The 72,089-nt window shown below is 39.3% G+C and overlaps 2 long non-coding RNA genes across 2 annotated transcripts; both read left to right on the forward strand.

The window, feature by feature from the left end:
* The first annotated feature begins 10,304 nt into the window (after positions 1–10,304).
* On the forward strand, positions 10,305–10,984 carry LOC131997810 (uncharacterized). Its single transcript, XR_009398435.1, has 2 exons — positions 10,305–10,492; positions 10,560–10,984. It is a non-coding gene; the product is annotated as an uncharacterized LOC131997810 (long non-coding RNA).
* A 1,645-nt stretch (positions 10,985–12,629) lies between these two features.
* LOC106088599 (uncharacterized) lies at positions 12,630–53,247 on the forward strand. Its single transcript, XR_009398434.1, has 2 exons — positions 12,630–12,799; positions 52,552–53,247. It is a non-coding gene; the product is annotated as an uncharacterized LOC106088599 (long non-coding RNA).
* The last annotated feature ends 18,842 nt before the right edge of the window (positions 53,248–72,089 follow it).

The following is a 72,089-nucleotide window of genomic DNA, read 5'->3' on the forward strand; positions in this document are numbered from 1 at the left end:
TGATTTTGGACAGGAAACTGAATTGGAAGTATCACATTCAGGAGCGTACTAAGAAGGCTCACAGATGTTGGCCACTATGTAGACGGGCCGTAGGCTCGAAATGGGGCCTGAATCCAAGGGTAGTCCACTGGCTCTACAAGAGCGTGATTAGACCAATATTTACTTACGCCTCAGTTGTTTGGTGGACTGTTATGGAGAAAAAGTGCAACATAAGGACCATACAAGTTCAGAGAACATGTTGTCTTGGCATAGGCGGAGCGATGAGGACCACGTCCACTAGGGCACTGGAGACTATTCTAGATATGCGACTCAATAACATACAAATTAAGTGTGAGCAGCCACTGCGGCTATGAGACTTAAGGCGATGGGAGAATGGATTGAGGATGGGAGCAGCTCATACCATCGCGGTATAATCGAGGCGACGATAGGAAACCTGCAAGGAAGGGAAGAGGTTTCCGATCGGATACCTGATATGTTGAAGTCGAGTGTGAGGCACTGCTGCCATCGACACAGTGTTGGATTGACGGAACCCTACCATTGCGATCTGGAAGATCATGCTACACGGATGGAGCAAAGCTAGAGAACAGAGTGGACCAGGGGGGTCTACACTGAGAACCCAGGAACTGACCATGATATGGTCCTGCAGGCGGAGATCCGGGCGATCATGGAGTGCATAAGGTGGTGTGATGCTACCGCGAGGTCGTCGAGTGTAAACAGTAAAATTGCCATAAGGGCAATAACAACCAGGGCGGTAAGGTCACTATCAGTCTTGCAGTATAAGAAGGAGATTAAAGCCTTCTCTGAGGATGGCAAAATCCGCATCGTTTCGGTGCCGGGCCATAACGAAGTAAGGGGAAATGAAGAGGCAGATGATTTGGCTGTGAAGGCCAGAAGACTGCCGTCACAGAAACCGACACTTAGATGACACTTAGATGGAGACACAATACCAGTCAAGAACCAACTTAGGGGAGTGGTATTAGAAACAATTAAGTATTTTGTAAGTAGCACGGAATTCCTAACTTAAAATTTTCTTTTTAGAGGTTACTTTTTAGTTCATAGAGCGCACGACAAATATCATAATAAAACGCGTCGTGCATAATTTCATTCAATCAGATAAGAATTGCGCCCTCTAAAGGCTCAAGAAGTCAAGACCCACGATTGGTTTATGTGGGAGCTATATCATGTTATTGACCGATTTGAACCTAATTTAGCACAGTTGTTGGACATCATAACAAAACGCGTCGTGCAAAATTTCATTCCAATCAGATAAGGATTGCGCCCTCTAGAGGCTCAAGAAGTCAAGATCCACGATTGGTTTATATGGCATGGACTGATTTGGTCCATTTACAATCCCAACCGACCTACACTAATAACAAGTATTTGTACAGAATTTTAAGTGGCTAGCTTTACTCCATCGAAAGTTAGCAAGCTTTCGCCAGACGGACGGACGAACGGACGGACATGGGTAGATCGACATAAAATATCACTGCGATCAAGAATATATATACTTTATGGGGCCTCAGACTAAAATTTCTAGTAGTTACAAACAGAATGACGAAATAAGTATATCCCCATCCTATGGTGGGGGGTATAAAAATTAGATATCATCTCACGGTAGCGCACACCATTCACGGTTACGTTACGATTCGCATCATCTTTGAACGAGTACGGTACCATGATGCCACCAACCCATAAACCGCTCCAAACTGACTTTTTCTGGATGCATTGGTAACATTTGCAATGCTTCTGGCTGATCTTCACTCCAAAATCGACAATTCTGGTTATTTACGTATCCATTGAGCCAAAACTGAGCTTTGTCGCTTAACACACAGAAGCGCGCGATGAACTCTCTTACAACAGATCACGCGTGTTGATTAAAAAATGCAATAATTTGCAATCGTTGTTCGTTTGTAAGATGATTCATGGTTAAGTTATAGACCAAACTGGAGATGTTTTACAGTGAAACAAAACACGAGACGTGCGTGAGCTGTTGCCAAAAAGTTAAAAGCTAAAAAATCACCCTTTACATGCATGTTGTTGCCGAAATAGGCGATCTCCAGGAATTTTTACCGTAAGATATATTTCTATCAACCACTCTAGGCTTTTAGTAGCTGAACTTGAAGTCATTTTAAAGTCATTTCGCCCTAACTGCTTACATGTTAAAGAACGCATTAAAGAATTGGCCCAGTGTATTCAACCAAACCCAAATTAATATGAAGTATGAGTCAGTCTGTGGCCAGCTCGTGATTGGCAGCTTATTCCTCCCTCTAACCGTGCTTTCGGGGCTCACCTTTTTTATTTTTTGATTGCATTATCTTTAAGTTTTCAGTATAGGCGGCAGAAGGAATTGGACAGCCACCATCCAACACCATTTCGCGTTGAACAGACAGGTTTGAAGGAAACATATGCTGCCTCTTACCTAGCCATTGGAGTTGTTGGCGTCGCCTTTGCCTGCTGGTCATGTGATTAGCGTGTTGTTCAGCAAATGAGGTCGTACAATTTTTTTATTTCCTGGTCTCTGTTGTGTGGCTGGCTGGCCGGCCGGGCATTCACAAGGAGAACATCCACCGTTGTTTTGAGAGCCAAGAAAAAATGTGTGTAAAGGACTGAAAGCGAAAACATGTTTTTGGTCCATTTATTATGAAACGACTTTTTTTCTCCATTCTCTTTAAGAATTTTGAGTATTAAAACATTGTTGAACATGCGAGTTTTTTTAAGTTCCAATTTGAAAACAAGATCAAGTTGTTAAGTTAAACCATATGTTGGCTTAAACTAAAAAAAAAAAAAGATTTTTATTAATCTGAATTGTAAAACATATTGGTTGACCTTGGGCGAATAGCAGCTTTTTCTAACTTTAATGTTTTTTTTTTGTACAAATATTGATGTCATAATGTAATTAAGCAATATAAACAAAAACTTATGTGGCCTCGTTGGACAAAAATGGAAAAAACTAATCTAAAATTTATTTCGAAATTATTGACACTTCATATTAGAAGAATGCAAAATATTTATTTATATATATATATGAAGTACCCTTTCAACTAATTTATGTTTTCATATCAAGGTTTTATAATAAAAAGGAGCGACACATTTCTACCAACATAATTTTTGTTGAGTAAAGCACCAAAATAGATTAAGATCTTAAAGATATAATGGGCAGACAATTTTCATACCCTACACCACTACTGTGGTACAGGGTATTATATCTAAGTGAAATTGTTTGTATCGCCCAAAACAATGAGAGATAGACCTATTGATAAATATACCGATCGACTCAGAGTCACTTTGCGATTTGATTTAACTATGTTCGTCTGTCTGTCCATCCATCTATCCATGTTAATTTGTGTACAAAGTACAGGTCGCAACTTTCAAACGATCGTCTACAAATTTGGCACAAGCATTTTCTTGTGCCAAGAGGCAAAGCCTATTGAAATTGGATACAAGTCATTTTTCAATTGCGTATAACAAAATATTGGTCTTTTTAGTAGCTACACCTGAAAATAAACCAATCTGAACCATATACGGCACGGATGTCGAAAAGCCTAACAAAAGTCACTGTGTCAAATGTCAGTGAAATCGGGTAATAAATGCACCTTTTATGGGCCCAAAACCATATATCGAGAGATCGGTCTATATGACAGCTATATCCAAATCTGAACCGATCTGGGCCAAATTAAAAAAAAATGTCGAAGGGCCTAATGCAACTCACTGTCTCAAATTTCGGCGAAATCGGACAATAAATGCGCTTTTTATGGGCTCAAACCCTTAAATCGAGAGATTGCTCTATATATCAGCTATATTCAAATCTATACCTATCTGGGCCAAATTGAAGAACGATGTCGAAAGTCCTAACACAACTCACTGCCCTAAATTTCGGTGACATCGGACAATAAATGCGCCTTTTATGGGCCGAAAACCTTATATCGACAGATAGGTCTATATGGCAGCTATTTTCAAATTTGGACCGATTTGGGCTAAATTGAAGAAGGATGTCGAAGGGCCTAACGCAGCTATATCCAAATCTGAATCGATCTAGGCCAAATTGAAGAAGCATGTCGAAGGGCCTAACACTGTCCCGAATTTCATCAAAATTGGATTATAAACGTGGATTTTATGGGCCTAAGACCCTAAATCGGCGGATCGGTCCATATGGGGGCTATATCAAGATATAGTCCGATATAGCCCATCTTCGAACTTAAACTCCTTATGGGCAAAAAAAGAATCTGTGCAAAGTTTCAGCTCAATATCTCTATTTTAAAGACTGTAGCGTAATTTCAACAGACAGACGGACGGTCATGGCTAGATCGTCTTAGATTTTTACGCTGATCAAGCATAAGAACTTGAACATTTTTATACCCTCCACCATAGGATGGGGGTACACTAATTTCGTCATATTGTCATTTTCAAAATATGCGTCTGAGACCCCATAATGTATATATATTCTCGATCGTCATGTCATTTTAAATCGATCTAGCCATGCCCGTCTAACTTTCGATGGAGTAAAGCTATCCGCTTGAAATTTTGCACAAATACTTTTTTTATTAGCGTAGATCGGTTGGGATTGTAAATGGGCCAAATCGGTCCATGTTTTGATATAGCTGCTATATAAACCGATCTTGTGTCTTGACTTCTTAAGCCTCTAGAGGGCGCAATTCTCATCCGTTTTGACTGACATTTTTCTCGTGGTGTTTTGGTATCACTTCTAACAACTGCGCTAAGCATGGTTCAAATCGGTCCATGTTTCTATATAGCCGCCATATAAACCGATCTTGGGTATTGACTTCTGGAGCCACTAGAGGGCGCAATTCTCGTCCGATTTGACTGAAATTTTGCACGTAGTGTTTTGGTGTCAATTTCAAGAAGTGTATTATTATTATTGCATGAGGTGTTTTGTTATGACTTCCATTAACTGTGCTATTTGTGGTGCAAATCGGTACATTACCAGTTATAGCTGCCACATAAGAAGAAATTTTGTACAACGGCTTCGCTCATGACCTTCAACATACGTGTCTAATATGGTCTGAATTGATGAATAGCTTGATACAATATCCCATATAAACCTATCTCACGAATTAGCCTCTTGAGCCCCTACAAGGCGCAATTCTTATCCGAATGAACTGAAGTATTACACAATGACTTCTACAATGTTCAGCATTCATTTATGGTACGAATCGGACTATAACTTGATATAGCTCTTATAGCACAACAGTGCTTATTTAATACTCTTTGTTTTGCCTAAAAAGAGGTACTGCGCATAGAACTCGACAAATGCGATCCATGGTGTAGTATGGAGAGTATATAAGATTCGGCCCGGCTGAACTTAGCACGCTCTTACTTGTCACATTCACTAATTTAGAAAGTCTTCAAAGAAATAAGGCAAGCTCCGACTCTGAATGACCATCGAAATGCGAGAGAGGGTCTATAAATCTAAGTCCAGCAGAATTTTATTAAAGGTTTTCTCCGCCTATGACGCTGAACGCCTGGGTTCGAATCCTGGCGAGATCATCAGAAAAAATTTTCAGCGGTGGTTTTCCCCTCCTAATGCTGGCAACATTTGTGAGGTACTCTGCCATGTAAAACTTCTCTTCAAAGAGGTGTCGCACTGCGGCACGCCGTTCGGACTCGGCTATAAAAAGGAGGCCCCTTATCATTGAGCTTAAACTTGAATCGGACTGCACTCATTGATATGTGAGAAGTTGGCCCCTGTTCCATAGTGGAATGTTCATGGGCAAAATTTGCAAATGTTTAGAAGTTTCAATTAAATTTTTAGATTTTATAGAAATATTCATTGAACTGAAATATTAGTTATTCTTCTCTGAATCGAGTACAGCGTTGGCAAAACTGATTGCTGTTTTATTGCGCGTACCCATTCTTCATTTATCCAACTGACACCGGTTGCCATGTGTTACGAGTTTGTTTGTCCCTTTTTCACATGGAGTTTTTTATATCGATGCTTTGAAGTTCTCATGTTTGGCCCTGGGCAAAAAGAGCCGACAGCCGTTTGGGTTTGTTATTGCTCGCCCTAGCAAACCTGGTTAGCTGTAGTGCATCATCCACTTGGAGACTGTTAGGTTTTGGTTTTCGTTTTCTGTTTTTTTTTTTGTTCATCTTTACTCACGTCTGTTCTGAACGCATGCACGCAATTTCTGTTTTTTTTTTTTTTTTCTGGTCTTCAGAGAGTTTTGGTGATGAGAACTTCAAGGACGGCCAGTGAAGCAGAAATTCAAAACAAGGTAACTTTAATTTAGAACAGATTTAAAGAAAGCAAAGAATTTTTTATTTGAAATTGATATGCTACGTCAGCCAGTTTAACGAAAATTCCCAGAAAGTTCTGAGAAATAATTTTCGTTTGTAAACAACAGATGCGATGGTAAACAAATATGACCCAATTTAAATAATACTAATAATAAATGTTTACCATATTTTGGGAAAATTTAAAGATTCATTAATTCTATTATTGGGCTTTAATAAAAATGTTTCATACAGTACAACAGGCACTGATCAAATCTTATATTTTTTTTTTTTTAAGAGATGGAGTAAGTGGCACAAGTTACGCCACAGGGGTTATTTTATCGCCACTCCTATGGGTGACCACCATAAATAACCTATTACGGATGCTGACTGAGGAGGGGTGTTATAATACTTCTTAGGGGTAAGGTTCCGAACCAGCTATGCAGGAGGGCCGAAATGGTCTTGCATATAGCATATGACAGGTCTAGACCCAGAGGTCTCAATGTTAATCCAGAGAAGACTGAAAGAGGCCTGTTCACGAGGAAGACGAAGGTGGGCCCATTTAACGCACCACGCTTCCTCAATAAGACGATTTCGATATCTGACAAAGTCAAATACTTTAGTGAGATCTTGGACAGGAAACTGAATTGGAAATGTCACGTTCAGGAACGTGCTGAGAAGGCTCACAGATTTTGGGACCTGAATCAAAGGATAGTCCACTGGCTCTACAGGAGCGTGATTGGACCAATAGTTACTCACGCCTCAGTAGCTTGGTGGACTGCTATGTAAAAAAGTGCAACATAGTGACCATACAACAGGTTCAGAGAACATGTTGTCTTGGCATAGGCGGAGCGATGAGGACCACACCCACTAGGACGCTGGGTGTCAATGACATACAGATTAAATGTGAGGCAGCCATTGCGGCTATGAAACTTAAGGCGATGGGAGAATGGATTGAGGATGGGAGCTCACACCATCGTCGTATAATTGAGGCGACGAAAGGAAACCTGGAGGGAAGGGAATAGGTTTCCGATCGGATACCTGAGATGAACCTTAAAGGCGAGTGCGAGGCACTGTTGCCATCGGCACAGTCATGGATTGACGGAACACTAGTATTGCCATCTGGAAGATCGTGTTATACGGATAGATCAAATCTAGAGGACAGAGTGGGCCCGGGGGTTTACATTGAGAACCCAGGGACTGAGATCTGTTTTATACTGCTTTACCATAATACTGTCCAGCAGGAGAAGATCCGGGCGATCACGGAATGCATAAGGTGGTGTGATGCTACCGCGAGGACGTCGAGTGTAAACAGTAAAATTGCCATAAGGGCAATAACAACCTGGACGGTAAGGTCACGAACAGTCTTGTAAGTGAAAGAAGGAGATTAACGCCTTCTCTGAGGATAGCAAAATCCGCATCGTTTGGGTGCCGGGCCATAACGGAGTAGGGGGAAATGAAAGGGCAGACGATTAGGCTGTGTAGGCCAGAGGACTGCCGTCGATAAACTTGGTTAAACCGATGTTTTTCGGGTCGACGATGTTCGAGTTAAGGGCGTGGGCTACGAATGCGCATGCAACGCTGTGGAACAGCGAAACGGTCAGTTGGACGGCGAAAATCTTATGGGGGGATCCAGATAGTGAGAAGACGAGGCTATTACTGAAAGAAAGTAAGAAGGAGGTCAGTATAGCTATTGGTATCATGACGGGATGCATAGGACTACGAGCTCACTTATGAAAAATCGTTGCGGCAGGTGATAATAATATGTGTACGGCATGTAGGGAAGGTAAAGAGTTGTTGGAGCATTTCCATTGTCATTGCCCGGCTTTCACGTCTAACAGATACCGCATTCAGGTGGAGACACTATACCAGACATGAACCAACTTTGGGCAGTGGCATGGAATACAATTAAGGATTTTGTTAGTATCACGGGATTCCTAAATTAGAATTTCTTTTTCGAGGTTACCTTTTATACCCTCCACCATAGAATTGGGGGCATACTCACTTCGTCATTCCGTTTGTAATACCTCGAAATATGAGTCTAAGACCCCATAAAGTACATATATTCTTGATCGTCATGCCATTTTAAGTCGATCTAGCAATGTCCGTCCGTCCGTCTGCCGAAAGCACGCTAACTTTCGAAGAAGTGAAGCTAGACGCTTGAAATTTTGCAAAAATGTATCTTATTAGCCTAAGTCGGTTGGGATTGTAAATGGGCCAAGTCGGTACATGTTTTAACATAGGTTCATGTTTTCACATAGGTTCATGTTTTAATATAGCTGCCATATAAACCGATCTAGGGTCTTGACTTCTTGAGCATCTAGAGGGTACAATTCTTATCCGCTTTGGCTGAAATTTTGCACGTGGTGTGTTTGGCTGAAATTTTGCACGTGGTATCACTTCCCACAGCTGTGCTAAGTATGGTTCAAATCAGTCTATAACCTGATAAAGTTGTCAAATAAACCGATCTTGGGTCTGGTCTTCTTGAGCTTCTAGAGCACTCAATTCTTATCCGATTTGGCAGAAATTTTCTTAATAATGTTGAAAGATGACTTCCAATAACTGTGCCAAATATGGTTTAAATCAGTCCATAACCCGATATAGTCGCCATACAAACCGATCTTCCGATTAGACTTCCTGAGCTTCTAGAGGGCACAATTCATATGCAAATTGGTTGAAATTTTGCGTACATCGTTTTGGTACGACTTCCTACATCTGTTCCAAGAATGGTCTAAATCGGCTCATAACCTGATATAGCTGCCATATAAACCGATCTCCCAATTTGACACTCTGAGCCACTGGAGGGCTCAATTTTTACTCGATTTGCCTGAAATTGTGGAGGTGGTATTTTTCGATGACTTCTTACAGCCGTGACAAGTATGGTCCATATCGGTCAATAACTTGATGTAGCTCATATAAATAATATGTTGGAACTTGACAAAGGCGTTCCATGGACAACTGGACAAATGCGATCCAAGGGTATATAAGATTCGGCCCGGACGAACGTACCATGTTTTTATTTGTTTAGTATTGGGTGGCCCAAAAAGTAATTGCGGATTTTTCATATAGTCGGCGTTGACAAATTTTTTCACAGCTTGTGACTCTGTAATTGCATTCTTTCTTCTGTCAGTTATCAGCTGTTACTTTTAGCTTGCTTTAGAAAAAAATGTAAAAAAAGTATATTTGATTAAAGTTCATTCTAAGTTTTATAAAAATGGATTTCCTTTCTTTTAAAAAATCCGCAATTACTTTTTGGGCAACCCGAAATTTAGAGATCACAACAAGCCGATTACTGGCTTAGGTGTATGTCCATGGTGGCATGGGCGGTTTAATATCTGCACCCTCTCTTCAACCTAACCTAACCTAAAAAAACAAGTGTGGCGACTACTGGTACATTCCAAACTTAGGAGCACCTTCCCCTTATGTTAGCGGATTTTGATCCTAGAATGCTATTTGTATGAATCGATTCCTGCAGGTGAGTAATTCGTTTTACTTCATAGATTCTCAGTTAACTTCTCAATTTCATACGTCCGCATTCATTTTTGGATCTTGATACCGTTTTCGGTATAAGAAAAAAAAAGAAAACGATGCAAAACACGTTCAAGCAAAAAAAATTCTCAGGAATAAACTAAACATAACCCATGAACTTTTTGACTCTTAGGTGGATGTTAGTGGCAATATAACTCACTTAGTCCCTATTGAATTTATAAAAATCAGTTCTTATTCAGATATCGCCCTTATACATATGTGGCAACCGATTTCCACTTTTAGAGCCTTTGTCAGCGTATTTCTTAACAGATCTTCTCTAAATTTTGCACAACGTCTTTTTCAATGACTTTGTCTATGTGTGCCGATTTTGGTTAAAAACTGTTAAGACTTAGATATAGTTCTCGTATATATTTCCGTCCGATTTTGACTAATATTTGTGACCTCTTTTATTTACAGTTTCTAGTATTTTACATACTGAAATAATGAATTTTATTACATTTTTGTTTTATTTCTTAAAACACAATGTGCTTTGAAATAAAAAGCTGTCTATACGTCTATGCAGAAAATTTTCATTTTCATTTCAATTTGAAAGACGATTGGTGTTAGACGTGTCAGAAAATATTTTATACGAAAAAAAAACAAAATATTCGATGATTTAATTGAATAATTATTAAGAAGATAAAAGGATCACGAGCATACCACATCAATTTATTTTTAAATTTCGGACGACAAAATTAATTTTTCAACTAATTTTTATTTTCCTGTTGTTTGGGTAAGCATTTAATCTTTAAATATTGAAGTTCTTTCCTCTAAATTGCATCCCCGTTATTTTATCGCAGATCGCCGATTCCTCTGTGAATCGGCGCTGTCCACGAGCAAAAAAAAAAAAAAAGAGGAAAACTCCAATCTCAAATTATCTGTATTGGTCCCAAATTTCCTTAGACATCAATCCCCTAATTATTAGATAATCGGTTCCAAAGACCAATTGATGCCTTTTAAAGGCGGATATTGAGATTTTTGACTCTACTAATATCAAGACAGGAGTCTTCTAATCGATGGTTTGATTAGAGCTCAATGAACCCAAAATTAACCTAAAACCCTGACTTGTCAAATCAATACATCAAATGCTAGAGTCTTCCCGTCCATAGTTTTATTGGAGCCCAATGGACACAGCATTTCCCTATTACCGAATTGTGTCAATTAAAGAATTCTGGGGATTCTCATTCTTTTTCAATTGGAGATAAAACAAGAATTATTTATAGTACAGCGGTCAAAAAAAGTATTCATCATTCAATGTTTTTTTTTTAATAAGTCTACAAAAGACAATTGGAATAAAAACATATTAAACTAATGATGCAGTAGTGCTTGTGTGATATATATGTACACAATTTCATTGTTTTTAAAGAAAAAAATAGTATTTATTGGAACAAAAAGGGCCATTTTACAGCTGAACACAAAAAATTAAACAAAAAAAGTATTCATCATTGCAAAAAAACAAAAAAATAAATAACATAATTTAAAAAAATTAATACTTTGTTATTCGACCACCGCGTCTTATAACTTCTTTTAAACGGTTTGACATCGATTGGACTAATTTAGCGGTTATATTTTGGTCTATATTAGTCCATTCCTCCATTATCACCTGTTGCATTTGACTCTTGCTCGAAAAATTGCGCGTTCTCAATTTGCGTTCGAGATGTTCCCAAAGATGTTCAATTGGGTTCAAGTCGGGACTTTGAGGAGGAGTTTTAATGACTTTGGGGCAGTTATACAGCATCCACATCTTGGTATTTAAAGCAGAATGTTTGGGGTCATTATCTTGATAATATTGAAAGTTATTACCAAGCCCAAGTTTTACAGCACTATCTTTTAAATTCCTCTTTAAAATGTCAATGTAATACTTATGATCCATTACTCCATTAATAATTTCAAGATTTCCCGCTCCTGAAGCCGCCATACACCCCCAAACCATTAAACCACCTCCACCATGTTTTACAGTAGCAACTGTGTTTCGTTCTTCAAGCTCTGTATTTGGTTTTCTGTACACTATGACCTTTCCATCGCACCCAAAAAGATAAAACTTGCTCTCGTCTGCAAAAATGACTGTTTTCCAAAATGATTCGGGCTGTTTTACATACATTTTTGCGAAGTTTAGCCTTTTCACTCGGTTTATTTTATTTATAAAGGGCTTCTTACGTGCAGTTCTTCCTCTGTAACTATGCCTTTTGAGTGTATTTCGAATTGTTTGTGTAGTAACTTCCTTCCCTAAATATTCCATAGTGTTTTTACGAAGAATGGTCGCATTTGTCTTCGGAGTTTTCTGAACTTGCCGCACTAGCCAACGCACATCTCCAACTGAAAGTGCTTTTGGTCGACCAGATCTTGGTTTATTGTCAACAGTTTTCGTTTCTGTCCACTTTCTGATGATGGATTGTATAGTAGATCGTGGTCTATTTAATATTTCACTGATAGTTTTTTGAGTTAAACCATTCCTGTGGTGTTTTATTATCAAAACTTTTACCTCATCAGAAACCTCGTTTTGCTTACGACCCATTTTGACAAAAACTATATTTTCAATGAAATTAAATATTTGCTGTCAAGGGCAATGCCTCCTTTACTAAATAAAACAGAAAAGGGGGATTCCCAAATAATATTTGAATTTGACTTTGATGATAGCACATCAATGATGAATACTTTTTTTGTTCTGTTTTTGGTGTTATTATATAACATTGCATTTTTTGCGCTAATTAAATTTATTTTTTGAATTTATTTTAAAACATATTACGAAAAATAAACTATTGCATAAAACTGCATTATTTGTTTACTTTAAATTTTCTTCAATTACCCAAAATAAGTGAATTTATTATCAATTTTGCTAATGATGAATACTTTTTTTGACCGCTGTATATACATTTAGTTTATTTTCCCCATTATTACATTCAAGACAATTATTAAATTTATATGTTCCTTTGGTGCACGAGCAAAGCATATTTGAAGCCTTATCTTTTATAACCTCCCAGAACTATAGCAATTTCAAATCTCACATCTGAAGGCCTAAGGACATCGTGGATATTAGCTGGTGAGTTTTCATAATATTATTTAATTTGTTATGCTCATGTCACATTTTTATAATAACACAAATTCACGACACTTATCTTTACTATATGCTGGGTTTAGTTTTTATTTTTACGTAAACTATAGTTCTTTCTTTCAATATCATTCACTTTTAATTTATTTATAAACTCAGATTACCTATAATACAATCACTTTTTATTTGACTAAGTTTATACCTTTAATTGCCACAAATCGATTACTATTTATATTTGAATATATTATAACGATGTTTTAAACATTTTTTTAATAACTCACAAAAGGTGAAGGACATACAGTAGTGGGAGATAAAATGGGCTGAAGGATTCTTCAGCATGGTAGGGTGGGTAGAGAATGGCAGCCAAATTACATCTTAGACTGCTCCTGAGATCAGCTTCACTCTAATTTCTTCTGTCCTTAGTTTTTCTTTTATTTAATACCTTTGCTATTCTTCTTTTCACTTACTATTCTTTTAAGCTTCCTTATTTTTGCTTTTATGTCAGCGAAACCAAGCCTATTTCCAACGGGAAAGAACCGCCCCAGGACTAAGCACGGCCGGCGGCGAGGAGGTAGCGATTCCCAGATGAATTAAGGCCCAAGCGCGTGGTTCGTTACATATTGTAATTATTTGGTCATTTGTTAATTGATTCTCACAAAATTTGTCACTAAGGTTTCTCTTATAACTTTCAGGATCGCTGGTAAATTTCATAGAAATCTGCTCCGATTTAGATAGAGCTCCTATATGTAACTCCCGATTTTCACTTTTAAGGCCTTTGCTAAGGCATTTTTCAACGGATCTTCTCAATATTTTTCACTACGATTTTTTCTATAGCTCCCACAATATGTCCGGATTTTGGTCGAAATTCTGCATTTAAAATTTAAGCAAATTTTAGTTTCGAAGACTTAACCTGCATACCCAATGTGGTGTAGGGTATCAAATGGTCGGCTTCGCCCTATATTAGCCCATCCTTACTTGTTTTTTTTTAATTCTATTCCCAATGAGTTTCTTAAAATTTAATAGCAATATGTGCTTTGTTTTACGATTTAAGTGTTTTTTCCACTTAGCTCTGCCCATTACATTTCATCTGCGTTACTTCTTTGCCCATATTCCCATTTATTTTAGAACATTCGCTTTTCTTAATGGTAAATTAAGGCGTCTACCTAAAATTTCATGAATTCCATTGGACAGGTTTTGGCAAAGGGAAAATTTAATTACCAGTCAGCTAATTTCATCTTGCTAAGATGTTATTTAATTAGAATAAGAGTTATTCCAGATAAATGTATGGGCTATAATAATATGAGTATGCAACATGCGATACTCCTTCTTTGAATATGTCATATATTCCACATGCTACAAATACTTATGTTGTTAAAGAACGCGTTTGCTTAAAACAGTCACAGCGATACCCAAAGGAACCGGTAAGGAAAGGCAATGCGTGGCAATGCTGACGTTAAAATGCCCTCTGTTCTCTTGTATAGTCAGACGCATTTAGACATTGTGACGCCAATGGAAGAAAAGCAGGAATTTTTTCTTCTAGTTGCTAATGTTGATCCAAATAGAACACTTGCAATAGTAATGATTAGTGAACAACGCAAATCAGTTAGTAAGGGAGATCGTTTAATAAATTACAAGTAAACGCGTTCTGCTCCTCCGGGCAGAATCTTTTATACACTCCACCATGAATTGCGTCTGTCGAGATCTTTTCCCAGTTTCGCTATTTAGGTAAACAATGGATAAGAATTGCTATGCTATTGGAGCTATATCAAGTTATGGTCCGATTCGTACCATAATTGAATTGAATATTGGAGAGACCATAGCTGAAGTCATTGTGTAAATTTTAGCCAATTCGGATAACAATTGCGCTCTTTAGGGGATCAAAAACTAAAATCGGGAGATCGGTTTATATGGGAGCTATCAAATAATGAAGCGATTTAGACCATATTTGGCTAAGTTGTTGTGAGACAAAACAAAATTTCAGCCAAATCGGATAATAATTGCGTCCTCTAGAGGCACAAGTAGTCAAGATCCTAGATCGGTTTATATGGCAACTATATCAGGTTGTGCACCGATTTGAACCATGCACAGCACAGTTGGTTGAGGTCGTACCAAAACATCTCATGCATAATTTCAGCGAAATTGGATGAAAGTTGCGCCCTCTATTGGCTCAAGAAGTCAAAACTGCAAAGCGATAGACCTTTTCAAGTCTAGATGCAAATGCAAATTTTGCCCATGAACATTCCACTAAGGAACAGGGGCAAACTTCTCACATATCAATGAGTGCAGTTCGATTTAAGTTTAAAGCTCAATGGTAAGTGGCCTCTTCGTTATTGCCGAGTCCGAACGGCGTGTCGCAGTGCAACACCTCTTTGGAGAGAAGTTTTACATGGCATAGTACGTCACAAATGTTGGCAGCATTAGGAGGGGAAAACCACCGTTGAAAATTTGTATACCCACCACCGAAGGATGGGGGTATATTCATTTTGTCATTCCATTTGCAACACATCGAAATATCCATTTCCGACGCTATAAAGTATACATATTCTTAATCAGCGTAAAAATCTAAGACGATCTAAACATTTCGTCCGTCTGTCCGTCTGTCTGTTGAAATCACGCTAGAGTCTTCACAAATAAAGATATTGAGCTGAAATTTTGCACAAATTCCTTTCTTATCCATAAGCAGGTTAATTTCGAAGTTGGGCTATATCGGACTATATCTTGATATAGCCCCCATATAGACCGATCCGCCGATATAGGGTCTTAAGCCAATAAAAGCCACATTTATTATCCGATTTTGCTGAAGTTTAGGACAGTGAATTGTGTTAGGCCCTTTGATATCCTTCGTTAATTTGGTCCAGATCGGTCCAGATTTGGATATAGCTGCCATATAGACCGATCCTCCGATTAAGTGTCGTAAGCCAATAAAAGCCACATTTATTATCCGGTTTTGCTGTAATTTGGGACAGTAAGTTGTGCTAGGCCCTTCGACATCCTTCTTCAATTTGGCCCGGATCGGTCCAGATTCGGATATAGCTGCCATATTGACCGATCCTTCGATTTAAGGTTTTGGGCCCATAAAGGGCGCATTTATTGTTCAATGTCGCCGAAGTTTGGGACCTTGAGTTAATTTAAGCCCCTCGACATACTTCTGCAATATGGCACAGATCGGTTCAGATTTGGATATAGCTGTCATATAGACCGATCTCTCGGTTTTAGGTTTTGGAGCCATAAAAAGCGCATTTATTGTCCAATGTCGCCGCATTTTGGGATAGTGAGTTGTGTTAGGCCTTTCGACATCCTTCTTCAATTTCGCTGAGATCGGTACAGATTTGGATATAGCTGCCATATAGACCGATCTCTCGATTTTATGTTTTGAGCCCATAAAATGACGAATGTTGCCGAAATTTGGGACAGAGCGTTAAGTTAAGCCCCTCCACATATTTCTGCAATTTGGTTTAGACCGATATCTCGATTTAAAGACTTGGCCCCAAAAAAAGGCGCATTTATAGTCCGATTTCACTGAAATTTAACACATTGACTTATGTTAGGCCTTTCGACATCCATGTTATGTATGGTTGAGATCGGTTGATTTGTAGACATAGCTACTAATAAGACCAATATATTGTCATGCACAATTGAACAATGACTTGTACTTATTATTAGTTGGTCCAAATCGGATCATATTTCGATATAACTGCTATGGGACATAAGGAACGCAACTTTTACCGGATTTTGACGAAAGGTGGTTAACATATATACCCGAGGTGGTGGGTATCCAAAGTTCGGCCTGGTCGAACTTAACGCCTTTTTACTTGTTTTTGATGGTCTCGCCAGGATACTAACCCTGGCATTTAGCATCATAGGCGGACATGCTAACCTGTGCGCTACGGTGGCCTTTCAAGTCTAGATAGATAATTTAGGAATGACCAATACCCCCCTTTGTGACCATCTATTATCCGTTGCCCTTCCAGCCTGATCCTTAGCTTACATGCCGCTAGAGACATACTCAGAGATTCCAGTTCCCCTGGAATATTTTACATCTGATAGATATCTCTGTGTACTGGCACCCAGAACAGGTGAATTTTGAATTGTTCAGCCATGTCGTTGAAAGATTTGCGACAGTCGAGTGGGGGTTTTTAATTCGGGTATATGACGCTCAAAGATTTAAAAGCTGCCTGGCTGTATTGGAAGATATTTATATCAATGGTCTTTATGATGTTATATCTCAATCATTCCAACAATTCTTCAATTGTAAGTATATCCGCTTGATATACACTACAGTGGTCAGGTTACCTACACGATATGATCAGTCCTAGTTCTTCAGAGTACATCCCAAATCTCACCTGTTTGCCTAGTTTGGAACCATCACTTTGGAAGTTTATGTAACTTTTATTACCAGGGATATTGAAGTTCCAATTGGTTCCATCAAGACTAGTGGTACAGTACTATTCATCAAAAGTAGGCTCAGACAATGTGTAATCCACACTGCCTGGGATATAGCGCATTGTATCAATGATAACATAGTGTCCGTAGCTGCCGCCTCACCATAAAGAATGTTCCCTTAATCGATCTGCAGTGGTCTCAGCTATTTTTCTAGCCATAATGTCCAAAGGTATTAGGTGCAGCATTAAGCATTCAGCCATCCTAAATGCGGCTGTGATGCACAAACAAGCTATCCTTTGGATTCGGCTGAGTATTAAATAGTAGGTTGACTTTTGGACAAGATTACAAAAATATATATCATTATGGGTCTGACAACCGAAGTAAACACCCATTGCATGACACGCGGTTTAATCCCCCAACTTTCGCCAAGGCTTATGGGACAATAGCTGCCTATCTTCCCCTTTCTAAAATGTTTGATTTGAAGGTCATGCGTCATCAGTAAATGGAACTCTCCTCCCAAGAATACAGGTGCCACTGTAGGCGGATTTTCGCCAAGTCTACTTTCGGTAGCTCACTTCGCTGACGCACGTAGGACCTTCTGAAGTATATCCCTAAGAGTGCTGAGAAACTTTCTCTTACACGCAACGGCCACATCATCGCCATATGCGACAAATTTTTCTTCCATAGACAATAATATATTGTTAATGGTTATATTCCAGAGACAGTACACCCCTTGGAGGTGTTCCTCTAATGACCCATTTTTTCAGATCTATAGATCCCAAGCCTGTCGTAATGCATCTTTTAGTAAATAAGTTATCAATAAATGTTCTCACGGTAGTGTTGATGCCTAGATTTATTTTATTTATTTGTTATAATTAAAAATTACAATAAACAATAAAAAAACTAAGTACAAGCGATTTAAGATGACTAGAAACTTCAGCTGCTTTATGATTGACGTCAGTTTAACACTATTGAAAACGTCCTCAATGTCAAACAAGTAAAAAGGCGTTAACTTCGGTCGGGCCAAACTTTGGATACCCACTACCTCAGTGAAAAATGCTGCAAGAAATAAAATACGTGATGCAAAATTTCAGCCAAATCGGATAGGAATTGCGCCCCCTAGAAGCTCAAGAAGTCAAGTCCCCAGATCGGTTCATATGACAGCTATATAAGGTTATGAACCAATTTGAACCATACTTGGCACAGTTGTTGGATATCATAATAAAACACGTCGAGCAAAATTTCATTTCAATCGTATAATAATTGCGCACTCTAGAGGCTCAAGAAGTCAAGACCCAAGATCGGTTTATGTGGCAGCTATATCAGGTTATGAACCGATTTGAACCATACTTGGCATAGTTGTTAGGTATCATAACAAAACACGTCGTGCAAAATTTCATTTCAATCGTATAATAATTGCGCACTCTAGAGGCTCAAGAAATCGAGACCCAAGATCTCTTTATATGGCAGCTCTATCAGGTTATAGTCCGATTTGAACCATACTTGGTAAAGTTGTTGGGTATCATAACAAAACACGTCGTGTAAAATTTCATTCCAATAGGATAAGAATTGCGCTCTCTAGAGGCTCAAGAAGTCAAGACCCAAGATCGGTTTATATGGTAGCTATATCAAAACATGGACCGATATGGCCCATTTACAATACCAATCGACCAATGGGTGGTGTTTGTGCAAATTTTTAAGCGGCTAGCTTTACTCCTTCGAAGTTAGCATGCTTTCGACAGACAGACGTACGGACGGACATGGCTAGATCGACATAAAATGTCGTGACGATCAAGAATATATAAACTTTAATGGGGTCTCAGACGAACATTTCGAGTAGTTACAAACAGAATGACGAAATTAGTATACCTCCCATCCTATGGTGGAGGGTACAAAAACCACCTCATATGCCAAATAATAAATTACAAAATATCAATTTGCATGAAAATCCGGACTCTACTTATAATATATTCAATATGTCCCCACTTCCTTCCACTTCCACCTCAATCAAAAACTTAGGACTTGAAGGCTGCATATGTCATATTAAGGGAAGCCAACCAGTATTGAATGTTATGTTCTGAAAATACAAAACCATATATGGTGGACATAGATGAGTTCATTGATAAATTCTGTTCACTAATGACTTAGAATATCCTGCATCATTACAATTGTTAATGTATTTGTAATACCTTGAAATAGACGCGAAAGGCCCACACTAAATACAGTTATGGTTTTTGTGGACATATTTGGTTGCCGAAAAAGTAATTGCGGATTTTTCATATAGTCGGCGTTGACAAATTTTTTCACAGCTTGTGACTCTGTAATTGCATTCTTTCTTCTGTCAGTTATCAGCTGTTACTTTTAGCTTGCTTTAGAAAAAAAGTGTAAAAAAGTATATTTTATTAAAGTTCATTCTAAGTTTTATTAAAAATGCATTTACTTTCTTTTAAAAAATCCGCAATTACTTTTTGGGCAACCCAATATTTTCAATTATTTGGAAATACTTCAATGGAAAAAGTTAAACAGAAAGTACATGCAAAAAAGAAATGTTACAAATTCTCACGAACAACCCTTAAGACTGGGATGGGATTTGGCTTTACTCAGAAAGCTTATCTTGATCATGCAATGTCACAGCTTGCAATCTGAAGGGTTGTTATTAATTTTTATTGCAGTTTTTGGGAAGATGCATGAAGCAAGTTTCTCATAAGTATCAACAACAGCTTACAGTATGCTTCGTCAACTTTTTTGCTTTTGAAATCATTCAATTATGGGATAATTGATTATATGTTGTGTCACTCTAAACTTGACCTAAGATAACAAGCTAAAATACAAAGGTAACTGATACTTGGATGAAAATGAAAAATATGTAATCATAAAGAATATTTTGTTTTGTATTGTGAGCCGATTGAGGCAAAAGGGGCAAGACAATAAGAGTACAAAAGCTTGAAAAATTCGGCGCTGTGATTGATTTATTCAATTAGAATATATGTTACAAGATTTTCTGTTCTGACTTCCAACATCCGTGTCAAGTATGATGCGAATCAGTCTTTAAACTAATATAGACCTTATATAAACAGATCCCCGAACTTAAATTCTTGAGTCCCTTGAGGCCTTAATTTTACTCCATTTCAAATAAAATTTGGAACAAAAACTTCTGTTCGGGCTGTTCTGATACATGCCAAGTACCATCCGAATCGGTATATAAACTTATATAGCATTCATATAAACCTATCTCCGAAATATACTTCTTAAGCCGCTAGAAGCCACAATTTTCATCCGGTTAGGCTGACATTTGCACCGTGATGTACACGTATTATCAAATCCCTCCCAGATCTGTTCATAAATACATACAAGTTTAACTTCCATATAAACCGATACCCGGATTTGACTTCTTGAGCCCCTAGAAGCCACAAATTTCATCCGCTTTGCCTGAAGTTTGTTACATGATGTACACGTATGCCCTCGCACCATTTCCAAATCCCAGGCTCACATATATATATAGCCTCCTTAAAAACTGATCTACGGAATTGCAAGGCTTATATTTGGCTCATTTGGAATGTGAAGTGCACTTGTGACCTCCAATACTCACAACGAGTCCTACCCCGATAGGTTGGTAAACAAACATATATTTAGAAACATCATAAAATATCTCTTAATTCTGATTAAACGAGGCTGAAAATGCCCCTGCCACGATCAAAACAGAAGAGGAAGTCATCGAAACTAGACACTAAGGTACTTCGACACTAGCATCTAGTAAAGCATTTATGAAGGAATCGTCCACACCGCAAGTGTTCAACATCCGAAGGAAGAGTGGTTCCACAGCTTTCTCACCTGCCCTTGTATGCGTCGGAAGCGCATCATGACAAGTTCTAACGAATCTTGTGAGGATGAACTCCTGGTGGAGTCAGAAGATGAGGCTAAAACAACAGTGGTGGAAGTTCCGAATCCTGACTATGGTCCGGTTTAAAGATAAATCTCAACCATTGTAAGGCCGCTTCGGCGGCACTAAAGGTCCTCCTGATGGCTGTAGGATTTGACGTGGTTCTTATCCAGGAACCATGGGTGTGTGGAGCAATGGTACGCGGACTAAGAATTCCGGGATTTAAACTTCTCAAAGGGTACGGGGAATGGGAGACACAGAGCCTGTATTCTTGCAAAGCGTAGTCTAAATGTTTTTTTACCCACCACCGAAGGATGGGGATATATTCATTTTGTCATTCCGTTTGCAACTCATCGAAATATCCATTTCCGACACTATAAAGTATATATATTCTTGATCAGCGTAAAAATCTAAGACAATCTAGACATGTCCGTTCGTCTGTCCGTTGAAATCACGCTGCAGTCTTTGAAAATAGAGAAATTCTTTAGCTGAAATTCTTTTTTTGTCCATACGCAGGTTAAGCTCGAAGATGGGCTATATCGGACTATATCTTGATATAGCCCCTATATTTATTATTCGATTTTGCTTAAATTTAAGACAGTAAGTTTTGATAGGCCTTTCGATATCCTTCCTCAATTTGGCTCAGATAGGTCCAGATTTGGATTTAGTTGCCATGTAGACCGATCCTCCGATTTGGGGTCTTAGGCCCATAAAAGCCACATTTATTATCCGATTTTGCTGAAATTTGAGACAGTGAGTTGTATTAGGCTCGTCGACATCCTTCTTTAATTTGGCCTAATCGGTTCAGATTAAGATATAGCTGCCATATAGACCGAACTCTCGATTTACGGCTTTAGGCCCGTAAAAGACGCACTTATTGTCCGATGTCGCCGAAATTTGGGACAGTGAGTTCAGTTAAGACCTTTGATATACTTCTGCAATATGGCACAGATCATTCCAGATTTGGATATAGCTGGCATATGACCGATCTCTCGGTTTTAGGTTTTGAGGCCATAAAAGGCGCTTTTATTGTCCGATGTCGCCGAAATTTGGAATTGTGAGTTCTGTTAGGCCCTTCGACATCCCTCTTCAATTTGGCCCAGGTCGGACCAGATTTGGATATAGCTGCCACATAGACCGATCTCTCGATTTAAAGTTTTGGGCCCATAAAAGGCGCATTTATTGTCCGATGTCGCAGAAATTTGGGACAGTGCGTTGTGTTAAGCTCTTTGACGTTTTTCTGCAACTTGCCCCAAATCGGTCCAGATTTGGATATAGCTGCCATGTAGGCCGATATCTCTATTTAAAGTCTTGGTCCCATAAAAGGCGCATATATAATCCGTTTTCACTGAAATTATACACAGTGACTTATGTTAGGCTTTTCGACATCCGTGTCGTATATGGTTCAGATCGGTTTATTTTTAGATATAGCTACCAAAAATTTTGTTATACACAATTGAACAATGACTTTTACTTTTTAGTATTTGATCCAAATCGGAACATATTTCGATATAACTACTATGGGACTTAAAGTATGCAATTTTAACCGGATTTTGTTGAAAGGTGGTTTAAATATATGCCCGAGGTGGTGGGTATCCAAAGTTCGGACCGACCGAACTTAACGCCTTTTTACTTGTTCTTCTTCCGCTGCTAAGGCCTGAAAATTAAGTAGCAGCCAGCCTTGAAATAAACAAGTCTCATTACTGGCTGGCTTCCCTATACATGGCACACGTTTCAGAGATGCCGCCTTCAATCCTTAAGTCGCTGGTTGAAGCTGCTTCTGTAGGGAAGAAAAGCCTTATTGTAGGAAGTGATGCTAATGCACATCACCAGGTATAGGGAAGTTCGGATGTCAATGAAATACTTATCGAATATATTAGAAGTTGCAATCTAGCGATTTGTAATAAAGGAGATAAACCGACCTCTATTACCAGGAACAGGCAGGAGGTATTAGATATTACCTTTGAATCGGAAGATATAAGCGGAAGAATATGCGACTGGGATATGTTGGGTGACCACATCTTCTCTGATCATCGTTAGTGAAAATTCTGCAAAAGTGGTCCCTCGGCTAAACAGAAGAAAGGCAGATTGGGATGAATTTCAGCAGAAATTCTGCACGTCTATCCCTTCTAGACTAGAAAAGGAAGTGGAATCTACGGAGCATGTAGATATAATGGTCAAGCGGATCACGAAGACCCGAGAGCTGGTTGGTCTAAGAAAGGACTGCAGAAAACTCTTCAACAGAGCAAAAGCCACAAGAGCACCACATGATTGGGACATCTATAAGGCTGAGCTAAGAAAATATAATGGCGAGCTGAGAAAGGCTCAGAACAAATCCTGGGCAGAATTCTGCCGCTCCATGGAGGATATATCTGAGGCCTCTAGGCTAAGCAAGATTCTGTCCTCAAGACCTATTACGGTGTCCTCGAGACCTATTACGGTATATTCAGAAGTCAGAGGATGTATGGACATTTTCTAGTGAGAAAACACTAGAACTACTCATTGATACACATTTCCCGGGAAATTCTTCAACGGACAACGTGGCGCCAGAAGAGGTTGTCACTGATATGCATTCGTCGGAGGCCATTAGGAAAATTGTGTTTGAGCCGTTGGGCGATAAGAAGTTTCGACTCCTTTAAATATCAGCATGACGTATATACCTGTGGGATAGAAGGAAACACAGAGGTCTTTTTCATTCCAAAAGCAGGAAAACCGTCCCAAACGAAAGCGAGAGATTTTCGCCCTATTAGTCTGCCACCTTTCATGTTGAAGACTCTTGAAAGGTTGATAGAAACCTACTTTAAAAGCAAAGATCCTTGGGAATCACCAAGTCCATTAAAACAGTCTCTTTCGACTTAGTCGTATATTCGCTATCAAGGAATATACAATGGTAGCACTTATTGACATTGAAGGTGCTTTTAATTATGTAAAACCGACGTCAATCATAAAGTAGCTGGAATTTCTAGGAATCAACACTACCGTAGGAAAGTTTATAAATACTCGTAACTTACTTACTAAAAGATGCTTTACGGCTGGCTTGTGATTTGTAGATCGAAAAAGATGGGTCAACACCTCAAGGACTTGTATGGTCTTCTCTACTTGGAACGTAACCATAAACAATATATTTTTGACCCTGGAAAAAAAGGGAATCTTGATGACGTGGCTATTGCGGTTAGGGAAAAGTTTCCCAGCACTCTTAGAGATATACTTCAGGAAGCTCTATGTGCCACAACAAAGTGGGCTACCGAAAATGATCTAGGCGTTAAGCTGCGCAAGAGAGAAGTAGTTCTTTTCAGCAGGAGATACAAGTTACCTACAGTGCTGCCTATGTCTTTGCGAGGAGGGAATGTTCCATTTACTGAAAGCGCAAAATACTTTGGTGTTTTGCTGGACAGAAAATTTAACTTCAAATTCAACATTTTGGAAAGGGCAAAAAAGACAACTCTTGCCTTATACAACTGCAATGAAGCCATTAGAAAAAGTTTGGAGTTTAAACCGCGTGTAATGTACTGGGTATATACTGCAGTTGTCAGACCGATAATGCTTGTCTTGTTGTGGTCTGCTGGACGGCGCTTCAAAAGTCCACCTACAGTTCAATGCTCAGTAAGATACAAAGGATGGCTTGTTTGTGGATCACAACCGCACTGAGGACGACACCATCCGATGCACTGAATTTAATGCTACACCTATTGCCTTTTGACCACAGCTGTTAGGCTAAGCGAGCTTTCACTTTGGTAATGTGGAGACTACGATTGTCTTGGCTGGGTGGATTACATCCTGCCTGAGCCGCCTTTGAACTACAATATTCCTGGTAAAAGAAGTTGCAAACTAAACGACCAGGTGGGTTTTTGGGTGAACTCTGAAGAACTTGGAGCGGTCATGTAATGTGTTCAAGCGGAGATCTTTACAATTAAAGACGTGATGAATGGCAAAGATGTAATGTCATAACGACGATTGGCATAAATATATTCTCAGACAGCCATTAACTCCCTGGAAAATGTTTTTCTGAATTCAAAAACCGCCCTCGCCTATTCTAAAATATGTGGCATGGTCTAGACTTGAAGAGGTCTACCGCTTTACTGTCACTGGCTACAATGTCCGTGTGTCGGTCTGATCGGAAAACATACTGAAGGGTGCCAGTAATGACTTTTGCCGATGCTTTGAGGACGTCGAGGAAGAAGAGACTATAGAACATCTGGTGTGTGTGTGTTCCGCACTGGCAGTCAGAAGGAGTTCCATTTATGGTTCTCATTTTAATACCCACCACCGAAGGATCGGGGTAAATTCATTTTGCCATTCCGTTTGCAACACATCGAAATTTCCATTTCCGACCCTATAAAGTATATATATTCCTGATCAGCGTAAAAATCTAAGACAATCTAGACATGTCCGTCCGTCTGCCCGTATGTCTGTTGAACTCACGCTACAGTCTTCAAAAATAGAGATATTGAGCTGAAACTTTGCACAGATTCTTTTTTTGTCCATAAACAGGTTAAGTTCGAAGATGGGCTATATCGGACTGTAAATAGACTGTATAGACTGATCCGCCGATTTAGGGTCTTAGGCCAATAAAAACCACTTTCATTATCCGATTTTGCTGAAATTTGGGCAGTGAGTAGTATAAGGCCCTTCGACATCCTTCGTCGATTTGGCCCAGATCGGTCCAGATTTGGATATAGCTGCCATAGAGACCGATCCTCAGACTTGGGTCTTAGGCCAATAAAAGCGACATTTATTATCCGATTTTGCTAAAGTTTGGGCCAGTAAGTTGTGTTAAGCTTCTTCTTTAATTTGGCCGAGATCTTTAATTTGGCCGAGATCAGTTCAGATTTGGATATAGCTGCCATACAGACCGATTCTCCGATTTAGGGTCTTAGGCCCATAAAAGCCACATTTATAATCCGATTTTGCTGACATTTGAGACAGTGTGTTTCTTTAGGCCCTTCGAAATCCTTCGCCATATAGACCGATCTTTCGGTTTTAGGTTTTGGGCCATAAATAGCGCATTTATTGTCCGATGTCGCCGCAACTTGGGACAGTGAGTTGTGTTAGGCCCTTCGACATCCTTCGTCAATTTCACTCTGATCGGTCCAAATTTGGATATAGCTTCCATATGGACCGATCTCTCGATTTAATATTTTAGGCCCATAAAAGTCGCATTTATAGTCCGATGTTGCCGAAATTTGGGACAGAGAGTTAAGTTAAGGCCCTCAACTTATTTGTGCAATTTGGTCTAGATCGATCAAGATTTGCATATAGCTGCCATATAGACCGATATCTCGATTTAAAGTCTTGGCCGCAAAAAAGGCACATTTATAATACGATTTAGCTTAAGCTTTTCGACATCCATGTTGTATATGGTTCAGATCAGTTTAAGCAATTTTCACCGGATTTTAATGAAAAATGGTTTACATACATACCCGAGGTGGTGGGTATCCAAAGTGTGGTCCGGCCGAACTTAGCGCCTTTTTACTTGTTAAGAACTTGTCTGATTGAGCGGATGTAAACATTCGCAAGTTGTTTGGCTTTTTAAAGCGATCTGGTTGTTGAACGGCAGGAACTAGAAGGCATCTTCCTTCTCCTGTTTCTGTGGTATCACAATGGACGATAACGTCTAAGTGAGTCTTATGGCAGACTGCCCCTTGAATCTAACATAGCCTATCCTATATGCAATATGTTAATATATCCGTAGCCAATCCCCTCTCCGATCAATCTAGTCGCATCGAATACCTCTCTAAGAATTGGATAAAAGTGGACACAGGCATGCGACCTCAACGTCTATACACACTGTGTACACAACTTATCAACACTCATAAGGTACTAAACATAAGGTACTCACACATCCTTAACATACGCGTGTTGTTCCCTAGGTATTTGACCATTTTATTGTTTTTCTGACTTTTGTTTCCGCGACAATGTGCTATTGATAAGCTCCATAGGTGTTGATTATTCTATTCGTACAGACGTGGTCTGTGGACAATGGCTGTTCATTGAAAACTGTTTCATGCCCTGCACTGAAAAAGTATTTGACCTAATTTTAAAGCCAAAAACTTAATTTAAAGATGATCAATTTCGTAACATTTTAAGATAACATTCCCTTTGGTGAAAAATATTTTCCTTCATATTAAGGACTTTTTATTTTAAATGGTAACTTAACTTAACTCCTTAACTTTGCGTCTTGTTATTTAAGATAAAAATCTTAAATTTAAGTCAGGATATCGTTGAAAGTTAGGAAATTGACCTTGGGACAAGACAGCAGTGAACCGTAGCTAAAGGCGGAAAATGATTATTACTTTTAGGTTAAGAGTAAAAAAAGGATAAGATAAGGTTAAGACTAAACAAAAGGATAAGAATAATTGGACAGTCATCTATGAACTAAAACAAGAATAAATTAGCGATCAATTAGCTGATGGTCATGTCCGTTGGTAAATTTAAAGATGGCCTTTTTATTTTCAAGTTTTGCTAAAATCCTACGAATAAGCAAAAATCTTAAATTTTGATCCAACTTTCTTTTCAATGTGCAGAGTATCCGCTTTTGTCACTTTAGTTATATTGTTTTTTACTTATATTTACCATAATATTCGTCCTAGTACACTTCCGAATTCTTACAATGTGAACATTTTTAAAGCCAGCGGCCCTACTTCCCAATAGTACGAGTCTCCTATGTCATTCAAGCCTTACCTCCTTTGTTGAAGCTTACAAACACCTTCAAAAGAACTGACTATCTTTGCTGGGACTTCAAAATCTTTAATTCCAGTATAATGTTAATTTTAAATAAGAACATGGAACCTGGTCTTATAACCCTCCCGTAACTATTTCAGTTCCATATGCCACACATTCAATCAGACTCATATCCCTAATTCAGCGTTGACATGCATCCTTTCAAATCTATGGACATTTAGTTATTGCTATAAGGGGAACAAACGACAGAATGTTTATGCTTCACTTTCGTGCGAAGTAATAAAGAAAGCAAAGTGTCAAAAAAAGAGAAAAAAAAACAGGGAAACAGATTGAACGAAATGAAGTATCGAAATTTGGCATTCATTGATACGTGTATTTGTTCAGTAATTACAGTTGAAGCCATGCTGTTTGGTGTAAAAATGTGCATAGAGTGGGTCGCAGTATCTACAATCATTAAATGACATACAGCGCAGCAAAAGAAATGCAGTTGTTTGCACAAGGGAAAAGGAATAAAACCAGCCGTGTTAATATCCATAGGAACAAAAAAATGTCCTCGCAGTCGGCTGGAAAATACCAATAGACTTGATCAGCTTTATCCAAAGTTTGGATTAGATTAGTTTGAAAAGATGGTGCGGATATTAATTAAACCAACCCATGCCACTACGGACATACACCTAAGCCAGACATCGGCTTGTTGTGCGCCTTAAATAATAAGGAATTCCGCGCTACTTACAAAATCCGCAATTGTTTTCCATACCACACCCGTAAGTTGGTTGATGTCTGGTATTGTGGTCCCACCAAAGTGCAGCGGCTTTCGCTGCTAACAGACAGCTAACAGGCGGAACGATGAGGACCACTCCTACTAGGACAATGGAAACCGTTCCAGATATTCAACCCATAGATATAGATTAAGTGTGAGCCATTGCGTCTATGAGACTTATGACGATGGGAGAATGGATAGAGGATAGGAGCAACTCATATCATCGCGGTATAATCTAAGCGGCGATAGGATACCTGGAAACACTTGCGGTCTAATGCGAGGCACTGCTGCCAGTGGCACAGTCTTGGTTTGATGGAATCCTAGTATTGCCAACTACAAGATTATGTTAAACGGATTGATCATTGCTAGAGGACAGAGTCGGCGTGGGGGTCTATATTAAAAACCCAGTGACTGAGATCTCCTTTTGAACGGCCTGACCATAATACGGTCCTGCAGGTGGAAATCCAGGCGATCACGGACTCCGTGATGTGGTGTGGTGTTAACGCGAGGGCGCCGAGTATGAACATCTTAACGTACAGTAAAATTGCCATAAGGGCAATAATAGACGTATAGTTTCTAGGATCGGATATGGATATCCTTTGGTGGTGGATATAAAAGCCCACATAGCCACATTGTTGTCCCCAGATCAAGAAGTAAGGAACTAAATTGATCACGTTTTAATAGTTGGAAGGCACTCATCCAGCGTTTTAGATGTACGATCGATCATTACTTTGTTGCATAAAGGGTTCGCACCAGTTTGATCGTGGCGAGAAAGTACAATCTGACACTGCACGGAAGTTGGACATTGAAAAGCTGCAAACACAATATATAGTAATGCTATACTCCACATGACTGACCCAACTGCTTGATGAAAGCACTCCTTTTGCGAGATGATATATCGGCGCAATGGCAAACCATTGCCCACTCCATGGAAAATGCTGCCAAATTCGTACTTGGGTACCAGAAGCCTCCGCCGAGAAAACCATGGTACGACCAAAAGCATCGAAATGCTATGAAGGAAATGCTACAGAGCTACCCTGCAGTCAACAGCAACGCTGGAGATGAAGGAGTGTTATCGAGGAGAAGGTGAGATGAGAAACATATATTCCGCAGAAAGGGATGGGAAAAAAACGAATGGAAAAAGTCTGTCATTTGTGAACGGACAAAGATAGCTGCATACAGTTTTATATGATTAAAGCGTATCTATCAACCAGACTACATGCAAAAGTGTTGGGCCCTAAAAAGCCCAAAGGGTCTATTGGTTGGCCTTCGAATTGGGTGCCCTCGGCCCCACAAAATTTTCTTCGAGCTGCCAAAAACGGATTTTTAAATTTTAAATTTACAATTTTATAAGCTAAATTATAAAGAAACGTCCCATGTGATTGGTGTGTGTTGCTATCTATGGCTTTCCTTTTCCATGTGCAATTTCCGATTGTTGAGCTCGTCTCGAAAGAGAAACAAACAAAAAATTATAACATTTAACAATCTTCACCTAACAGGCAAAAAACTTGAAAAATTAAAAAATTCGGCAGAGCCCGGCCGGGATTCGAACCTGGGCACACGGAGCAACAGCGAGAGCCGTTGCCATTGTCTAAAGTTCACAGCCATCAATACAACTTCCAACAGATGCACAAAATCATGTGTAGTACGGAAGAAGTCTAAAATTCTTTTATAGAATTTTACAAACACTTTGCAATGCAAGTTTGCCCGTGAACATTCCATTTAGGAATAGGGGCCAAATTTCTCCCAATGACAAGTTCTATCAATGAGTGCTGTGCGATTCAAATTTAAGTTGAATGATAAGGTATCCGAAAGATATCTCTATCAGTTCACCAATGGCTGAAATATTTAATTTAATTTTTATACCCTCCACCATAGGATGGGGGTATACTAATTTCGTCATTCTGTTTGCAACTCTTTGAAATTTTCGTCTCAGACTCCATAAAGTATATATATTCTTGTTCGTCATGACATTTTAAGACCAACTCGCCATGTCCGTCCGTCTGTCCGTCCGTCCGTCCGTCTGTTTGTCGAAAGCACGCTAACTTTCGAAGGAGTAAAGCTAGCCGCTTGAAATTTTGCACAAATACTTCTTACAAGTATAGGTCAGTTGGTATTGTAAATGGGCTATATCGGTTCATATTTCGATACAGCTGCCATATAAACCGATCTTGGATCTTGACTTCTTGAGCCACTTCGATTTGGCTGAAGTTTTACATAAGGGTTTTTGTTATAATTTCCAGCAACTGGCCCAAGTATTAGTGAAATCGGCATAACCAGATATAGCTGTTATATAAACCAATCTGGGGTCTTGACTTCTTGAGCCTTTAGAAGGCGCAAGTCCTATCCGATTTCGCCGCGATTTCAACAACTGTGAAAAGTATGGTTCAAATCGGTCCATAACATGTTTTAGCTGCCATATCATCCGATCTGGGATGTTGACTTCTTGAGCCTCTATAGGGCGCAATTATTATCTGATTTGGTTGAAATTTTGTACAACAGCTTCTACCTTGATCTTCAAGATATGTGTCAAATATGGTCTATAGCCTAATACAGCTTCCCTATAAAACGATCTGCCTATTTTACTTAATGAGTAAAGGGCGCAAGTCTTATACGATTTTGCTGAAATTTTACACAATGACTTCTACTATGGTGATATAGCTCCAATTGTACAGCAATTCTTTTCTTTTATCTTTTCCCTGCCTTTGTTTGCCTAAAAAGAGACACCGCAAAAAGACCTCGACAAATGCGATCCATGGTGGAGGGTATATAGGATTGGGCCCGGCCGAACTTAGCACGCTTTTATTTGTTTTCCCATCCCACTGCACAACGGTTGTGATGTCTACGTCATGTTGCTAGAATGAATGCAGAACCTCCATCTTAGCAGTATTTTGAAGGCCACCATAATGGAATACGTAAAAGGGGAAGACGATGGAGAGACAAAGTGAAGAAAGACATCTTGGAATTGAGTGTGAGAAATTGGAGAGTAAGCGCAGAAGATTACGGCGATTGGAAATCTATTCGACTTTCGGTTAGTGGAGCAAATGTTCTGTAAAGGACTTCTAAAGTCAGAGATGGCCTGTCAGAAACAGTGACGTATATGACATACATTTCCGACGTATATTACATACGTCGAAAACGTCGTAAACCTAGCCAAAAAACTAGGTTTCTGACAGAAAAAAAAAATTCGAACGAAAATATGTCGAATTTTTGATCTGATTAACTAAAAATTTTGGCATAAGTAATTTTTTCCTCCTGGAGACGAACAATATTGAAATTGGAAAAAATCGGTTCAGAATTAGAAAAAGCTACCGTAGGTTTACACGATTTTTACCAATATTGTTATAAAATGAATGACATCTGAGGTAGTGTCAAGTGAAATGGTAGATGGCGTGTTAAGTATGCTAATGTGAGGTAATGTCAAGTGAAATGGAAGATGGCGTGTTAAGTATTTTATTGAATAAGTAATGTTATTTTTAAGTATTGTTATTGAATAACATAATTAACACTCCATGTACCATTTCACTTGACACTTCCTCAGATGTCATGCATTTTTAACATATGTCGTTTACAACAGCTTTCAAAAAGCAAATTAAAACGGGAGAAGCAAATAATTTTGCAAAAGGATACAAAATAATTGCAATTTCTAAATATAATTGATGAAAACTAATAATTTATTGATTTTTTGCTTCACAAAAAAATCCTTAAACGTTACTTTATAAATTGACTTGAAATTTGCGTATATTTCCAATTTATTGTGTGAAAAATGTAAATGCAAAAATTAAAAAAAAAAACTTAATATCTCTTTTATTGCGAAATTTTTTTACATATAAACTCTTCTATATACAACAAATAAGTGACAATAATATTTGTTAAAAATCAAACTTTTACACTGAGTTATTAAGGTTTATGACGTTTGCGACTTTTTCTACGTTTTATACAAGTATACGACGTTTTCGACTTTTACAACTTTTTGACAGTCGGAAACCTAAAAAATCGTCTTACGGACCATCTCTGTCTAAAGTTAAGTTAACCAATTCTCACAAAATTTTAATGTTTCTCTCATTACTCTTACTAGTGAATCTAATTGAAATCGGTTTCGATTTAGATGTAACTACCGATCTTCTCAAAATTGCATAGTGATTTCCTCCATGACTCAAGATATGTAGGGAATTTTCAGAATTCCTCAATTCAATTTAAGCTAATTTTTATTTTGACTACTTAGCCTTCATACTCTAGGCTTTAGCCCGCCTTTACTTGCCCCAGGTTTAGGATTTTATTCATTTTTCAATTACGGAGGTAATTTCTTGGGTCCTCTATCATGGCACCACACTATATTCCCTGAAAACTTAGAACATCAACCTATTTGGAACATGGTACTTTAATGGAAGACAATATGGTATTTTTTTCCAATTATGCAAGGCAAATGTGAAGCTTGGTATATGATTGATCACCTCGATAATATCTGTACCTTTGTTCCTCCAATTTTAAATAATATCGCACAGCGAGCCACTTTACTGTACTTTAATGCCATCTTTGCAGTATGACTAAGCGGTAGTAGGTTGATTATATCTTTTGTATTTGCAGCAGGTAGCTGTGTACGTATGTGAAGCAACATGAGCAGGTATTATTAAAAGCAAGGAAACAAAACAAAAAAAAATAAGGAGGGCGAAAATCGGGCAAAGCAGACATTTTGATACCCTACACCACATTGAGTGTGAAGGCTAAGTCATCGAGATTAAAATTTGCTTAGACTTTAAATGTAGATTTTCACCAAAATCTGTACGTATACAAGATCGGTCGATTAATGCGCTTGCAAAGGCTCCAGAAGTGAAAACGGGGCTATGCATGTAAATAGGACCTATATCTAAATCTGAGCCGATTTCTAAGAAATTCACCGGTGATCCGAAGGGTTATAAGAGAAATTTTCGTGCCAACTTTTGTGGGGATGGATTAACAAATGACTCCGTTAGTGCAATATTAGTCAAAATCGAACGAAAATATGAAAGCTATATCGAAATCTGAACCGATTTTGTACCAAATCCGGAGGTATTATGGGGGTTGGACAGTAAAGCGTTATGAGAAATTTTTAAAAGGTTGGTAGATAAATGCGCTTGCCAAGGCTATAGAAGTGAACATCGGGTGATACATGTATATTTGGCAGCTATTACTAAATCTGAACCGACTCCGACGAAATTCATAGATATTTGTGCCAAATTTTTTGAGAATCGGTAAAATATTGGCCACATTGTTGCAATGTAAGTGGAAATCGTACGATCATATATATGGAAACAGTAGCCAAATATAAATCGATTTTCTTCAAATTTCAATATGCTTCGTCCCTAGGTCAAAAAATCTGAAGCCAAGTTTGAAGCTGATTGGATGAAAATTTTGATCTGTACTTTATACACAAATTAACATGGGCGGACAAACAGACGGATGTAGCTAAATCGAATCAGAAAATTATTCCAAGTCTACCTGTACACTTATCAACGCTTTTTTCTTCCTTTTGTGTTATTCCAAAAAAATGCCCTAAGTTATAGTACCCTTCATCACTGTAGTGGTGTAGGGTATAACAGTATAAATCCCCTCCACCAATCTACGGAAAGCAGGACCAACTGCGTTGTGAATGAACAAGAAAACAATCAAAAACGTGGAAGGGAAAAAAGAAACCTATTTCGAGCATAAATCCCTTAGTTTTCGTTCTCATTTCGAATGCAATTCATCAACAGCATTTTGTATTTCATTGAAACTGAAGCGAAATGAATGAACGATAAACGAGGAAATGTGCGACAATGCATAAGAGTCTCAGCACAAAGGTCCAGTTCAACCCAAACACAATTGGGCAGATGCAACATGTTCTATCTGTATTCCCTTTGTTATCCCTGTGGCATGACATGCAACAGCTGGTGCCTCACCTCACATATTGGAAATCTTTCAAGTGTCAGCACGCATCCTTAGTCATTTGATGTTTAGCCGAAGGACAACAATTAGAATTCCTTAGAAAAGGATAAACATCAACGCTGCATGTTTCAGAAGAAAGCATTGCTGTAAATCCCTCAGAATCCAGCTGTGCCTGTTTAAGAGCACAGTAAATTAATGAAGAAAGATCAAATAATGCGTGAATTCCAGATGAAATAATTGATTTTCTCATTAAGACTTTGGATGAAATGACCAAAGCAACAGCTGAAAACACAAGTGCGTTTGGGCATGATTACAATTTCGCATTGGTATATTATTTTTATACCCACCACCGAAGGATGGGGGTATATTCATTTTGTCATTCCGTTTGCAACACATCGAAATATCCATTTCCGACCCTATAAAGTATATATATTCTTGATCAGCGTAAAAATCTAAGACGATCTAGACATGTCCGTCCGTCTGTCTGTTGAAATCACGCTACAGTCTTTAAAAATTGAGATATTGAGCTGAAATTTTGCACAGATTCTTTTTTTGTCCATAAGCAGGTTAAGTTCGAAGATGGGCTATGTCGGACTATATCTTGATATAGCCCCCATATAGACCGATCCGCCGATTTAGGGTCTTAGGCCCATAAAAGCCACATTTATTATCCGATTTTGCTGAAATTTGGGGCAGTAAGTTGTGCTGGGCCCTTCGACATCCTTTGTCAATTTGGCTTAGATCGGTCCAGATTTGGATATAGCTGCCATATAGACCGATCCTCCGATTTAGGGTCTTGGGCCCATAAAAGCCACATTTATTATCCGATTTCGCTGAAATTTGGGACAGTTAGTTGTGTTAGGTCCTTCAACATCCTTCGTGAATTTGGCTCAGATCAGTTCAGATTTGGATATAGCTGCCGTATAAACCGATCCTCCGATTTAGGGTCTTAGGCCTACAAAAGCCACATTTATTATCCGATTTTGCTGAAATTCGGGACAGTGAATTGTGTTAGGACCATCGACATCATTCGCCAATTTGGCCCAGATCGGTCCAGATTTGGATATAGCTGCCATATAGACCGATATCTAGGTTTTAGGTTTTGGGGCCATAAAAGACGCATTTATTGTCCGATGTCGCTGAAATTTGAGCCAGTGAGTTTAGTTAGGCTCTTCGACGTCCATTTTAAAAGCCTTATAATTGCAAATGTTAGGTAATATATAATTAACAAGTAAGAGTGTGCTAAGTTCGGCCGGCCCCAATCTTATATACCCTCCACCATGGTCGCATCTGTCTAGTTCTTTGCGCAGTATCTGTTTTTAGGCAAACAAAATATAATGCATAAGGAGGGAGGAGCACCTATATCAAGTTATAGTCCGATTCGGGGCTCAAGAAGCGAAATCGGGAGATCGGTTTACATAGGAGCTGTATCAAGCTGTAAATCGATTCTGACCATATTGCACACGTATGTTAAAAGCCATGGGAAGAGCCGTTGTACAAAATTTGTGCCAAATCGGATGAGAATTGCGCTCTCTAGAGGCTCAAGAAGTCAAGACCCAAGATCGGTTTATATGGCAGCTATATCAGGTTATGGACCGATTAGGACCATTCTTCGCACAGTTGTTGAAAGTTATAACAAAACATCTCATGCAAAATTTCAGTAAAATTGGATAATTATTGCATCCTCTAGTGGCTCAAGAAGTCAAGACCCCAGATCGGTTTATATGGCAGCTATATCAGGTTATAGACCGATTTGAACTATTCTTTACACAGTTGTTGGAAGTCATAACAAAACACGTCGTGCACAATTTCAGCCAAATCGGATAGAAGTTGCGCACTCTAGACGCTCAAGAAGGCAAGACGCCAGATAGGTTTATATGACAGCTATATCAGGTTAAGGACCGATTTCAACTATACTCAGCACAGTTGTAGGAAGTCATAATAAATCACCTCGTGCGAAATTTCAGTTAAATCGTATAACAATTGTGCCCTCTAGCGGCTCAAGAAATCAAGATCCCAGATCGGTTTATATGGCAGCTTTATCAAAACGTGGACCGATATAGCATATTTACAATCCCGACCGACCTACACTAACAAGAAGTATTTGTGCAAAATTTCAAGCGGCTAGCTTTGCTCCTTCGAAAGTTAGCGTGCTTTCGACAGACGGAAGGACGGACGGACGGACGGACAGACGGACGGACATGGCTAGTTCGACTTAAAATGTCATGACGATCAAGAATATATATACTTTGTGGGGTCTTAGACGAATATTTCGAGGAATGACAAACAGAATGACGGAATTCGTATACCCTCATCCTATGGTGGAGGGTATAAAAAGATCCAGGTATCCTATTTAAATCTAACATCCTATTTCTTTTTTGACATAGGAAATGAAAACTGTCCTCTATAGCGTCTATATCATAACACCAGCGGCAGATATCGTCATATGTAATGCCAATTCGAGACAAGTGTTTACTTAGGTTATTGTGTCCAGTTATGATCCCAAGACATCACTTAAATGCATCTTCTCCATCGTCCCACATCAGCTATGTTTGCTCACAGCCTTCGCTTGTATTCCAGCGATTCAACCAAGTTTCTTTGTAGCGATCTTTAAGACCATAAAAATTTTGCTGGAGGGTAGAATACATATCAATAATCGACACAAAGGGAGTTTCACTCCATACTTAGCAAGTACATCGGCATTCTCATTTCCCTCAAGGTCCTTGTGCCCCGGAAGCCAGCATAGGATAATTGTATGACATTCCTTTAGACGCATCAGTAACTCCCGACAGCGGTCCAGTACCTTGGATCTCACACATGTACTGTTTAATCCCTTCAACGTTGCTTGAATCCCTGAAAATAATAATTTATGATCGCCCGATATGCATAGACAACAAAAGCTCAGCTGCTACAGCCATGGCATACACCTCTGCTTGAAAGATGCTGCAATTATCCCTCATCTCAAACGAAACATTTATATCTAGTTCACTGCAATAGATACCACACCCTGTTCCATTTTCCATCTTCGATCCAAATGTAAAGGCGTTAATGCCTGAAAACCTTACCCGTCCTTTCTGCCACTCTGCCGGGGTAGGTAAATTTATCCGCAGTCCTTTATCCACCACATCCATTCCTATCTGGAAGCCTTTCTGGGAGACCGCCATGGTATTATCCAATATGGGAATAAGTCTCACTGGTGACCCACGAATCAAGTCAAGCTGCGACAATCTGAGAAGAGTCCTCTCCGCTATAAACAAGTCCATAGACTGAATTCCCAACATAATCTCAAATGATCCAGTCGCAGTGGTTCCCATAGCCACAGATACAAAACTTAGTGCGACTCAATTCACCCTGTTAAAGTTAAGGACATGACAGCCATATGCCAGGTCTGTCCGCACGACCGCAGAGAATAACCAGTGCTTAAGCCTGGGCCGCAAACCCCACTTACTCCCTACGAGCTTCCGACACGAATACAATGCCGCAAAGGCCTCTTTAATTCTCGAACCCATGTTCAGTCTTCAATCCAATTCGCTGTCTAGAAGCAACCCCCAAAAATTTCGCCGAGTGCGATAACTGTAAAGTCACCCCCTGCAGCATGGGTAGCCTAAATGCCCATTGTCCTCCGCCTACGCGTAAATAGGCCCAATTTCGTCTTCCACGCAGTTACACATAGGCCGCATACCTCGGCCCATGCAGCAGTGCAGCCAAGTGCACCATCCGAAATCTCCGAAACCATGCCCAAAAACTTTCCTGTGGGCAGTTGTTAGTTTGTTTGTCCGTCCGTATAGACTCAAAAATGGATGATCCAAATTTTCACAGATGGTAGAGTTTGATCCCCCGGTGAAAATAGGGTACTACATTTTTTGATATCAGAAGGGGGGCGGACCCTACCCCTTAACACAATTTTTAAAAACGTCAGATCTCGGAGATGGGTGTACCGATTTAAGCGAAATTTTTTATGCCACCTAATGGTACCCCAAAAACACGAAATTGGTAAACACTTTTGGGGTCAAATAACCTGGGGGGTCTCCCACCCTCAAAAGAGCCCCCAAGAGGAATCTTTCACCGCTTTGAGCAATATGGGTATCAAATGAAAGGTATTTAAGAGTGCAGTATGAACTTTGCATTAGAATTTTACCCTAAGTGTCGGGGGCACCCACCCCCAAAAAACCCCACCCAACGGGACATATTTACCGATTGAGACAACATGGGTATCAAACGAAAGATATTTGGAAGCTGTCATAAGAACTTGGTCCAAGGTGTCTACCCCCAAAACGACCATAAGTGTCCAACGTCACAAAATGGGTATCGAATGAAACGTCTTTGGGAGTTGACTATGAATCTGGTATGCTCAATTAGGACAGAGTCTGGGACCGGACCACCCACTAAATACCCTTTAATAGGACGTATAGTTCGATCGGGATAATATATCAATTAAAAGAAAGGTAGCCTTGAATATCATGATAGCCTCCTTCAAAATGCTTGACATTATGGGGCTCAAACAATAACGTGCTCTAGCACGATGCTGATATTACTTCAGGGTCCGCCTATAAACTCCCTTCAAATCGGTCATGATTGCCTACTATGGCGATAAATAATAGGTATTTGATAGTAGAAAGCGAATTTGATACCCAATTTTGAGGCGAAATGTTTGGGGGTCGTGTCACTCCATAAACTCCCCCTAAACCAATGACAATTGAGGTTCAAATTAAAGAAATTTTAGAGTAGAGTACGATGCTGATATTTTTTCAGGGCTAAGTACGTGGGTAGCCGCCCCACTCTGCATTCCCCTCAAACTGGACATATTTGTGGATTATGGCAAAGAGGGGCTCAAATCTGTATCTGTTTCATGGCCAAGTGTTTCAGGAACGCCTCACCTCACAAACACCCCCCCAAGACCACACATATATACCGCATATAACAATATGTTTCTCCAATGTGGTTTGTGGGAGTAGAGTATGAATCTGATATCCATTTTCTGGGCAAAGAGTTTGGCTCCCCCTAAACAACACAAATATACCGAATATAGCAGTATATAGCCCCAATGTGGTTTTTGGAAGTGGAGCATGAATCAGATATCCACTTTCGGGACAAAGAATTTGGCTACTCCAATGCACCACCAAATCCAAGAGAATGAAGTAGATCTAATATCCAAACTTTAATGGGCCCTATTTTCAAAAACGCCAGATCTCGGAGATGGGTGGGGTGATTTGAACGAAATTTATTTTGTTTATAATAACTTAAATACAGAAATTTGTATCCTTGTTGGGTGGGATATCTAGGGGGCCGCCACTCCTCCAAAGTCACCAGCCAAATGAAATATAAACCAATAATGACAATATGGGACACAAATGGAATGTATTTGAGACCAGAGCAATAATTTTATATATGGGGATCCGCCACACCCTTAAAAACACCCCCATACCGGACATATTTACCGACCATAGCAATATAAGGCTCCAATGAAAGTTATTTGGGAGAAGAGCACCAATATAATATACACATTGGCGCGAAATATCTGAAAGGCCATACCAGCACTCCCAAACAGGACTTATTTCCAGGTGTGACTTTATAAGGCTCAGATAAAATAAGAGAGTGAAAGAAAGCGCAGCGGCCTGTCCAGCTAGTAGCTGTCCTATATACCGTTCTCTCGATTTAAGGTCTTGGGCCCATAAAAGGCGCATTTATTGTCCGATTTTGCCTAAATTTGGGACAGTAAGTTGTACTAGGCCCTTCGATATCCTTCTTCAATTTGGCTTTGATCAGTCTAGATTTGGATATAGCTGCCACATAGACCGATCTCTCGAGCTCAGGTTTTGGGCCCATAAAAGGCGCATTTACTGTCCGATTTCACCGAAATTTAGAATAGTGAGTTGTGTTGGGTCCTTCGACATTCCTCTTCAATTTGGCCCAGATCTGTTGAGATTTGGGTATAGCTGCCATATAGTCCGATTTCTGGACTTATAGTTTGGGCCCATAAAAGGCGCATTTATTGTGCGATTTCGCCGAAATTTGCTACAGGCTGTTCAACATCATTCTGCAAGTTGGCCTTGATCGGTCCAGATTCGGATATAGCTGCCATATTGACCGATCACAGGTCTTGGACTCATAAATGGCGCATTTATTGTCCGATTTCGCCGAAATTTGGGACAGTGAGTTGTATTAGACTCTTCGAGATCCTTCTTCAAACTGGCCGAGATCGGTCCAGATTTGTATATAGCTCCGATATAAACCAATCTCTGGACTTATACGTCCTCTTGTGGCTCAAGAAGTCAAGACCCCAGGTCGGTTTATATGGCAGGTATATCAGGTTATGGACCGATTTTAACTATTCTTAAAGCTGTTGTTGGAAGTCATAGCAAAACACGAAGTGTAAAATTTCAGCCAAATCGGATAGGATTTGCGCATTCTAGACGCTCAAGAAGTCAAGACGCCAGATAGTTTTATATGACAGCAATAGCAGGTTATGGACCCATTTGATCCATACTCAGCACAGTTGTTGGAGGTCAAAATAAAACACCTTATGCAAAATTTCAGCCAAATCGGATGAGAATTGTGTCCTCTAGTGGCTCAAGAAGTCAAGAATCCAGATCGGTTTATATGGCAGCTGTATCAAAACGTGGACGGATATAGCCCACTTACAATCCCAACTGACCTACACTTATAAAAAGTATTTGTGCAAATTTTCAAGCGGCTAGCTTTACTCCTTCGAAAGTTAGCGTGCTTTCGACAGAGAGACGGACGGACAGACGGACGGACATGGCTATTTCGACTTAAAATCTCATGACGATCAAGAATATAAATACTTTATGTGGTGTTAGATGAATATTTCGAGGAGTTACAAACAGAATGACGAAATTAGTATACCCCCATCCTATGGTGGAGGGTATAAAAATGCAAAAGTTATTTATTCACATTTTTTGACTTCTTTACTATATAACTTTCAAGTGAATATTCAAATGTTATCAGTTTTTGCGGCACAGTCGTTGTAAATTTTGTCACGAATCCAAATCATACACAAAATGAAAATTGAATAACAAATGCATTCGTAAAATACAAAAAACACGAAGCCAATTTCGGCCAAAATTTCAACAATTAAAACTGAAAACTCATTTATTGTAGGGATTTTTGAGCAATATCCAACAACAAATTTGAAAATCGGACCACAAATAAAGATTTGCAAGCCTGAAAAATTTTTTGAAATTCCGAGGTCACTAACTTAAAGGGCCTGCCATCATGCATCTTACCACCTAGTGCACATGGTCTCGATAGCACCTCAGTTTTAACCATCTCAAATATCTCCTTCCGTTCCCAAATGGGGTAGTTTTTACTAGTTTTTTTTTTCAATTTTCTCCCACTGTGCAACTATTCAAACATTAGGTGGTTGGGTATTTTCGTTTCTCTCCAATGCGATCCATGACGAAAGGTATATAAGATTAAGCTCAACCTAATTAACGCATTTTCACTTGAATTTTAGATTGAATCTTTAACGTTCTAATAGCGTAATACACAAATATGACACTGTTTACTCTCTTCTCTTTCTTAACTCCTGGAAATCATAATTTTCAAATTATTTGGTTCTAACCACAATTTACGTAAATCAGGATCTGAAGTAAGTAGAAAGAACAACTGCAACGCTAATTAAGTAAAGAAATGGAGAAGAAAAATAAAAATTGGTTTAATCCCTTTGTGGTTTTACAATTCAGTTGTCAGCAGCTGAGTTCCTGAATGTTTGCCACTTAATACCGAAGGCGAGAAAGATAAACATCAAAAGGAAAAAAAATCAAAGATTACTGAGCTACAACAGGGAATAGTCAACTAAAGAAGCGGGGCAATAAACAGCTATTGCTGTCTCGCGGCAAGAGTGTTGACATTCTTGAAGTTTAACAGTTTAAGAAATGGCACAGGGCCACCAACCAAAGGAAGGTTTTCGGGGGCCTTAAGAATCACTTTACTTGAATTGGCTATGACAGAATATATGTTCCACTAGCCGAACGTAGAACAGAGTTCCAAGCGCCTCGATCTGCTGCGCTGATTCTAAAATCTCTGACACCAAGTTTCGAGGTGTCTCGCACAATTTAATCTTTCCATCGGGCTTTTGGTCTTCCCGGTTTGCGTGTACCACCGTGTTTGCCTTCAAAAGACTTCTTTGCTGGAGCTTCTTCATCCATTCTGACAACATGACCTAGCCATCGCAGCCGTTGTATTTTGACGCGTGTAACTGTGCTATCGTCGTCATACATCTCGTGGTTCATACGTCGCCTATATTCTCCGTTAACGCAAACTGGTCCATATATTTTACGAAGAATCTTTCTCTCAAATACTCCAAGCACTACCTCATCTGCTTTCACAAGTACCCATGCTTCAGAACCATATAACAGCACGGGTAGTATCAATGTCTTGTAAAGTGTAGTCTTCGTCTGTCGAAAGGTGGCCTTGTTTCTAAACTGATTCCTTAGTCCAAAGTAGCATCTGTTTGCCAGTATTATTCTTCGTTTAATCTCAAAACTGGTATCATTCGTTTCGGTTACGGCGGTGCCGAGGTAGATAAAGTTACTAACTGTCTCCAAGTTTTGGTTCCCAACTTTCTCCATTTTCTTTATCTGCTCGGTTGTTCAAGGCTTTTTGGGAATTGAAACCATCCATTTCGTCTTATCTCCATTTACTGCCAGACCCATTTTCACTAACTCTCTTTCGATTCTTTCAAAGGCTGCAGTTACTAATTCCGGTGACCGACCTAAGATATCGATGTCGTCGGCATAGGCGAGTACCATGTGTTCTCTTGTGATTAGTGTGCCATATCAATTCACTTCTGCATCTCGTATAATCTTCTCCAGCAGGATATTAAAGAGATCACCCGAGAGGCTGTCTCCTTGTCTGAAACCTCGTTTGGTATTAAATGGTTCGGAGAGATTCTTTCCTATTCTTACTGAGGAACGCGTATCAGCAAGTGTCATTCTGCAGATTTGTCCTTCTCGGCTCTTTTCCAGGATTTGGGGCAGTGTGAATATCTGGTCTAGGGTGGATTTAACAGGTGTAAAGCCGCATTGATGGGGCCCAATTATCTCATTGACTTTAGGTTTATTTATAGCCGTATGCTACTCTTTTAAATAAATCGATTAAAAATCTTATATTAAACAATGCTAAAATTTTTGAGACCTAGGAATTGTTTATTTTTCTTATTTTTTAGCTCACATCCCTCACATCGCCTCTGGCTTCCGGTACTACTATTGGCCAAACATTAAAGTTCTTAACTTAAAACCTTTGCCGTGGTTATAAAGCAGGTGTTTCCAAGTTTTGCACGCGACATTAGTCCTTACGTGCTGCATGCACTGAAACGTAAACGCACGCCCACATACAGAAGCGTGCAAATATCACGAAACACTCATGTGCTCTGGCACAGACGGAAATAAAGCGTAAATCTAAGGAAACACAACACACAAAAATATTTCACCATAAAGCACAACTCAAGGTAGTTAGGAACTCAAATAAATCCCTTAAAAGGGGGAAAAAACCAGAGTCTAAGAATGTGATAAAGAACACAAAATGTGGCATTGAAAACAATTAAATAGAAAGCTTCTTCGCCCTAGAAGATTGATGTACTAATAATTAATCATGAGCTTTTTCAAGAACCTAGCAAAACCTTGAAAATTAAATTTGGAACACGAAGTAAGGCTCTTTTATATTTGTATGTTGATTTGGTGTTTATTTCAAGAAAATCACATCTGCTTGCAGCTAATAAAGGGGCGCAAATTGGAAGTGATTCTTTTAATGTACTAAACACCATTAAATTGGGCGCAGTATTCTATAAATACAAATGAAATGAACCCATATTTGAATATACAGTGTAACAAACACGAAGTATTAGCATTACATTACCCTCTACCATAGTATGCGGGTATACTAATCTCGTCATTCCGTTTGTAATAACTCGAAATAATCTATTGTAAATAGATCTAGCCATGTCCGTTCCTCTGTCGAAAGCACGCTAATGTTCAAAGGAGTATAGTGTATTGTTATGACTTCCAACAACGGTGCTAAGTACGATTCAAATCGGTCCATAACCTGACATAGCTGCCATATAAACCGATCGTGGATCTTGAATTCTTGGGACACTAGAGGGCGCAATTCTCATCCCATTTGGTTGCAATTTAGCGTGAAGTTATTAGTTATGACTTCCAGCAATTGTGCTAAGTATGGTTCAAATCGGTCCATAACCTAATAAAGCTGCCATATAATGCGATCTAGGATCTTGATTTTTTGAGCCTCTAGAGGGCGCAATTTTTATCCCATTTGACTGAAATCTTGTACAATGGCTTCACCCATGAGATACTCGACAAGTGAGATCCATCGTAGAGGATATATAAGATTCGGTCGGCCGAACATATTACGCTCCTACTTGTTTTGTGTGACATTATTTGGTATTATAATAAATAAGAATATGGTATGTTAGGGCGTGCAGAATCATGGGAATCCACAGCCACAGATTCTACTACAAATTTGTACAAATAAACTTAGTTGAAGGACATGTGTACACTTTGTGTACTAAATTTACGCCAAATCAGCCAAAAATTTAAGCTGCTTAAGGCCGTAGAAGACTAATAGGGAGATTGATTTATACGAGAGATACCTCAGTTTATAGACCGACTTAAACCGTATTTGGCATGGATATGAAAACCGTACTTGTATCCAACTCAGACAATAGTTGTGGCTTCTAAGGGCTCAAAAAGTGGAATCCGGGGATGGGTTTATATGGAAGCCATATCTATTTATGAACCTATCTGGGCAGGATTGGGTGTGGGTTACGAAGGGAATAAATGTACTTTGCGTACAAAATTTCAGTCAAATCGGACAAAAACAAGTAAAAAGGCGTTAAGTTCGGCCGGGCCGAATTTTGGATACCCACCACCTCGGGTAAATATGTAAACCAACTTTCATCAAAATCCGGTGAAAAATTCATACTTTTTTGCCCCAACTATATCGAAATATGTTCCGATTTGGACCAAATACTAATAAGTACAAGTCATTGTTCAATTGTGTATAACAAAATATTGATCTTTGTAGTAGCTATATCTAAAAATAAACCGATCTGAACCATATACGACACTGATGTCGAAAAGCCTAATATAAGTCACTGTGTCAAATTTCAATGAAATTGGACTATAAATGGGCCTTTTATGGGGCCAGCTATATCTAAATCTGAACTGAGTTGGGCCAAGTTGCAGAAAAATGCTATAGAGCCTAACACAACTCACTGTCCCAAATATCGGCGAAATCGGACAATAAATGCGCCTTTTATGGGCCCAAAACTTTAAAACGAGAGATCGGTCTATATGGAATCTACATACAAATCTGGACCGATCTGAGCCAAATTGAAGAAAGATGTCGAAGGTCCGAACACAACTCACTGTCAAAAATTTTGGCGACATCGGACAATAAATGCGCCTTCTATGGGCGCAAGACCTTAAATAGAGGGATCGGTCTATATGGCAGCTATATCGAAATCTGGAGTGATCTGTGCCATATTGCAGAAGAATATCGAGGATCTTAATTTAACTCACTTTCCAATTTTCGATAACATCGGGCTGTAAATGTGCCTTTTATGGGCTCAAAACCTTAAATCGAGAGATCCGGACCGAACCAAATTGAAGAAGGATGTCGAAGTACCTAACACAACTCACAGTCCAAAATTTCGGCGACATCGGACAAAAATGCTAATCTTATGAGTCCAAAACCTTAAATCGAGAGATCGGACTATATGGCAGCTATATCCAAATCTGAACCGATCTGTTTCAATTTAAAGAAAGATGTCGAGTGGCCTAATACAACTACCTGTCCCAAATTTCAGCAAAATCGGATAATAAATGAGGCTTTTATGGGCCTAAGACCCTAAATCGGCGTATCGGTCTATATGGCAGCTATATACAAATCTGGACAGAACCAAATTGAAGAAGGATATCGAAGGATCGCACACAACTCACTGTCCAAAATTTCGGCGACATCGGACAATAAATGCGCCTTCTATGGGCGCAAGACCTTAAATAGAGGGATCGGTCTATATGGCAGCTATATCGAAATCTGGAGTGATCTGTGCCATATTGCAGAAGAATGTCGAAGATCTTAATTTAACTCACTTTCCAATTTTCGATAACATCAGGCTGTAAATGTGCCTTTTATGGGCTCAAAACCTTAAATCGAGAGATCTGGACCGAACCAAATTGAAGAAGGATGTCGAAGTACCTAACACAACTCACAGTCCAAAATTTCGGCGACATCGGACAAAAATGCTAATCTTATGAGTCCAAAACCTTAAATCGAGAGATCGGACTAAATGGCAGCTATATCCAAATCTGAACCGATCTGGGTCAAATTAAAGTAAGATGTCGAGTGGCCTAACACAACTACCTGTCCTAAACTTCAGCAAAATCGGATAATAATGCGGCTTTTATGGGCCTAAGACCCTAAATCGGAGGATCGGTCTTTATGACAGCTATATCCAAATCTGTACCGATCTGAGCCAAATTGACGAAAGATGTCGAAGAGCCCAACACAACTACCTGTCCTAAATTTCAGCAAAATCGGATAATAAATGGGGCTTTTATGGGCCTAAGACCCTAAATCGGAGGATCGGTCTATATGACAGCTATATCCAAATCTGGACCGATCTGAGCCAAATTGAAGAAGGATGCTTAGTGGCTTAACACAACTCACTGTCCCAAATTTCAGCAAAATCAGATAATAAATGCGGCTTTGATGGGCTTTGGACCCTAAATCGGCGGATCGATAAATATGGGCGCTATATCAAGATATAATCCGATATGGAGCATCTTCGAACTAAACCTGCTTATGGACAAAAAAAAATCTGTGCAAAATTTCAGCTCGTTATCACTATTTTTAAAGACTGTAGCGTGATTTCAACAAACGGACGGACGGACCTCGCTAGATAGTCCTACATTTTTCCGCTGATTGAGAATATATATTCTTATAGGGTCGGAAATGGATATTTCAATGTGTTGCAAACGGAATGACAAAATGAATATACCCCTATCTTCGGTGGTAGGTATATTATGGGTTTTATGAGCCAAGAAGTCAAATCCGGGGGCTATATGGGGGCTACATCATTTTATAGACCGATTCGGATCACACTTGGCACGATTTTTAAAGACGAAACAGAAGTTTTTGTGTCAAATTTCAACCAAATCGTATGAAAATTAAGACCTTTAGGGGCTGAAAAGGTCAAAACCAGAGATCAGTTTATATGGGGGCTATATCCAATTCTAAACCGATATTGCCAATTTGCAATTCCCAGCGACCTGCACCAATAAGAAGTATTCTGTGGAAATTTTCAAGCGGATATATTTATTCATTCAACCGCTATCGTGATTTCGACAGACGGAGAGGCATGGCTAGATCGGCTCAGAATGACAGATCGATGATACAAACGGAATGACTAAGTTGGCGTGGCCCTCATTCTATTGGGGTGGGTATAACAAACGACAAAAATATGTGGAAGTAATTCATAGAGACTGAATAAACCTTACCCTAGAAACAGGTGGATATATTGTGGGTTTCATGACATAAATATAAGGGAAAATTGGCACAAGGCACGCCGCAGGAGGCATTTTATTGCCACTCCTATGGGTGACCACTAGCAATGACCTATTACGGATGATGACTGAGGAGGTTATTGAACCCGTTTGCTGCGCATGATGTTATAATTCTGGCCTACGACTGGGCTAGATCTGGGGTTCTAAACACAGAGAAAACTGAAATATGCCTGTTCACGAAGAAGACGAAAGTGGGCCACTTTGACGCACCACGTTTCCTTAATCGAAAGATTTCGATATCTGACAAAGTCAAATACGTAGGTGTGATTTAGGACAGGAAACTGTATTGCATGCGTCATATTGGGGCCTGAATCCGAGGATAGTCCACTGGCTCTACAGGAGCCTGATTATACTAATACTTACTTACACCTCAATGGTTTGTTGGACTGAGATGGAGAAAACGTACAACGAGAACATAATAAAAGAGATTCAGAGAATATGTCGTTTGGGCATAGATTGAGCGATGAGTACAACGCCCACTATAACATTACAGACTATTCTTGACGTACGACCCATAGACATACAGATTAAGTGTGAGTTAGCCATGAGGGCTATGAGACTTAAGTCGATGAGAATAGGAGCAGGTCAGTGAAAAATTCGGTGAAAAGCAGATGCTATTACTGAAAGGAAGTTTGAAGGAGGACAATATAGCATTTAGTATCGTAACGGGACACAAATTCGGTGCGGCAAGTGATAGTATATGTAGGTCATGAGATGAGACGTGGGAACCAACTGTCACGGCTAACAGACTTCGGCACTTAGGTGGGGACACGGTACCCGGCATGATCCAACTAAGGGGCATGGTATGGCGAACAATTCAGGATTTTGGAAGTAGTATGGAATTAATAACTTAAGCATGCTATACGAATATTAATTACTTTTTTATACCCTCCACCATAGGATAGGGGTATACTAATTTCGTCATTCTGTTTGTAACTCCTCGGAATATTCGACTAAGACCGCATAAAGAAATAATATATTCTTGTTCGTCATGACATTTTAAATCGATTTAGCCATGTCCGTCTGTCTGTCCGTCCGTCCGTCCATCCGTCCGTCAGTCTGTCTGTCGAAAGCACGCTAACTTTCGAAGGAGTAAGGCTAGTCGCTTGAAATTTTGCACAAATACTTCTTATTTGTGTAGGTCGGTTGGGATTGCTATATCGATCCATGTTTTGGTATAGCTGCCATATAAACCAATCTCGGGTTTTGACTTCTTGAGGGCACTAGAGGGCACAATTCTTATTCGATTTGGCTGAAATTTTGCATGAAGTGTTTTATTATGACTTCCAACAATTGTGCTGAGTATGGTTGAAATCGATACATAACCTGATATAGCTGCCATATAAACCGATCTCGTGTTTTGACTTCTTGAGCCACTAGGGGGCATATCCGATTTCGCTGAAATTTAGCATGAGGTGTTTTATTATGACTTCCACCAATTGTGCTGAGTATGGTTGAAATAGGTCTTGACTTATTGAGCCACTAGACGGGGCAATTCTTATCCGATGTGGCTGAAATTTTGCACGAGTTGTTTTATTATGACTTCCAATAACTGTGTTAAATATGTTTCAAATCGGTTCATATCCTGATATAGCTGCCATTTAAACCGATCTGGGATATTGACTTCTTAAGCCTCCAGAGGCCGTAATTATTATCCGATTGGGCCGAAATTTAGTACGACTGCTTTTTCCATGATTTTAAACATACGTGTCAAATATGGTCCGAATCGGTCCATAGCCTGATTTAGCTCCCATATAAACCGATCTCTCTATATTACTTCTTGAGACCCTAAAGGGCACAATTCTCCCTAGAATGGGCTGAAATTTTACACAATGACTTCTACTATGGTCTCCAACATTCAGTTCAGACCGGACCATAACTTGACATAGCTCCAATACTATAGCAATTCTTTTCTTTTGTCGTTTGTTTTCCTAAATAGAGATATCGGGAAAAGAACTCGACAAATGCGATCTATGGTGGAGTGTGTATAAGATTCGGCCCGGCCGAACTTAGCACGACTTTACTTGTTGTCTCTAAAATATCCCAAATATTGGTTACCCAAAAAGTAATTGCGGATTTTTTAGAATGAACTTTAATCAAATATACTTTTTTTACACTTTTTTTCTAAAGCATGCGAAAAGTAACAGCTAATAACTGACAGAAGAAAGAATGCAATTACAGAGTCACAAGCCGTTGAAAAAATTTGTCAACGCCGACTATATGAAAAATCCGCAATTACTTTTTGGGCAACCCAATAAAAAAGTCCATCGGATTGGCATCTGGAGAATAGGACAGCCACTGTGTGCACAAAATGAAGTACGAAAATTTGATGTTTTAACCATTATTGGTTTAAAAATGCTTTTCGACGTTGAGCCTTGTTGGTATATGTGTCGACTAAATGTTTGCTTATCCACGGTTCCAAAGTAGCTTGCAAAATATTTTCCCGTTTATAAGCACCACTTACTCCGACGCCAGTAAAAAAGGATTGGACGTCCTCGACGGTGACAGCTAACCATACCATCACCATTGAGGTGCAAAACAATTTCAATTGGCCGTTCATAGACTCAATTTCTTGTACTTGAGCCCGGTTAAGTAAACATGGTCATTCTGGGAGTATCCGAATTGACACAAATTCCTTGCTCTTTCGAGTCAAACTATTTTTAATTTTTGTAAGATTGTGTGCCTTTTGGCACACATACGTATTTCGTATATGTATGAATTTACGTATTTCGAATCGTTGTAAAATTCTTAGGCGCTTTAACGGTATTAGTGTGTCCGTCCGTCTGTCCAACTGTCTCTACAGCCTGCAAAAATTAAGATTTTGATCTGAAATTTGACACAGATACGTCTTTTTGCTGCACGCAGTTTAATTTCTTATACAAGCCAAATTGGACCATATTTGGATATAGCTGCCATTTAGACCGATCTGCCGATTTAGGGTCCGAAACCCATAAAAGCTGCATTTCTTACCCGATTTCGCTGAAATTTGAAAATGTGAGTTGTTGTAAGCCTCCAAACATTCGATCCAATGTATGGTGCACATGAGACTATATGTAGATATAGCTGCCCTAAAGACCAACCTGCCGATAAGGGATCTGAAGCCCATAAAAGCTTTATTTATTACCCGATTTCGTTGAAATTTGAAACAGTGAGTTGGTTAAGGCCTCCTAACATACGACCTAAATATGGTTGAAAAGTGACTTATATTTATTAGACCACTCAATGTCCGTGCCGAATTTGGGTGCTAAAGTTGTCCAATTTTTACCAGATTGTGACGAAAGGGGGTTTACACATAAACCCGAGGTAGTGGGTATCCAAACTTCAGCCTGGCCGAACTTAATGCTTTTTACTTGTTTTTATTTATTCCGGCTACGTTCGTTTTATCGAGTTGAGTAAGAAATTGCAACAACTTATACCTAGAGATGAAGTAGATTATAAGCCAGGGAGTCAAGAGTCATATCCTATTTTGGTAAATACTCAAAATATGCATACTAAAGAAAATTGAGACGTCCAACAGAGATCAAATGAATTCTCATTAACCTATCCACAATAGAATTTATGATTTAGATAAACAAAATGTTAATTGGCCACCTAAGAAGACCACAAAACAAAAATCTACGGATAACGGATGGAGGAAATGGAAAAGGTTGGAAACCAAATGGATGTCGGAAAATTCTGAGTTATGGTATCTCGAATACACAAGAATAGACCAAGATAAAGTGTTAGCATATGTAGGGCATGTGGGGAAGATGATAAGATGCTGGAGCATCTCCATCTATGTTATTGCTTAGCTTTCGCCGCTAACAGACACCGGACACAATACCAGACATGAACTGACTTTAAGGCGTGTTATGATTGGATTGATTGTCAGTACTGCGTGGATTTTGTTGAATTCGTGCCTTCACTCCCTAATTTTATAGATATAACAGATATACACACTTCGTGTCAGCTACCCTGTATAAAAAAATCAAGTTTTGTTTTCAGTAGCCTTACCATAATCGGAAATCACAAAGTGTAATTAAAGTCTTGTGCTTATGCAAGAGAAGAATGATTATAGAGAAGACAAACAACTTGGTGGTAGGCGGTGAATAGATAATGATTTCATGGAAATTTACAGTTATAAAGGCTGTAGTTGCAATAATTTTCAAGCAAAATCTGGCACCATAGTTGGTTCAGATACAGCTCCCAATTATATCTATCGCCCGATTTAATAATTGAAGAGTAGGTGTAGGGTATTATATAGTCGGCTCCGCCCGACTTAAGCCTTTTATTACTGTTTCTTAGATAGTTCCTAGTCTTGCAAGCTCATCTACTCTAAAATTCCCTGGGATATCTCTGTGTTACGGTACCTGAAACAGATAAATTTTAAGGTGTTCAGCCAATTGACAGAAAGATCTGTAACAGTCAAGGAGTGCTTCGATTTCAGAAATACGTTCTCCAAGAATTTAATGATTATCTGAGGAGATATGTATGCCAACTGTCGTTAATACATCATATCTTAACCATTCCATCACTCCTTCTATTGCAGGGATCCTCGCTTGATATGCACTATGGTGATCGGATAACAGTCTCGATATATGCAAGAGTTCGAGTTTTTCAAAGTAAGCCCCGAAGTATGCATGGTCATCCAGTCCGGAAACATGTTCGTGTATCACGCTGTTGCATGTCACTTCTCCTACGATATTTTAAGCAAATACATATCATCCAGAAAATCAAGGTCTTCCACTTCACACATATCATGGACCATAGTAAAGTAAGAGGGTCTGCTAAAACGGCTACAAACTTTAAAAAAAATAAGAAATTTTTATACTGCTAGTTTAAACTTCAAGAAAGAACATAAATACTAGTGCCGTTAAAGAACTATCATGAAATGTTTTCGATTTGGCTAAACTAGCATCAACCAAAAACACACCATTGTTAATAGTTCGGCTTTTAGCCATTTGCCATAACCAGACTACCCGCAGCAACCAACCGAGCACGAAATTCAACAGAACGCCGCAAACCTGGCATGACAAGTGCAGTAGTCATAGTGCCAGTGGTTATATCAGCAACGATACTGAGAACGATAGCAAAAAAACATTGGCCAGCATCAAATAACACTGCAAATTTGTTTAAAAAAACAAACCAAAGCAAAATTCTGTAGCCAAAATCCAAATAAAAAAGTGCAAAAAATGCAATTAAGCTCAATGGCCACTCCACCATTGACTTAAAATTTAAAGTTAAATCTAATAAAAAGAATATGGGCTTAAAAATGTTTTTTCCTTCTAAACAAAACCTCCAAAAAAAAAAATTGACAAATTCAATGAAATCTTGAAAAAAAAAACTGCAATATCAAAATCGTTGCAGCAAATTGCAATAAGTCATCGCAATAGCATACATAAATAAAGATGCCTCATGCTTTTAAAAAAGAGCATTGTTTAAACGATTTTCACTAAATTTTAACATAACTGCCACACCGAAATCGTCTTATTGAGGAAATATGGTGCGTTAAATTGGCCCACCTTCGTCTTCCTCGTGAACAGGAATATTTCAGTCTTCTCTGGGTTAACATTCAGACCTCTGGGTCTAGCCCAGTCATATGCCATATGCAAGACCCTTTCGGCCCTTCTGCATAGTTCGTTCGGATCCTTACCCCTAGAAGTATTATAACATCGTCTGATCATAGCAGACGGGTTCAAATCTCTCCTCAGTCAGCATCCGTAATAGATCATTTATGGTGGTCATCCATAGGAGTGGCGATAAAATGCCCCCCTGTGGGGTGCCCTGTGTCACTTTCTCCCTTATATTTATGCCATTGGACACACAATTTATCCACCTGTTCCTTAGCATATGGTTTATCCAGTCTCTAAGAACCGGGTCCACCCGGTACAGGTCTAAGGATTGGTCAAGATTGGTTCAGTGTGTCGGTCCACACATTATCAAAAGCCCCCTCGATGTCAATGCATACCGCTAGGGTGTACGTTTTGGCATCGAAGGATTGTTCTATTTTATGCACAACCTTGTGCAGTGCAGTCTCCACCGAACTTCCCTTGACATAGGCATGCTGTTTGTATTCGATCAGTTCGCTGGTGTCCACAATACGTTCCATGCTTATGAGTAGAAACGACATAAGGCTTATGGATCCTTAGGCCTTTGGCATCGCAAAACTTGCCTTGCCGGGCTTGGGTATAAACACCACCCTTGCCTCCTGTCAGGCTTTCGGAGTATATGAAAGTCCTAGGCACGCTGCGAAAATTTTGGCCAGACGAGGCGCCAGATAGTCTGCCTCTTTCTGTAGTAACGCCGGAAATATTCCATCAGGTCCGGGTGACTTAAATGGTTTGAAGGTCCTCAAGGATTCCTTCACCGTAAATTCCGTTATTATAAACCTTCGATCAACGTCATTATTCGAAGATTCCGGTGTCTCCGTGAGTACCTTCGTATCCTGTGGAAAATGGGTTTTCATCAAAAGCCTTAATATGTCCTCTGTTGTCTCTGCTCTCACTCCCATGTCGTCTACTAAATTTTCAGTTTGGACATGGTTTTTGAAACATACTTTTTATCTTGGCGGCATTATTGACGCTATCGACCTGTTCGCAGAAAAGCTTCCAGGGGGCACGTTTTGCCACTCAGGTAATCTTATTGTATTTCTTGCGCCGTGTGTAATACACATCCTAATAAACCTCAGAGTTCTGTTAAAACGTCTGCGGACCTCTTTCCCAATATTGCGAATCTCCCCGGTGATCCAGGGTTTTTTTTTGTGGGCTGATTTCCTCTCCCGAAGAGGACAACTATCTTCGAAGGACCCCACCAGAGCAGTCGCAATCCTGTTGACATTGTCGTCAATGTCTGCTATGCTTGGACAATCTAAATTATCTTGCCCAAGTCTTCTTCTGAGTAGCCTTCCGAATTTTGTTCAGTTGGTTTTCAACTTATTCGGGAAGGTTATCGGATTCGGCGCTGGCCGTGCTATTCTAAACCTAATGTAGCGATGGTCAGAGAAAGAGTGTTCCATAAGAGAACAGAGACCCTCCAATCTTGAACGTCATCGATCAGATTTTCTGAACATATCGTCACATCTAATACCTCCTCCCTAATCCTATAAACAAAGGTAGCGGTGTCACCAATATTAAGTGTTAGTAGGTCGTTAGTATTCAAGAACTCTGCCAGGGCTTGGCCTAGCTTATTAGTATTGGTACTACCCCACGAAATATATTCCGTTTGTAACACCTCCAAATATTCGTCTAAGATCCCCTAAAGTATATACATGATCGTCTCGACGTTCTGATCCGATCTAGCCATGTCCGTCTGTCAAAATCTAGATAGCGGTCGAAGGCGTAAAGCAAGCCACTTGAAATTTTGCACAAATACTTAATATTGATGAAGGACGTTGGAAATTGCAAATGTTTCATTTCGGTTCAGATTTAGATATAGCTCCCATATAATCCGATCTTCCGTTGTGATTTCTTGAGCCTCTGAAAGACGCATTTTTTATCCGATTTTGCCGACATTTTGCTTGTAGTATTCTGTTAGGGTTAGTGTTTTTCCAACAACTTTGCTAAGTACGGTTTGAATCGGTCTATAATCTGATATAGCTTTCATATAAACCGTTCTCCCAATTTGACTTCATGAGCGGAAATTTTGCAAGTAGTGTTTTGTTATAACTTTCAATAACTGTGCCAAGTACGGTCTGAATCGATCTATATCCTGATATAGCTCCCATATAAACCGATCATCCGATTTGATTCTTGAGCCCTTTCAAGCAGCAATTTTTGTGATATTTTTCTGAAATTTTGCACGCGACGTTCTGTTACGACTTCCAACACTTGTGCCGCATACGGTCGAAATCAGTTTATAACCTGATATAGTTTCCACGTAAACCGGTCTCTCGATCATCCTTGTTCGGTTTCTAGAAGCTTTAATTTTTGCGTGTTGACTAAATTCTTGTATGTAGAATAAAATTATGCCCTTTAACTAAATTTATTTTGTATAAATCTTAAGCAGAATCCATGAACTGGAACTAAGATATCCCTGTCAATAGAAGTTACATAGAAATCGATATGGATGGTTTCAAACTTGACGACCAGATGGGATTTGTTGTGTACTAAGAAGAACTAGGACCTATTTTTATCGAGAAGGTTACCCGAAAGCTGTACTGCAAGTGGTGCAACTATAATGTCATAACAACGATTAGTATAAATAGCTTCCCAGACAGCCAGACAACCTCTAAATCTCTGGAAAACATATTTCTTAAATTGGGCCACAAAGATATGCCAGGTAATTGAAGAGCAGACCAACTTGTGAGATTAGGAACTACCTTACAAAACATAACAAAATCATAAGCTAAAGTTATGGTGTTGGCAGCCATCGCTTATTATGGAACTCTTGAGCTTCCAATTCTTTCATCTAACTTTAACTCGGAAACATTTAAAAAGTTTCTACAAAAGTATTTTTACTACAAAAGTATTTTTATCTAAGTCAAACAAATTTAAAATTTCAGTGGCATCGGGCAAAAAATGAGGTTGTTATGGGATATATGGCAGATATGTCTCTATATCGCAGATATACCTAAATATGATCTGATTTTGCCTGACATAGAACTTAACCTGCGTGGACAAAATACGGGTATGTGTCAAATTTCAACGCAATATCTCAATTTTTAAAGCCTGGCCACCATATTCTCCGTTTTTAAATATTATAGAAAGCGTGTATGGATGCTTGGCACATAAATTTTAAAAGTCGAAAAAACTGTATTTTTGTTCCCACCACCGTAGGATAGGGGGTATATTCATTTATTCATTCCGTTTGCAACACATCGAAATATCAATTTCCGACCCTACAAGGTATATATATTTCGGATCGCCGTAAAATTCTAAGACGATTTAACGATGTCCGTGTGTCTGTCCGTCCGTTTGTTTTAATCACTCTAGAGCCTTCAAAAATTGAGGTATTGAGTAGAAATTTGGCACAAATACGTTTTTTTGATGCACGCTGGTAAAGTTCTTGAATGGGTCAAATCAGACCATTTTTGGATATAGCTACTATGTATACCGATTTTCCGGTAAAGGGTCTAATGCCCATAAAAACTCTATTTTTCATCCGATTTTGCTGAAATTTGAAACAGTGAGTAGCTTAAAGCTATTCCGATTTCGATGAAATTTGGAATAGTCCGCAGTTCTAAGCCTCCAAATATCTGACCCAAATATGGTTCAGATCGGACTATATTTAGATATAGCTGTCATATAGACCGATCTGCTACAATTTCAATTGACCTAGACTAATAAAAAATATTTGTGCAAAATTTCTAGCGGCTAGCTTTACTCCTTCGAAATTTAGCTTGCATTCGACAGATAGACGGACGGACGGGCCTACAGACGGATGGACGGACGGAAACGGCTAGATCGACTTAACATGACATGACGATCAAAAATGTATATATTTTATGGGGTCTCAGGCGCACGGCTAGAACGACTTAAAATGACATGCTGCCGGCAGCTAGAACATACTTAATGGCATCTGCGACGCATATTTCGAGGTGTTACAAACAGAATGACAAATTTAATATACCTCTCTCCTATGGTGGAGGGTATAAAAACAATCCTGGTTCAGCATAAACTCGATTTATTAAAAAAGTTATGCAAATTATTTTCTAACAGGATAACGCTATGTTTCATTATCATTGAGCTTAAGGCTTGAATCGGACAGCACTCAGGAATATGTGAGAAGTTTGCCACTGTTCCTTAATAGTATGTTCATGGATAAATTTGCATTTTACACAGATACGTCAGAATAGGAACAATTTTATAAGGTTTACTGTCTACAATTCTACAGCATTCAGCCTTTAAAAATGCATTGTTGTCTCTTGAAAAAAAGAAGATATAAACTTTAGTAAGCTCTATGTACGATGGCAAAGGAGGCGGCTGAAAGTCTTTCAGGTATTTTGCGCCTTCATTTTTGTTGGATAGAAAATTGAAATTTTATTTCAACATTTCAGATAGGGCAAAAAGGCAACCGTGGCCTTATATAACAGCAAGAGGGTTGTTACAAAAATTGGGGGCTTAAACTACGGGTCATGCATTGATTGAATAACTTTGACAACTGTAGTCAAACCAAAGAAGTAGTACGGTGTTATGGTTTGTTGGAGGGCCAAAAGTCCATCTACTGTTCAATACTCGGCATGATCCAAAGGATGGCTTGTTTGTGCTTCACAGCCGCATTGAGGACAGCATCTGATACATTGAAATTAATGCAGCAACAAATGCCTCAAGATGTGGCTCAATAAATAAATACCCAATATGTACCCAAAGCTACATTAAATGTCATGATTTTAACAAAGGGCTGTCCGACGAAAAATGCCCCTTTTTTTCTTCAGCCATTTCACTATACGAGTATTCTACTTTATTTTAGAAAAATGTTGAAAAAAGTAGCAATTCACCGAATTGGTTTAAGAAAAATTTATAATTATTCGAGCGACAGCCCTATGTTAACATCATGACATTTAATGTAGCTTTGAAAGTAAGATATAAAAAAAAATTTTGCGGGTACTCAATGTGTGTGAATACCCAATGTGTGGGAATTTATTGGGAAGTTGCGCATCTCAAGGTATGATATAATTTGCTAATGACGGTTGGCAAAAATATTTTCTCTGACAGCCAGGCAGTCATTGGAACTCTGGAGAACATATTTCTTAATTCAAAAGGCGCTAGTGACAGTCACAGATCTCTCAAAGTGATGGCTTGTGTTTCTAGGAACTACAATACCTTACACATTCCAAGAGAATTGAGTATACCTCCTGATATGTAAGCTTATTCTACTGGCAATATTTGTCCATCTCCCGGAAGCAACCATTCTATATTATTCAAAGGAATCTAAACAAATTTTTTATACCCTCCACCATAGGATGGGGGTATACTTATCTCATCATTCCGTTTGTAACATCTTGGAATATGAGTCAAAGGCCCCATAAAGTATATATATTCTTGATCGTCTCGACGTTCTGAGTCAATCTAGCTATCTGTCCGTCTGCCGAAATCACGATAGCAGTCGAATGCGTAAAGCTAGCCGCTTGAAATTTTGTGCAGATACTTAATATGGATATAGGGCCATATCCTGAAATTTTGAATATAGTGTTCTGTTATGACTTCCGATAGCTTTGCGAAGTATGGTCTGAATCGGTCTGTAACCTGATATAGCTTCCATATAAACTAATCTCCCGAGTAGACTTCTGAAGCACCAGAAAGCCGCAAATTTAACCCGATTTGGCTGAAATTTTATACCCACCACCGAAGGATATGGATATATTCGATTTGTTATTCCGTTTGCAACACATCGAAATATCCATTTCCGATCTTAAAAAATAAAAATGTATAGCCATGTCCGTCCGTCTGTCTGTTGAAATCACGCTACAGTCTTTAAAAAAAGAGATATTGAGCTGAAATTTTGCACAGACTCCTTTCTTGTCCAAAAGCAGGTTAAGTTCGAAGATGAGCTATATCGGACTACATCTTAATATAGCCCCCATATAGACCGATCTCCGAATTTGGTTTTTAGGCCCATAAAATACACACTTATTTTTCGATTTTGCTGAAATTTGGGACAGTGAATAGTGTTAGGCCCTTCGACATCCCTCGTCAATTTGGCCCAGAACGGCTCAGATTTGGATATAGCCGCCATATAGACTAATCCGCCGATTAAGGATCTTAGGCCCATAAAAGCCACATTTATTATCCGATTTTACTGAAATTTGTGACAGTAAGTTGGGTTATGCCCTTCGACATCCCTCGTTAATCTGCCCTAGATCGGTTTAGATTTGGATATAGCTGTCATGTAGACCGATTCTCCGATTAAGGGTCTTAGGCCCAAAAAGCCACATGTATTATCCGATTTTGCTGAAATTCGAGACAGTGAGTTGTGTTAGGCTCTTCGACATCCTTCGTCAATTTGGCCCGGATCGGTCTAGATTTGGATATAGCTGCCATATAAACCGATCCTCCGATTTAGGGTCTTATGCCCATAAAAGCTACTTTTATTGTCCGATTTTGTTGAAATATGGGACAGTGAGTTGTCTTAGGCTCTTCCATATCTTTCTTTAGTTTGGTTCTGATCGGTCCAGATTTGGATATAGCTGATATATAGACCGATCTGTCGATTTAAGGTTTTGGGCCCATAATAGGCGCATTTATTGTCCGATGTCGCCGAAATTCGAGACAGAGAGTTGTATTAGGCTCTTCGACATCCTTCGTCAATTTGGCCCGGATCGGTCTAGATTTCGATATTTCCGATTTTATTGAAATTTGGGACAGTGAGTTATCTTAGGCTCTTCCACATCTTTCTTTAGTTTGGCTCTGATCGGTCCAGATTTGGATATAGCTGATATAGACCGATCTATCGATTTAAGGTTTTGGGCCCATAAAAGGCGCATTTATTATCCGATGTCGCCGAAATTTGGGACAGTGAGTTAAGTTAAGCCCCTTGACATAATTCTACTATATGGCACCGATCGGCAAAGATTTGGATATAGCTGCCATATAGACCGATCGCTCTATTTAAGGTTTTAAGCCCTCAAAAGGTGCATTTATTGTCCGATATCGCCGGAATTTGGGACAGAGAGTTGTGTTGGGCCCTTCGCCATTCTTTTTCAATTTGACTCAGATCGGTCCAGATTTGGATTTAGCTGCCAAGTAGACCGATCTCTCAATTTAAGGCTTTGGGGTCATAAAAGGCGCATTTAATGTCCGATTTCGCCGAAATTTGGGGCAGTGAGTAGTGTTAGGCTCTTCGACATTTTCGGAAACTTGGCCCATATCGGTCCATATTTGAATATAGCTGCCATATAGACCGATATCTCGATTTGAAGTCTTGGCTCCATAAAAGGCGCATTTATAATCCAATTCCACTGAAATTCGAAATAGAGACTTATATTAGGCTTTTCGACATCAGTGTCGTATATGGTTCAGATCGATTTATTTTTAGATATAGCTACTTAAATGACCAATATTTTTTTGTACACAATCGAACAATGACTTTTACTAAGTATTTGGTCCAAATCGGAACATATTTCAATAGCTGCTATGGGGCTTAAGGTATGCATTTTCCACCGGATTTTGACGAAAGGTGGTTTACATATATACCCGAGGCGGTGGGTATTCAAAGTTTGGTCCGGCCGAACTTAACGCCTTTTTACTTGTTTTTTATACCCTCCACCATAGGATGGGGGTATACTTATTTCGTCATTCCGTCCGTAACACCTCGAAATATGAGTCAAAGACCCCATAAAATATATTCGTGATCGTCTCGACGTTCTGAGTCCATGTAGCCATATCCGCCGGTCCGTCCTTCTGTCCGTCTGTCGAAATCACGATAGCCGCTTGAAATTTTTCGCAGATACTTAATATTGACGTTGGTCGTTGGGGATTGCAACTGGCCCATATCGGTTTAGATTTAAGTATAGCTCTCATATAAACCGGTCTTCCGGTAAGACTTCTTGAGTCATTGAAAACCGCAATTGTTGCTCGATTTGGCTGAAATTTAGTGTTCTGTTATGACTTGTATATTACCGGTCTATAACCTGATATAGCTTCCATATAAACCGATCTCCCAAATAGACTTCTGGAGCACCTGGAAGCCGCAATTTTAACCTGGTTTGGCCTAAATTTTTCATGTAATGTTCTGTTATGACTTCCAACAACTGTGCCTAATATAGTACAAATCGGTCTATAACCTGATATAGCTCCCATATGAACCGATCTTCAGAAGTCTAATCTGAGCCCCTGGAAGCCGCAATTTTTGTACGATTTGGCAGAAAATTAGCATGATCTCCGAATAGACTTCTTGAGCCCCTGAAAGCCGCAATTTTTGTCCGATTTGATTGAAATTTGGCAAGTGGTGTTCTGTTATGACTTCCAACAACTGTGCTTAGTATGGTACAAATCGGTCTATAACTTCATATAGCCCCCATATAAATCGATCTCCCTATTTGACTTCTTCAGCCCCTGGAAGCCGCAATTTTTGTCCGATTTGACTGAAATATTGTATACGGTGTTCTGTTGCGACTTCCATCAACTGTGCCATATACGGTCCAAACAGTCGTTAACCCAATATAATTCCCATGAAAAACGGTTTCTCGATCATATATGCTCGGTTCCTAGAGGCTTTAATTTTTGCTGGTTTGACAAAAGTTTGGTATGTAGAATAAAATTTTGCCCTACAACTTAATTTATTTTGTATAAATTTTTAGCAGAATCCATGGTGTTGCGTTCCCAAGATTCGAGAACGCTGTTACTTGTTTTTGCTTTAAGTATGCCCAAGCAAATTTTTTTCACTGTTAACCTACCCAACTTTAAATTTGTTTTACTTAGCCTTATTTTTCAAACCGGATACGAAATATTAATGATTTTTATTATCGACAGGGTTTTGGCACTCTGCAAGGATCAACATGTATTTAAATACTGGTCTTCTACCGATATCTTCATAAACTATTAATCTCTACAAGAGGGTGAGTAACATCAGTTTTAGCTCAAGTTTGCTTGAGTTATTTAACACAATGAATAAAGGATATCTGTATATCAAAGTCAGAAACATAAATGAATTTTGCAAATGCGTTGTGTGTATATTTGAGCTGCATTCATACCTGCTGTTGATTTCATTGAAAAACAGACCTCAAATCACAGATGTCTGATTGCAGGTTGCGGATTGCATTTTGCACTTCCAAATGCATTTCCATGTATACATTTCCTTTCTGTGTTTTTTATTTTTTCTTTCATGCTCTCTCCTACAGTTTTTGATGTTGCAGAACACCAGTTCCTGCTGGTTTCCAGGATTTTTACTCACGTTTTTCTTTTTTATTTACAAATCAAGATACAGAAGGATGTTGGATAAGACGGACGTTTCGTTGTATCCCATTAGTAGAAGGTAGTGGTTTTCGCTTAACAAATGCACACAGATAAATAAATTCAAGTGCAAGGCAAACACAAACGTATTCGTGTCCCCTCTAGGGACATCCGTTTCTCGAGGGAGATACAGCTGTTGCTGCAAGGAAATCAAATCGCATGATAATGAGGAAAAAGTCATAAAATTTAAATTAAATATTTGATTCGTTTGGTTTTGCTGTGTGGCATGGCCTTAGAGAAGCAAAAGCACTTTCGAACACTCAGAGTAGCATTGACAAGGATTACCACCAATAACCCAAGAGAGGAAGTGAGCAAATGCCTAGCGTGGCATTCAGGAAATGGTGTTCCATTAGTGAGTGCTTAGAATGCCTTTAAAGTGGGAGTTGTTTCAATAGCTGGAGAATATCCGGTCCCGATGATGAGAATTCAGTAGAATTTTTTTTTAACGGATTGGACCTGTAAACATTGACTTCCCATTATCTTTTGCAACATATAAATGATAGAAAGAATTTCAAAGGAAATTTGTTTTCCAAAGTGAGTTAGTAAGTTAATTCAGTATGTGCCAAGATGTAAGAGCTTAAAATTCGGTCTGGCTGATTCCTACACGGAAATCAATATGCAATATCTTTGGAACAAACAAATCCGTTTTATTGAAGATATACTAATTTTGATAGTAACTATGCTGCATTTGCCTCCATCGTTCAACTTAAATCATGAATTTCCAACAGTTTGAGAAACAAATTGAATATTTGTTTCTCGAAATATTATCTGAACAAAATTCTAAATTAAATACTTCTGGGTTGTTTCTACAGACCAAATTCAGCATTAGACTGTTAATTGAAACCATCTATGTCATATCTGTTGAATACGAGTACGAGAATCGTTATTGCAGGCGATTTGAAAAGTAACCTTCTTGTGGAAGGTTTGCATTACTTCTTGAAAAATGAGTAGGTTCGGATTTGTTGACAGAATGTGAGCCACAAAGCTGCATACAATCAAAAAGATTGCGTATCTGTGACAGAATGTGAGCCACAAAGTTGCATACAATCAAAAAGATTGCGTATCTTTTTGATTGTATGCAGCTTTGTGGCTCACATTCTGTCAACAAATCCGAACCTACTCATTTTTCAAGAAGTAATGCAAACCTTCTAGATGTGTTTTTTTTTTCATCCATCTTTCCAAGAACCGTCTTTATAACCAGCTATTCGCTTCCGGGTTTTCTAAGCATGATCTTCTCTTTGTTACTTCTGAATTCCAGGCAAAAGCCATTATTTCAACATCAACTTACCGAGACTTTAAAAACATTAACTGGTACTTTTGTATCAAATGGTATGTAGATGAAGTACATGCGAAAACATAGTCCACAAGGAAAGTGTGGATGAACAAGTTTCCTATCTAAATTGTAACCTATGTTCGATTTACGATACATATGTACCTGTTAAAGCCATATATACTAAACGAAGGCTTACTAAGAAAATTAAGCTCTGCATCAAAGCTCGTGATTTGGCCTATAAACGATGGGATCTTTTAGACTACAGGAATTGTATGTGTCATTTAAATCTCCCAGAAAAGAAGTCTAAAATGGAATATTATAAAACGAAATTCGAGTATGCAGTCAAAAGTAAACACAAATGGAAGGAAATAAGAAATATTGGAATAGCCACAAGTCATATAATACTTGTATCGTTGATTCTCTTTCCAACTTTGACGAATTTAACAAAAATTTTCTTAGTATTCATGGCTCAGAACCTATCGCAAATGCGTTTTCTAACATCCCCACTGCCCAAATCGAAGAAACTTTCACTTTTAAATATGTTTATTCGGAAGAGGTCTTGCGAAGTGTTGCAACTATCAAGTCCGACGCAGAAAGCTACGACGGCTTTAATCCTAGATTTGTAAAGCTGGTTCTATCAAAGTTACTTTCGTTTATATCATTTTAATCGAAGTTAAGGAAGAATTACGACTAAACATGGTATCTTTTCTGGTTCTGCTAGATCACAGCAAAGCCTTTGATACTGTCAATCATTGTATCCTTAACTCGAAGCTAGAAAAACCCTTCTTTTTCCGAACCAGCTTATAAACTAATTGTCATACTTACCAGAACGTTGACAATCTGTATCCGTTGGAAATTGACAATCAACAGTCGTCAAAGTTACCAGAGGTATTCCGCAAGGTTCCACTTTTGGAACCTTGATATTCTCTACATATGTTAATAACCTACCGGATGCTCCCGACGATATTCAACTTTTTAGCGGTGCTAAGCCCGACTTCGTGCAATCATATATAAACAATATAAATTTTGATCTGTGCGATATACAATAAGTAAGAGCGTGCTAAGTTCGGCCGGGCCTAATCTTATATACCCTCCACCATGGATCGCATTTGTCGAGTTTTATGCGCGGTATCTCTTTTTAGGCAAACAAAGAATATTGAATAAGAACTGTTATGCTATTGGAGCTATATCAAGTTATAGTCCGATTCGGACCATGAATGAATGCTGTACATTGTAGAAGCAATTGTGTAATATTTCTGTTCATTCGGATAAGAATTGCGCCTTGTAGGGGCTCAAGAAGCAAAATCGGGAGATCGTTTTATATGGGAGCTGCATCAAGCTATTGATCGATTTAGACCATATTAGACGCGTATGTTGAAGGTCATGAGAGAAGCCGTTGTAGAAAATTTCTGCCAAATCGGATGAGAATTGGGCCCTCTAGAGGCTCAAGAAGTCAAGATCCCAGATCGGTTTATATGGCAGCTACATCAGGTTATGTACCGATTTGCGTCATACTTAGCGCAGTTATAGGAAGTCATAACAAATCACCTCATGCAAAATTTCACCCATATCGGATGAGAATTGCGCTCTCTATTGGCTCAAGAAGTCAAGATCCAAGATCGGTTTATATGACAGCTATACCAGATTATAATTCGATTTGAATCATACTTACCACAATTGTTGGAACCGATACCAAATCACTACGTGTAAAATCAGTCAGTTCGGACTAGAATTGCGCCCTCTAGAGGCTCAAGAAATCAGGACCCAAAATCGGTTTATATGGCAGCTATATCAAAACATTAACCGATTTAAACCACACATAGCGCAGTTGTTGGAAATGATACCAAAACACCATGTGCAAAATTTCAGTAAAGTCGGATAAGAATTGCGCCCTCTAGAGGCTCAAGAAGTCAAGACCCAAGATCGGTTTATATGGCAGCTATATCAAAACATGGACCGATTTGGCCCATTTACAATCTTAACCGACCTACACTAATAGAAGGTATTTGTGCAAAATTTCAAGCAGCTAGCTTTACTCCTTCGAAAGTTATCGTGCTTTCGACAGACAGACGGACGGACATGGCTGGATCGACTTAAAATTACATGACGATCAAGAATATATATACTTTATGGGGTCTCAGATGCATATTTCGTGGTGTTACAAATAGAATGACCAAATTAGTACACCCCTATCCTATGGTGGAGGGTATAAAAATGGGTTAGTACAAATAATCTTTCAATCCGTCCAAAAGAAAATCAAAGACAATCTCAAAACGTTCTGTTGCACAAATTTCTCCAGTCGGAGTTATTCTAAATAACACTGTCATCGATAATGTAGATTCATCCTGTTGGCCTGGCACAGAGAGCAGACGATGCGAGCATAACCTATTAACATGAAGCCCATTTTCGCAAGATTTTGAAGACCAGTATAGGCAAAGATAGTAATATTGGAACATTAGGCAGTGCAGGGACGGTAGACTCCATAAAGCCTTACGAACAGGGACCTGATGATGGAACCATTACCGACTTTCGCAATATTCAGAAGACTATGATAGGCAAAGATCCTAACATTAAACCATCAAGCAAAGCAGTGACGGGAAACTCAATGCAGGCTAAATAATAGGGAAGAGACGATGGTATCGCCCATTCCCAAGAAGCCAATCTAATTGAGAACCAATGATTAAGGTCATCCAGATAAACCAACTTCACACGCTCTGATGGAGAAAATCCCCAGAGTTGTCAACACTGTCAACGATAATGTAGATGTAGAATCATCAAGATTTGGAAGACTAGTATAGGCAAAGATCCAACTATTGGAACATCAGGCAGTGCAGGGACGGTAGACTCAATAAAGCCTTATAAACTGGGACCCGATAATGGAACCATTACAGACTTTCTCAATATCGGAAGACTAAGATAGGCAAATATCCTAATATTAAAACATCAGGCAATGCACTGACGGGAAACTGCAGCCTAAAGAACAGAGAGCAGACGATCGCCCACTCCCAAGAAGCCTATCTAATTGATGACCAATGATTGAGATCATCCAGATAAACCTCCACCGGAGCGAGACAGCTACTCACGCTCTGATAGAGAAAATCTACAAGGGCAAGATTCACATTGCCTTAATTCGGGAGTCAAGGACGACCAGGAACTAAGTTTCTGGACTGAACCATATTAACTACCAATTATTCTATGCTAACACTGGAACTCGGCCGAGGACCTGCATTATTTATCAACGTCGGATGCAACAGTGACGAGGCAGGGAGAGGGAGGAGCATACTAGGCATCACTTTATCTGCCTTTCGACACTCCGGCACCGCCACCCAAATCGGAGCTGCAATGGTTGGCCAGGAAAGCAAAACAGACAGGAAATGAGGTACTAATAGGGTGCGATGCGAACTCTCACCACATTTCGTGGGTAGTACCAACATTAATAAGCGGGGCCAAGCCTTGGCAGAATTCATGAATACTAACGACCAAATAGCACTCAATATTGGTAACACCGCTACCATTGTTAATAGGATTAGTGAGGAAGTTTTAGATGTGACGATATGTTCGGAAAATCTAATCGATAAGGAGTCTTTCGAAAATAGTTGTCCTTATCGAGAAAGGAAATCAACCCAAGAAAAGCACTCGCAGAACGGGGAGATTCGGAAAAGTGGGAAAGAAGACCTCTGCAGATTTTATGACAGAATAAGTCGTAAAATAGCGAAAGTATATTGGGATATGTATTACACACGGCTCAAGGAATATAATAAGATAATCAGAGCGGCAAAACGTGAATCCTGGAAGGTGTTCTGCGACCAGGTCGATAGTGTAAGTGACGCCGCTAAGATTTTAAAGTTTCTCTCAAAAACTCATGTCCTAACTGAAACGTTGGTAGACGACACGGTAGTGAGAGCAGAGACACCGGAGGATATGCTTAGTCTTTTGAAGAAAACACATTTTCCACAGGATACGACGGGACTTACGTAGACACCGGAATCTTGGAATAATGACGTTGATCGAAGGCCTTGAGGAGCTTCCAACCACTTAAAACACCCGGACCTGATGAAATATTTTCGGCGTTTCAACAATAGAGGGCCGAATAGTGCCTTAGCTAGCCACAATTTTCACAGCGTGCCTAGGACTTGCATATACTTCGAAGGCCTGGCAGGAGGCAAGGGTGGTATTTATACCCAAGCCCAGCAAGGGGAGTTACGCGACACCAAAGGCCTACGTACCTACATACAAATCATGGAACGTATTATGGACACTATGATAAAGAGAAGGACTTCCAGCGAACTACTTAAATTCAAACAGCATACCCATGTCAAGGAAAGGTCGGTGGAGACTGTCCTGCATGAGATTGTCCATAAAAAAGAAGAATCCTTCGATACCAAGACGTACACATTGACCACATTGACGGTATACATTGACATGGAGGAGGTGTTCAACAATGTGAGAACCGACATATTGATCCAATCCTTAAACCAGTTTCGGGTGGACCGTGTCCTTAGAGACTGGGGTCCCATGACATAAATATGGGTCTCATGACATAAATATAGGGAAAGAGGTACAAGGTACGCCACAGGACATTTTATGGCCACTCCTTTGGGTGATCACTGTAAAAATAACCTATTACGGATGTTGGCTGAGGAGGGACTTGATCCCCTCTGCTATGCAGACGATGCTATAATAGGGGTCAGGATCTGGTGCTATGCAGAAGTGGACCCAGGGGCTCAATGTTAGCCCAGAGAAGTCTGAAATATGCCTGTTCACGACGAAGACGAAGGTTGGCCAATTTGACGCACCACATTTCCTTAATAAAACGATTTCGATATCTGACAAGGATAGGAGTGATCTTGGATAGGAGACTTAATTGGAAGTGTCACATTCAGGAGCGTACTGAGAAGGCTCACAAATGTTGGGCTCTATGTTGAACGCAGACCATTTCGAACCGACATTTCGAGCCGACACATTTCGAGCCGTAGGCTAAATCCGAGGATAGTCCACTGGCTCTACAAGAGCGTGATTAGACCAATATATACATACGCTTCAGCAGTTTGGTGGACTGCTATGGAGAAAAAGTGCAACATAAGACCATACAACAAGTTCAGAGAAAATGTTGTCTTGACCACTAGGTTACTGAAGATTATTTTAGATATTCGTCTCATTGACATACAGGTTAAGTGTGGGGCAGCCACTGCGGCTATGAGACTTAAGGCGATGGGAGAGTGGATTAAGGATGGTAGCAGCGCATACCATAGCGGTATAATAGAGGCGACGAAAGAAAACCTGAAAGCAAGAGAAGAGGTTTCCAATCGGATACCTGCGATGAACCTTGAAGTCGAGTGACCTTGGATTGACGGAACCTAGTATTGCCATCTGGAAGATCATGTTACACAGATGGAACAAAGTTAGAGGACAGAGTGGAACTGGGACCATATACGGTCCAGCAGGCGGAGATCCGGGCTATCACGGAATGCGTGAAGTGGAGTGGTGCTAACGCGAGGACGTCGACTGTGAACATCTTTACCGACAGTAAAATTGCCATAAAGGCAATATCAACCAGGACGGTGAGGTCACGAACAGTCTTGCAGTGTAAGAAGGAGATTAACGCCTTCTCTGAAGGATGGGAAAATGCGCATCGTTTGGGTGCCGGGCCATAACGAAGAAAGGAGAAATAAAAGGGCAGACGATTTGGCGGTGAAGGCCAGAGGACTGCCGTCAATGAACTTGGTTAATCTGAAGCCTTACTGGTCGACGCAGTCAGAGTGGGCAACGAATGCGCATGCAACATTGTGGAACAGCGAAACGGTCGGTAGGACGGCGAAAATCCTATGGGGAGGATCCAGATCGTGAGAAGTCGATGCTATTACAGAAAGAAAGTAAAAAGGAGGTCCATATAGCTATTGGTATCATAACGTGACACATGGGACTTCGAGCTAACTTATGAAAAATCGGTGCGGCAAGTCATAGCGTGTGTAGGACATGCGGGGAAGATGATGAGACGTAGGAGCATTTCCTTTTTCATTGCCCGGCTTTCGCGTCTAACAGATACCGGCACTTAGGTGGAGACACAATACCAGACATGAACCACCATAGGGGACTGGTATTGAAAACAATTAAGGATTTTGTAAGTAGCACCGAATTCCTAACTTAAAATTTTCTTTTTATACCCTCCACCATAGGATGGGGGTATATTAATTTCGTTATTCTGTTTGAAACTCCTCGAAATATATGATTAAGACCTCATAAAGTACATATATTCTTGTTCGTCATGACATTAAAGTCGATTTAGCCATGTCCCTCGGCCTGTCTGTCGAAAGCGCGCTAACTTTCGACGGAGTAACGCCAGCCGCTTGAAGTTTTGCACAAATACTTCTTATTTGTGTAGGTCGGTTGGGATTGTAAATGGGCTATATCGGTCCATGTTTTGTTATAGCTGCCATATAAACCAATCTCGGGTCTTGACTTCTTGAGCCACTAGAGGGCACAATTCTTATCCGATTTGGCTGAAATTTTGCATGCGGTGTTTTTTTATGACTTTCAATAACTGTGCCAAATATGTTTCAAAACTGTTCATAATCTGATATAGCTGCCATTTAAACCGATCTGTATTCTTGATTTCCTGATCCTCCAGAGGGAGTAATTATTATCCGATTTGGGGAAATTTAGTACAACGGCTTATCTCATAGCCTGATATAGCTGCCATATAAACCGATCTCTCTATATTACTTTTTGAGACCCTTAAGCTCACAATTCTTACTCGAATTGGCTGAAATTTTACACAATGGCTTCTACTATGGTCTCCAACGTTCAGTTCAGACCGGACCATAACTTGACATAGCTCCAATATGGTAGCAATTCTTTTCTTTTATCCTTTGTTTTCCCAAAAAGTGATATCGAGAAAAGAACTCGACAAATGCGATTTATGGTGGATGGTATATAAGAGTCGGCCCGGCACGCACACTTTTACTTGTTAGAGGTTACCTTTTAGTTTCTAGAGTGCACAACAAGCTGATTACTGGCTTAGGTGTATGTCTTAAGGGAACTAACAGATTATGGACCATTTTCAGGCAAAGTGTAAACAGGTCTTAAAAAAAACTTGATAGGTAAAACTTGTTTCCTTTCAATAGCCTCAAAGCAAGCCATTGGTATAACAAATGTTATGTTACATGCATTATTTGGATGAGGAATAGAGGTATACGTATAATTGACATTTGATTAATGTAGCAATCATTGTTAAATGACAACATTTCACTTAAACTTTCTTCAACAAGATTGGATGGAAATAAGCTGTGCGTGTGGAAAAACTTGTAAACTCTGATGTTACCTTAATTTTCTTTACAAGAATCACAATGTCGCAGGAACTGCTGAAATTAGTTTCAAGGGAATTTATCGTTGTTGACATGGCCAAATGTGGAGTGTTGTCAAACTTTACGCATTCCCCACTTGTCGATTATGGCGTTGTGGTATACATTCTTGTATCATTTTGCAGTGCACGTCTCTAACAAGTGGGGCTGGGGCACTTCATTGGATGGGGGGCAGCATAAGTTTTGCAAGAATAAACTTGGTCTGCCGCTGTTCTTGTTTGTTTCTCATTTGTTCTTTTTTAATTTGATTTACGTTTTAATTCCATAATTAGTTCTTTCGAAACACAAGCAATTTGTCATTGCTATACCATTGCGCTTACCAACTTTGAGCCTTATTTTTCTTCTTACTCCTGCCATGGCTTTCAACTTTTGCTGTTTCCGTTTCGATATGTTGAATGTATGAGGTGGGCTTCAACTTGGGCAAAATTGTTTGGCGTTCATGTGTTGGCTGTCGTTGCAGACGTTGTTTAAGCAGCTTTTCTTTCTTCTCGCGCCATGTTTGCCCATTTCGGCTGCATAACATGCTATAAAGAACATATCGAAAACTTTGTACCAAAAACTTTTA

The sequence above is a fragment of the Stomoxys calcitrans genome, chromosome 5, assembly GCF_963082655.1.
Source record: "Stomoxys calcitrans chromosome 5, idStoCalc2.1, whole genome shotgun sequence".
In the NCBI taxonomy this organism is placed as follows: domain Eukaryota; kingdom Metazoa; phylum Arthropoda; class Insecta; order Diptera; family Muscidae; genus Stomoxys; species Stomoxys calcitrans.